The sequence below is a fragment of the Ptychodera flava genome, chromosome 20 (genome assembly GCF_041260155.1).
Source record: "Ptychodera flava strain L36383 chromosome 20, AS_Pfla_20210202, whole genome shotgun sequence".
NCBI lineage: Eukaryota > Metazoa > Hemichordata > Enteropneusta > Ptychoderidae > Ptychodera > Ptychodera flava.
The window spans coordinates 22,001,416-22,058,234 of NC_091947.1; the positions used below are offsets into that span (position 1 = coordinate 22,001,416).

The 56,819-nt window shown below is 36.9% G+C and overlaps 2 protein-coding genes and 2 long non-coding RNA genes across 4 annotated transcripts; all 4 read left to right on the plus strand.

The window, feature by feature from the left end:
* Nucleotides 1-16,800: 16,800 nt before the first annotated feature.
* On the plus strand, nt 16,801-26,420 carry LOC139120811 (transient receptor potential cation channel subfamily M member 2-like). The gene is made up of 7 exons (XM_070685379.1): nt 16,801-16,905; nt 20,666-20,750; nt 21,100-21,199; nt 21,621-21,764; nt 23,760-23,901; nt 26,175-26,258; nt 26,397-26,420. The coding sequence occupies exons 2-7, from the start codon at nt 20,711-20,713 to the stop codon at nt 26,418-26,420; spliced, it is 534 nt and encodes a 177-aa protein (XP_070541480.1). The 5' UTR covers nt 16,801-16,905; nt 20,666-20,710.
* A 76-nt stretch (nt 26,421-26,496) lies between these two features.
* Nucleotides 26,497-28,246, plus strand: LOC139120312 (uncharacterized). The gene is made up of 3 exons (XR_011549071.1): nt 26,497-26,568; nt 27,071-27,103; nt 28,178-28,246. It is a non-coding gene; the product is annotated as an uncharacterized lncRNA (long non-coding RNA).
* A 2,155-nt stretch (nt 28,247-30,401) lies between these two features.
* LOC139120313 (uncharacterized) lies at nt 30,402-36,851 on the plus strand. The gene is made up of 3 exons (XR_011549072.1): nt 30,402-30,497; nt 30,843-31,103; nt 36,674-36,851. It is a non-coding gene; the product is annotated as an uncharacterized lncRNA (long non-coding RNA).
* Nucleotides 36,852-37,041: 190 nt separating this feature from the next.
* On the plus strand, nt 37,042-53,030 carry LOC139120314 (transient receptor potential cation channel trpm-like). The gene is made up of 5 exons (XM_070684642.1): nt 37,042-37,149; nt 46,748-46,917; nt 47,354-47,603; nt 47,687-47,759; nt 50,797-53,030. Exons 1-4 carry the CDS (start codon nt 37,073-37,075, stop codon nt 47,754-47,756), a joined length of 567 nt encoding a protein of 188 aa, XP_070540743.1. The 5' UTR covers nt 37,042-37,072; the 3' UTR covers nt 47,757-47,759; nt 50,797-53,030.
* The last annotated feature ends 3,789 nt before the right edge of the window (nt 53,031-56,819 follow it).

Sequence of the window (56,819 nt, forward strand, 5' to 3'; positions counted from 1 at the left end):
ATGTTTATTTCAAAAATGCGATAAATTAAAATTAAATCAAAATACACTTCATGAAGCAATTTATTTTTAAAATGTGAATAAATTCAAATCAAATATACATTATTTTCATTTCATCAATTAAACAATGGCCAGTAAAATGTTTATTTATAAATTAAAAATCAAAATATAAATGCATTTCATTTCATTAAGTGATAGCTAGCAACTTTTATGCCAAAATAACATTCTCTTCGTAGCTCCAGTCACTAGAACTCATGATGATAGATGTAGTGTTGTTGATAACTTGTAATCGTTACGATTCTCAAGGACACGATGACTCTCATCAACTTGGCTATCCTATTATATACATTTTCGTGATTTTTAATTATTCAACTATTTCAGTGTCATGAATGACTCTTTTTCAATTTTGAATACGCCGGCTGACAAAATGTTGTATGATGAATCTGCAAAACATTATATTCATTTAAACATTTGACATTTTCTATAAACTTTCTTTAAACATGCGCCGTACTATTCAGCCGCGACGTACTTCATTATTCAAAAACAATACCAAATATGCCGCCTTTCTATTGTTTACAGCTGAGGTGGTGCCGCCTTTCCATTGTTTACAATAATAATGAAATCTCGTTTGCAGTGTAATTTTGATGTGTCAAGGAAAGTGTGAATCGCAGGTTCGCTTTGGAGAAATGTGCCATAGCTATCATAGCACTCACAGTTGTCACACGCATGATACTTTTCTCCGACTATTTCAATCTTCGTATCCTCTATTGGCATCAAAAAAAATTGGACCTAGTGCAATTCAGCGAATGCTGATAAGTGAAGGTATCCAAGTTAGTCGTTTTGCTGTACGAAATTTCTCAAGCGATTCAAGTAGACACGTTCATTGCTCGACAATCTGGTTCAGGGCGACCACGCAAGATTACATCAGAGGTGTCGGCAGTTGTAGAGTCACAGATGTGGAAGGATGACAAGACAACGGCTTATCAGTTATGAGCGATGTTGAAGAAAAAGGCTTTTCTATATTGAGGCGAACCATTATACGAATCATAATATGTCCTTGGTATTAAAAGCACAATTCTGACCCTTGCCAGAAAACAAAATTTTCGCACATTTAGGACTATATAGTATGAATTCTGGCATATTTCTCGATAAAAACGGGAACGTTTCAATTTATCGATATTTCTCTACAGTGCAGCTGATAAAAATGATATCTTGATCTACTTAAGATTATCCTTTCTTTTAAACATGAGACATTGTTCATAACCTCTATCTGCAGTAAGTACCGCTTTCGTCGAAAACAATACCAAATGTGCCGCCTTTCCATCGTTTGGGAGAGACGTCAATAAAATCACTGGTTAAGTTTGACTTTGTTCAATTTAACTTTTCACTGTCATTATGTCATTGGACTAATAATCGAATTTCGGAATTACCTTTGAATCTGTCAAACATGTCGACTTTACAAGAAACTTGCGTCAATTACAACTGTGGAAAAAATAGCGTAAAGTTTCATTGCATGTGGCGAGCGGGAAATGTGGTCAACGCATGCAATAACTTGTAAAATTGTATACATGTATCGTCAGAATAGGAAAGGGATTGAATATCGGAACTATGGAGTTGTTTCAAACATGTAAACCATATTATACAAACGACACTATAATATATCGTTCAGGTCGTCTTATCGTCAAGAGTCGGATAGGGTGTGAATGTTGGCCCATGGGGCTATGTCGAATATCACCAGAATTTCGTCAGCCGGTCAACATGAACGTGCATGTACCAGATCAGTACCTGAACCGTGCCGAACCGTACCCTTATTGTACCGTACTGTACCAGTATCCGTATCGTACATACGTTTCTTTTTTTGACACGTACTGTACAACTAATGTAAGTTCAACTGAATAAATAAGGACCGTATGATCTCCGGAAAGCGACATAGAATGCAAGAAACATCAAATCATTCGACGAACACCGATAAATTTCCTTCATCACATAAAAAGTCCTTAAAAAATTATTGATCAGAATATAACCTGCAGCGTAGCGCTTTAGCAAAGACATCTGTCTCAGCTGTTAGTTACAGCTGTACATGCAGCCTGTACACTCTAGTGCAGCACTACGGTAATATCGAAATTTGACTTGGACGACAATACCGAGGTTCCGTCAAGTGATAAACTTTGGAAGTGTCTACTGTCGAGACATGTGTCACTGCAAACATCAAAGTTCGTAAGACATAAACATTGAAGACCGGGACCAGGATTGACCAGTTGACAGTGGCAGAGACTGGTCGGTGGTGACGGCCTGTTGTTGCTACGTAGTCGGTCAGGGTCACAGTTGGAGCCATTAAACTGAACGTTTAGGGCTCACCGAGCCATGACACCTTCGAAAATAAAAACTACTGTTTCGATCATATTGTTGTCTTCCCTTTACAAATATGTTTGAAAATATTCTATATTTATTAACTCGGGGTGTACTATGGCTGTCAGGAGCCAGCGCGGTGACCCCATTCTTTGTCAGCCGATGGCAGACTTCTTTTGGCGTCGGGACAGCGCGAAACAATGTTTGACAAGTTCACATGACTGAATCCGTATGTCTGATTGGTTAAGACGGCATTCAGTGTATCAAAATTTCAAGTAGATCGAGATTTATAAATGAAAGTACTCGTAAACGTTTCCATATCCCCAGGGCGATCGGCCGTTTTTCTCATTGAAAAAGTAATCCCGGGAAATAAAGCCTAGATCGCGACAATATTTTTGCAATCCTCAACTATAATTTTGATCCACACAGGTGGCGATCCGAGCAAGTTCATGTCCTAATAAATTCAATGTCGAATGTCTGTTTATGTTTCGAAATACAATGTTAAGGGCATGATTATGATTCGCATGGATAAGTATGTATCAACGAGACTTCTTTCATGAGACAAGAAAAACTGTCAAGGGACTGGACGTAAATTAGCAGGGGAGGGCTGGAGGATTCGGGCTCAGGGAGGGTCTTAAATGTTTGAACCACTGTTTGGGAGAGGGTCACAAATGTTTGAGCTCCTCTGAGGGGGAGGGTCACAATTTTTTTGGCCGAGTGTAGTGGGGCATATGTAGAACAAATGTTTAAGACAAGTTGTTCGAATGAAGTAAGTTTAATAAGCCCTCTGTTATTTCCTACATAATAAACATTCATCACCAACCACTCCAATACATTGCCAACTCAATGAACATATCGATTCTACTTTCCTACCAACATCTCAACTACAATTATTTCCCATTTTAATCATTTCCTCTCCATCATCATCATCATCATCATCATCATCATCATCATCGTTGTCATCATCATTATCATCATCATCATCATCATCATCATCATCATCATCATCAATAAAAGTGACTTTAAAATTATCAATTATTTTGAGTTTTGCTTCTTTCGTTACAAACTATAACTTAATTTTTTTTAGATATCTGAGATCTTGTTTTTTCAAAGAAAGTACACCATCAATATCAATGTAATCAACATCTACTGGCATAGTGGTATACCCAGGAGCATATTTCGCAGAACTATTTTGTTATTCTCTGATGTAATTTTTTCTCCGTTTGCGGGCCTTTTTCTTGTTTTCCTTCCTCTTCTGTTTTTGGCTTTTGTCTTTTCGCAAATAACAATTGAACATACTCCTTCCCTTTTCAATCAAGTACCCAATTTTTTATATACACTTCATCGATCTCTTTCTGTAGATCAAGCATGGTGGATATTAATTTGTTATTAAATGAGTGTTCTACCTCTTTTCCTGTTATTAGTTTTTGAGTCTTGTTGAAATTTTTGTTATCAATGTCTGTCACAGTTTCAATCATTTATTCGGTGTTCTTTTTCAGTTAGTTTTTGAGTCTTGCTGAAATTTTTGCTATCAATGTCTAGCACAGTTTCAATCATTTTTTCAGTGTCCTTTTTAAGTTTTTTTTTATTTGACAATGTCTTCATTTTGTCCAAGAATAACTGTATCGCCTTGGTTACAGCACATGATTTTCTTGTAATAACTGACCGGCCGACGAAGGATCATTTCTGTTCTATATTCCTGCCACTTTCTTTTCCAGTGGCTCTCCTTTTTCTTCAAATCATACTGCCGCCGCCCCTCTGAATGGATTATTTAAAAATTCTTTGAGTTTTTGCACCACCTTGAATTTTGTCTCGTGCACATCTGGTAATATATCATTCATTAATAAAGCTCTTTCAGTTTTGGGGTGTGGCTGCCATCCAACTTACTTTCCCATATCTTTTTCTTCTCAAAACTTGAAGCAAGCACAGGAATTCCTTGCACCTCTTGATGATATTTCCTTGGGCTTTCCTGAATCGCCTAATCTCCATAAGTGAAAATTCTGAAAAAGAGAGATAAAATTTGAGATAAAAAGAGACCTTAGGCTGGTCAATATTTTGATAAGAGAAAAACTTAAAATATGGACATAAAAATTAAAAGTATCATTTGAGGTCATCCTTCTGAACCAAATTGGCAATGGGTCTTTCATTCTGTTGAAGTCAACATTTTATGCTAACATTAGTTTTGGTGTCAAAAAACTGAACGCTGCCAATATTTTTATTTCAATTATGATTGTTACTATATATATTACTGAAATAAATTAAACCGGACTAAACAAAACTACACTTTGAACAAGGGGTCTCATCAGCCAACTTTTACTCAATCGTGTTCAGTTTTCAAGAAATTCAGTATCATTTTCAGCTGCAGCAGTGCTTTTGCAACCATATATTCTATTTTGGAAAGAAAAACATTTGCAAACACCGACATTTCTGTCCAATATTTATCCTGGCCTGAGTCGAAAATTCCCAAAACATTATGTGGTTAGGAGGCAGTGGCTATTATATGCCTACAGATTTGTCATTCAGTCTCCTGAGTAAGAGTTTTTGCAAGGCAGCCTTTTGAGGAAAAAGTATGACTGACATGTGTAGTTCCACATACTTGTATGCGATACACAAGAAAATGAAAATATATGGACTGTAGTGTATGTAAGGTTGGGAGTCCACAATACACTCAGTTGATAAAGAACTGAGAACCACATGACTCAAAATAGTAAATATTATTTAAACTTAAAGTTTACAATAAACAATAAATTAATGTAATTTATTGAAAGGAAATGTTGTTTACTCAATACGAAAGCATTGACATATGTCAATTCGACTATACATGTCGTCTCACAAAATCAGTCACAATTTGTCAATGATTGACTATTTACACAAATATGACATTTATGTCACTGGATGGCCAGATGGCTCTGAGATGCATTCTCTGCCTCATTGCCTCAGCCTCATAAAATTAGTTATTAGCTTTAGCTTTCAGTTTAAAGAATGAATATAGTTTCCTTCAATGCCCCTTGAAGAAATTTAGTGAAATTTCTGATAACATGGATTATTTGTCTGTCATGGTCCTATTTTAAAAGTGTTTTACAAGTGTGCAAGGACAGGGGTCCTGTATTAAAGGGCGCCCTCTGACTTACTCATTGAAAAACTCATTTATGATGGGTGTCAAGTGTGGTGATGGGTATAAAGATGCCAGTGTACTTCAACATTGTTAAAGTGAATTGATACGATAGATCCGGCTTCAAAACCCATAAAACAGAAGTTGGTTTTTATTATACTGAAAAAATGTACTGGGGTGAGTAGAACTAGCAGGCAAATTTTTTTTTTAAATGGCAGTTCACCAGTATGACAATATATTAAAATGTCTGGTATCAATTTACCCCAGCTTTGCAGATCTTCATCCTGAATATCAATTAAATTTGCCACTTTCTTCACCCCATTTCTGAGGAAGACCTCTGAATATTCCGTCAGGACACAAGTGTCGAGAAATTCAAGTACAGAACTTGCATTGTCCATTGGTTTTGCAGAATCAGCTTTTTTTGTCATAGACTAGCATTCAAACACTCTCCTGGAAATAACAGAGGAACCAGCAGAAGTTCTGTGAGAATGGACGATTACTTGTAATCTCTAACTTACAGGAAACAATCTTGACAGAAGATTTTTAAACTGAAATCCTTCAATACCACAGGCCAGACACACATCTCTGAGCATGTGATTAGACTGGCACTTTACTGACATTGATGGCGCTCCCATATTATAATCATTTGAGTGTCAAAGGTTGCCCCAGTAGTGAAGTTGCCCTTGAGTAGATCTGTATTTTTGGTCACTTGTAACATTGGTTATTTCATCAGTGTGTCTTATGTACATACTGTCGAACTCTACACAATTTAGACATCCGTAATCAATGGTATAATTTTTCAACGCTTTACAGAATTCGAGGAATGTATTTCTGAAACTAGGGAGGGTCACACATTTTTCAACCTTACTTTTGGGGAGGGTCAAACATTTTTGGACAACATGTCAAAAGAGGGTCAAGATTTTTTGAGCACTGTCGTTCCGAAACCCCCCGCCCCCCTGCTAACTTACGCCCAGTCCCTGAAAGATTTACCTTTACAAGGTAAAACATGGATGTATTTATAGAGGGTAAATTCACAAATTAAAAGATGTTGGTTTGCTTAACTTCACAGTAGATCCCACAACTGCTGTTAATAAAATTAATTGCAAAGACATGAATAATCATTGCCTTATCTAATTAATTTAACGACAATTCTAATCGTTTCATTTTGCATTTTGTTTGACATAAGTATCAGCGTTGGAGCTGAGAAACCGATCGTTACCGGAAGAATAAAATTTCCATTTACAAGTGATGAAGAAGCAAAATACGTTCAGGTAAAGACTTTTTGAAAACTGATACTTTAAGATCATCTACTCGCCATTATTCCGCACATCTTTACCGTATATGACAACAAAAACACACATCATATAGGCCTATACTTTCAAAGTCCATATCGAAGTATTATCCAAACGTAATCTGATACAATAATCTTTTGTGTTTTGATCAAGTTTTACTATTCCAGCGAAATAAGCGATGGTGTCGATGACGTGTTGAAAACCATTGTCGATGATCTGCACATCGACCAAAGAGATACATTACGAGTCATCACAATTTCAGGAGGCGATGAAAACACACTCATGAAGAAAAAACGAGAAGAATTTCTGATAGATGAATTTAAAGAGGTCAGATTTTGCCGGTATCATTTTTTATTAAATAAATAACGTGATTATTGCATATTTTATGTAATTAACATTTTTAGCAACATGACATTTACATTGGCTGCTAGTTATTATCTCTTTCTGGTTCTTTGTGTACTGCGAGTTAGATGTGACATTGTCCAAACTTTTCTGATTTGTTTGGGTTTTTTTCCCATACCTGATGCCTATGGTGGTGCAAACCGACCGAAAATAGAGTGGATCTCTATATGAATGTACGCCAGTGTACATCTGTGCACGCCTTTCAGCTAATGTATCTGACCACATATCGTATTGCCATTCACAGTGACTCAAGCGCATGTCTTGCTCTGTTATATATTTCAGCTGATCCAAAATGACGAACCAACTTTAATCATTACTTCTGGTGTTGACAGTGGCGTTGTACATGTCATTGGGGAAACACTGAAAAAAATACCCGCTTGGACTGCAAACGACGGACATGTATGCTTAGGGATTTTGGAGGATGACTATAAAATGCGCGATCTACTTGAAAAAGATGGCGAGGAAAACGAAATGTTAGAAGTAAACATTGTAAGTAAATCACTTGTAATTGTTCATGTAGTTGTTACCTGTCATCGATTCCTTTCAATGTCTCCTAAAGCCTTCATGTGATTTCGGCCTTGCAAGACATTTAATAAATGTTTAGCGGCTGCTGTCTGTCAACTGTAGTCCATAGACTTTAGGTCCGATGATTTGCTAATTTTGACCGAAAATACTGCAGCGTTAGTGTAGGGAAACGAAAAAAAACATGTATGAGAAGTTATTCAAATTCACTGTCACGTGGCCCTTACTTAAACAATTACCAAATACTACAAAGAACAGCATTTGCCAAAATCTAGGCCTTCAGAAAATATATACTTTGAAAGGTTACGAGCTTAATTTTCTGCAGACAGTTATTCAATTTGAAGGCTTCAAGTTTGTCTTGGAACCTTAACGGTGTTCGCCTTTTCAGCGTTATCGCCCTACAAAGTTTATCCATATCAAAGTAATACATTAATTTTAATCCCCACTAGAACTCGACTGTATGCTCGTAGTAAACTTATATGCTAGTTGATGACATCAACTCTTAGTATAAATGTTACTGATTTTTTATAACTTTTAGTGAATGTATCTGTATGTGTGTATGTGGCTGTCTCTTTGCAGTGTAAGGTCTTCAACCTCCATGCCACATAAACCTTCAAACCATCTAAATATTATTAGTACCATTGTCTATGTTAAAGCTTACCATCAACAGAATTCATCTGATGCCTCTTAGAGACTTGTGTTATAATAGTGGGGTAGATACTCGCAGATATCAAATTGAATACTAATTGCCACAACAGATAATATAGGGCTCTGGCCCTGGTGTCGCGCAAGTAGTTTTAAGATTAGAAATTTTATTTCCGTCTGAAGATGCACATTCGGGGTCAATACATGGTCAATAATACTGATTATAATATAATAATATTTTCATTGCTTGCTTGTAAATATAGGATTTACATCACATTTGTGGCAATAAAAGTGTGATACAAAAATAAGTTAAAATTTTCTTCAATAAAGATAAAGTATTACTGTATAATAATAGTAGCTAATAATAAATATAACTAGGTATTTTCTTATTATATAAATAAAAATATAATCTGCAAGTTGTTCATTATGATTATATGATTAGTATTAAAAGAATCAAATATAATTCCTTAATTGTTACTTGATTTATACACTTGATTAGTAGGATCACCACGCATTTTCGTCACACATCTGGTTTATTTTGTCACTAATTAGCAGTTCGCTTTGTCAGACCAGGGTAGATACAGATTTTCTGTTAAGTTTGTCAAAAAGACAGACATAAATGACAATTTGTGTACATAACATTTTACATTTATCATGATGACAACCCACTGTGCTCAATAAGGGACGTATTGTGCCGTCCTTGTATTTTCCATAGCAACTGTACCGCCCAATGTCCAGTATTGCAAGCGGCTGAAAACCTTTCTATCTAAGAACTAGCACTTTGCATCTACTTATTTTCTAAATGTGAGTTCAGTCCAATGATTCTTTTTTATCCATATCAAAGTAATACATTAATTTCATATGCAGGACAGATTTCTCTCCTTTTTCTATTCTGTAAGCAGGATTATACAGATATGTTGTATCGGTGATGACTAAACAGAGAATGATATTACTGGCTGACGGCAGCAATGTATTTTATTTATTATTGATTGCGAGTGAAAAAATCATAGTTTGCACGTTTCGTATTTGTTTCTTTACAAGCACTTTACAAGTCTCCATGAATTTAGTTGGGTACACATCCGGTTACTCGTATAGTATATATTGAACCTGCCCATCCGTGTATCACCACTGTACATAGCTCTCAAAGTTTGTCTGGTCCTTAAAAGAAAAGAACCAAGAGTTTGACATCTCAAGGTCAATTTATGGCAGAGCATCGAGTAACATAAGTATGTAATCTGTGTATCTCAGAAAAGCTACACATTATCAATGCTGATAAATCTACGCTGTTAAACAAACGCTGTGAGTTGGTTTCAAAATGTCGCCACCGAAACAAATATTATTTATCAAATTCTAACACAACCACAGAATGGTACGTGCCAAACATTTAAATGAGAGTGTAGAGCTATCAGAATCTGTCTGAAGATTGCAGGATGCATGAAACTTACGTAACATATGTTATTACTCTGTACTTGAAGTAATTTGTGTTATTATTTATAACGCTCTGCTTTCCACATCGAGCATTGTAGTTTTCCATGACGACATCATCTGCATATTAGATTTATGCAATAATTCTGAGAAACAAATTTCACACCGATACGATATCGAAACAATTATTGGAGGTTTTGGAATGGAATTAAATAGCGAAGAGATAGCTATATAAAATGCTTTAAAATTTATTTTTCGTTTAAGATTTCCTTACAAAATTGGACTTTATAATATGCCAAAAAAAAAAAAGAAATAACTTTTTGACTATCATTACATCACCATTAATTCCACGGGACGCCGTGTGAACAAAGGTCATATAAATATGGTTCTATGCAATATAAGAGACCACAGTACAATGTGTGAACAAAGGTCAAATGTATGTATTGTCCTATGCATCTCTCACAATTTTTTTTGAAAGCGATAAACACATCGCATAGCTTTACGAAAGAAAGCCTCGGGGAACTATAGCTACAACTAAGACATTTCTAAAACATTTCTTGTCTCGGTTTCCTCCAGAGGGCCTTATCGGACAACAAGGAAAAGAATGCACTTTTGCCAAACCGTCACCATACACATCTGTTGGTCGTGCAACCAAAGAAAGAAAGGGAGGTACGAAGACAACTTGAACATTATATTACTACAAAAGCACACGCAGGTGGGTATTATAACAAACTTTCAAATATCTTTAAATGACGTATTAGTAAATATCGTTTAAAGTTGTACTTTGGTATCCTGCTGACTTTTAATATCAAGCCCACAGTGGTTATTTCACATTCATAGTTACCCGTCGCTCATAACTCATCTGCATGAAATTTAAAGCTCGTGTTGTGCGAAGGCTACATATCGGTTTAACGAAAATATGAACGCCTGTCAAACAATGAGTGGGCTTGAAATAGCAGGTTAAGAGTAAGGATTTATCGTTAAAACAGATAAAAACTGTTAATTTGATTATCACATCAATTCATCTTGAAATGTCAAACATTGTGTGTCGGGTTCTATTTTCTGAAATAATCATATGCTTTCTATAGTTCGAGGTTGGTCGGTTGTCATGCTGTCTGTAGGAGGTGCACTTGTGACCATAGGAGAAGTTGCCAATGCTGTTAGTGATGAGAAGCCCATACCTGTCGTCTTATTTGGAGGAACTGGAGGTGCAACGGATTTAATAATAAATTTGATTAATAAAGATATAAGGTGAGAGCATCACTACCAATTTATTAAAGATAATGTTATTATATGTGTATGGTCTTTGGCTTTAATGGCTAAATTGCCCTGGTTGTACGATAACCCTGACACGAATAAGTGACTTGTTGTAAAGCTCGGGGCACGAGCAATGCGCATTTATAGATACTGATATTTCAACGTTTCTGTAAAACAAATAGGAATATCAGGCACCATGGAAGTTTGCCCCGGACAAAAACGTAACATGATAATCAAACTATTGTCACAATACAATCCAGTAACTCTACTCTAGACATTGAAGTTGTATTACATACTATGTCCTCATTCATGCATAACTAAAGCAGTTCTTTGTTCCTTTCTTCAGAGTATTAATTAATCACGTAGATGACTAGATGTTTATCATTTGAGACGGAGTGATTTTAGCAATTCTTATTAATTTGCTAAAAAATGGTTATTGGCCAATCTTAACATACTCAGCCCATTAAATTCTTATCAATATTTGAATATTTTATTACAGAAAAGAAAAGATTGAGGAATTCATAAGTTCAGATTCTGAGTTACAGAAACTGTTGGAAAGGCATATGGCTAAGGAACCTAAACACTTACAGGAATCTACTGGTTGTAGAGCTAACATCAGGGAATACGCAAAGAAAATTCTTGAGGGGAAGAAACAGGTAAACGTGGATTTCGTTTCGATTAGTATATCATATTTTCACAATTAGTGTGAATTGTTACTGAAAGAATTGTAAATGTGCTACTTGACTATCCATGTTTGAAGATGCATTTATAGGGCTGAACATACAACTTATCTGAAAGCACACAATTTCTAAAGTGCAATGCTAAAATTAATAACAATCATTGACAGTGTTGACGTAGTTCTGTTAACTTGTTCTATGATTAAAACTTCGCTTGACGTTAGGTCAGGTGTTAATTTAATTATCGTCTATTTTGGCATTTTGCACAAAGACGCTTGTTTGCTTTCTTAGCTCAGCCTGTCTTCATTTATCAGTGTTTCAATCAAAGCCCTTAGTACTGCATGAAGTAAGACTCATTCATCTAGAAACAAAATGGGATTTGAATTTTACTCCATGTAAATTGACAATAGAATATAATTCTTTGAAAATTCTTATTTCTTTATTCGCAAGATAGTTTTATGGTGTTTTAGGTTCCTCTTCAACAAAGGTGGAGGTATTTAAATAATCCAAGATGCCCAATAGTCCTTCGTTTTCCTTCTTTGCTTGGATACTATGTCTCTTGGGTTGCACTGATCCTTTGCATTTTGCCATCCGTTTTATGTCACTTCGGGCTATATTTATCAGCAGGAGGCTCCTAATACTTGGAATATAAATATGTGACTGAGAGAAGAATAGGTCTGCAGTATTTGGGTTGGTCGTCGCGGCGTCGGCATTCAGCAACAAATATATACCTATGTTCACCAGCGCATTTTTCTGTTCAAGGCCTAGCTTTCAGGATTGTTTTAACTAAAGCATCCTATCTCTCTAGGAATACAGGTATTCACAGTGTTCAGTTTCTGCCCGACCAAATCATGTAAGCCATTGCTGCTACTTTTATGTTTTGCTGGTTTGACTCTAATGCCGACAAGGGAACGGTTGCTATGTTCCCGTCAAGACTCTACCCCTTGCCTAGCAAACTTCTAATCTTCTCTTGAGAGTTTTTCTAAGTATGCTGCGACATGGACATGCTAAATTTTCGAATCCTGCTTGTATTGTAATGTTGGCATCGTTCATGCTTTTGATAATTTTATTCAATTTCTATAGTCGCTGTAAAGTCAGGCTGCTTTTAGCGGTGATTTTACGTGCTAGAGCATCGAAGTAGCCAACAGAAGAGGCATTTTCAATTATGATGATAGAGTTCCCCTATTATAATGTCAGATTTTTATTCACTCACTTGTATTTCCAACAGGTTTCCATGGTAACTTAGCCGGAAAGACACGCCCTAATGAAGGGTTTCTGATAGACAATGATAACAAGTTATCCAGAAGTATTTTAATAGACTCCTCATCTTTATCGAATAATTTTTACTTGGCTACCATCAAAAGTTGTGTCCTTTCACCACAGCAACTCTCAGCGCTAAGAATCTCAGCGTAAAATCAAAACACAACTACCGTTCACAAAAAAACATGCAGTAAATTCACAGTCAGTGTAGCTAATACATAAGTTCTCCGTCGGCGTTTTTGTTGACTGTTATGACACGCGTAATCATCAGATGTAGTGGGATCTTTGAAAACTTCTTTCCTTTCCTACAGCAGTGTCATGTCGGGCAGTAAAGGGGGTTACTTTGTGACTCTAAATCAACATCAGTTATTTTCGGGAAGCAATGTTATTTGATATTAAAGTATAAAAATGTTGCTGGTCTTAATGCAAAAGTTCAAAACTTACACTTATTGCTATTAAACGAAATATGCTAGAAAAAATATTGATTTGACAAATCTGATTAGCCTTAGTGATAATATTAGAGCGAATTCATATTTTGAGATACATTTCACGTTTTAGGTACAATTTATTAATAACGTAAATGATTATGTGCACGAGCTGGCTTTGCTGGTTTGCTCACTGCTATACTTGTACAAAACAGAATTTCAGAATACTTTATTTGAACTGACGAATTTCCCAGCAAACGACATGACGCTAATTTATTCTGAAGTACACAAATTCCCAGATCCAAACTTCCTTCTCATCTAATTAAGTGGTGGACTAAACTACTTAATTTACTTTCTTGCACTTTCTTTACAGATATCTTTCGTAAGCACAATTGTGAAAATAATGACAGATCGACCCCAGTGTTATCAATTCCTTTATCCAAATAACAATATACAATTGTCAACACAGACAGTGCACATTTAATTGAACAGAGCTTTTATTATAAACATCTAGAGTTGCTAAACCAGTAATAGCTAGCATCAACCACATGCGTTTACGAAGTGTCCACTGCTGTTAGTCACAAATAGATATGGCAATAGACAAGTATGTAGCATGTTTGCTCTCTCCTTTATACATTTCGAATTGTTGATTAGATTCGTCTTAAGCTAATGCTTTGCGTTCTCAATATCAATTTAAACAATTAAAACACGATACAACAATGACTTTGACGAAGGCTATTGTATATTTATTTGTTGGTTAGCTTCTTATTTTCTAACCAATGTAGTTTATCTGTTTCAGGGAACACATCTTTATTGCGAACATGCTCCTCTTAATTTTGTTTTAAGTACATGTTTTGTAGAGAATGCATAATACTAGAATCATTCACCTTTACCCATCTAGCTTAACATATATAAACCGACCAAAAAGAGGAGAAAGGAAAACGGAAGCAGACGTCCTAACAGCCTTGATGACGTTGTAGAAGAAGTGGCAGGTAGATATTATATACCTCCGAACATGTCATGGCTACCTTCATTAAGGTTTACATAGTTAAGACAAATTATAAACAGCATATGATGCTCTCTGTTCAATAATAAGTTCATAATCCTATCATAAGTGTCTTAATGAAAGATGAATTAAGCCATCGTATAGAAGAGAACACAATTTTCATCGATAGGTCATTTTAATTTATATCATTTCCTTTCGAAAAACATAGTCCGCATCCGATTGTATAATGTTATACGAAACATTTTTATACTGACAAAAGTTTTGCCCTCATTGGTCTAACAGCAATTTGTAGTTATAGTTTGGTGATGTATTGGTAAAGAAACCCACATGGCTTCGTATTTTGGTCGATCTTCGTACAAACTTGTCATCATTTGTTTTAAGTACATGTTTTGTAGAGAATGCATAATACTAGAATCATTCACCTTTATGGCCCATGATGCCTCGAAAGAGTCATCAGGGGCCAGTGGCTAGAGCAGTGGACTCACGATCACAGGATGGTGAGTTCGAGCCCCGGCATGGCCATGGTGTTGTGTCCTTGAGCAAGGCACTTTATTCCTCATTGCTTCTCCCCACCCAGGAGTGGTGGGTACCTGGTAGGACAGTGGTTGTAATGTCTGTGTTTAGCTCTGCTGCGCTTATTGGCTGCACATGTGAGCTGTAGTTTGCTCCCCAGGGAGTTGAGTGGTATCATATTAGGTCCAGTGACCAGGGGTAATAATAATTGTAAAGCGCCTTGAGCACATGTACTTGTGGATATGTGTGCTATATAAGAACCCAATATTATTATTATTATTATTATTATTATTATTATTATCATCATTATCAACGAGGAGTGTACTAAACTATTCACTTTGAAGTGTGTCGTCTGCCCATGCTAAAGTTCCAGTGTTATAGTTGGCGACCTTCCACATAAAATAATAGACGCGGCTTGGGCAAGGGGACAGAAAGGGATCAATGAGCATTTGTCATATAAAAATATACTTCGCTCGTGCGACAATTCAGAATGTGAGAACAAATCGACCCCACACTTGGGTTCGCACACTCCCAGCGTACTAGGCAAGGAAAAACTAGGGTGGATAAAATAAATATGACACACCCTTTGAGGTGATTATGTTGATAATAGATAAAGCTACTTTTGACCAGAAGCAATGCAGCGTAGGGAAAGTGAGTAAAGTGGAGTATCACATAAGTCTTATTTGAACAATAAACATAATACAAATCATGTCGTTTTCAAATATATCGGCGTGGAGAAAACACATGCGGTTATAGCATTACAAGCTTAGTTTACACAAGAAATTCATTGTTTGGGAGGGTCAAATGCTTGTCCTGCACCCGTAAGCTATTGAAGTGCATATCAATTATAGCACTAACAACAACAATTCAAAATATACAATTCAAGATGCGAGGTAGATGAATATTCCACATTGATAAGGAATCATTTGCATAAAATTTCAATACTAAAACAATGCTCATTAATATAATTTGCATAAATGAATACTTATATACCTTGCATCTTGCACTAATAGATTCATCAAAAGTATCGTCACATTCATTTAAAGAACTTTGCTTGATATGCCCAAATGTATGACTAGGAGTTATCACCTTAACTTTGACTTTGGCTATCTTTTATTTGCCAGTCAAATACTGGTATGATACTGTATGAGAGCCTGAAAGTGTTCCATGACCGACAGTATTTTACTTGCATTTCAGCAAAATTGAAAGGCTGCGGTTCGGTAAGTCTCTCCTTTCAACTGTATCACACTTTCATATTTTTATGTCACCACACAATGGAAAATATGTTGATCTCAAATGATTGTGTCGAATGTGTTCCCTAAGAACACAAAGAACAATATAACACGATAGGAACTAATTTTGGATAAGTGGGTAGAGAAGTAATGTCGTTTTAATCTTCAAATGTAAGCTCATATGCTTTTCCTTTTACGCTATGCACTTGTTTTGATGAGTGATTTGTAATATTGCAACATTCAGCTATAGGGCACACAACCCTTTTGAAAAATATGAAAACTGTATAGATCCCATTCTCCCAATTTAGTTCCGATTGTGTTATATGCAAAAATGTGACAAAAATCTGTAGAGTGTTCACAACACGAGTTTGGTCAGAAATAACAGTCAGTATAGTCAATGAACACATGAACTTACCAAGGCGTACTTGCACAATCATGGGTATGACGTATAGAATTGATAGTAAAGGCAAGAGCCTACTCAGAAAGTGATTTGTTGTAATAGCGGTGAAATGTAAGTAATATTCACATCAACTCACAAAGAATTTTAACATTGACTTATTCTATATAGGAGAATGATTTTTCACGTTTACAATATTTATCCTGGTCTAAACAAAAACGTCCTCATTGGGTTTATTTTTAATTCTCTTGTTAAACTGATACTGGAAAATAAGCCTCTCGTGATTCAAGCGTTCCGTAATCAGAAAATCACAGATATACCAGGACTGCTCGATGGCAAATACAACATCTCTGTTGACTTGGATACAGGTACCATATCAGTGACCGACAAAAAGGTAAATCAATTATCAAACATACTCCAGATGTCGACTTTGTAAGAAATGTACAAAAGCAAATGCCAAAAAGGCATATTCTGTCATATAGTACAGGTGAAAAAACGTGTTTCCGGTATGCATATGACACTGTGTGTATCTGTGGCGGTAAATGAACAAATTTTAGTTTTGGTTTCAGAATCTTCTTTCTCGTTATGGGTTGTCAGTTGTGCCTTTACTGGATCCAAAAGGAAGATGACTAGTGTAGGAAGGGCATAATTTCTCATTTTTATGATTTTTTGGTTATCGTCTTGTCATTCTTGACTGAGGGTAAATAACCAGTTTTCAGCAAGTATACTCGGAATATTCGTTTTATTAAAACATGAAGCCGAATTTTGCATGGTTAAATTCGTACCGGGAAACTATGGTATAATTCTGTAGGATATTTTACTGCATACCTTGCTTGCAAGAGACAGATTACAGCTCTTTTCATGTTATACATGTTACATTTCTAGACATTTGTACCAGGGCAAACATTAACAATTAAACTGGTCCAGGGGAAAACGTTTATCTAAATTATAAGCCCGACGTGATAGACGGCAAAGAATAGCAATTGTAATGGCAATCATAAAAGCCTGTGTTAGATGGGAATAGTGTACACATACATCAGAATTGATAAGAAATAGTTACAGTAATGTCAAAAACATTTAAATATATCGTATTTTATTTGGTACCTAAAAGGCTTTCAAACATCGTATCCCTAAAATCTCAAGGGGTCTAGGTGGATGAGTTTCCATTGATACCAGCATGGATCTAGTTGGGATAAGGCAATGTCTTAATAGTCATCAGCAGTGGGAACCATCTGCTTCAATTGCTGTTCAGCCACTTTGGAATAACAACACATACAATAGATTGTTGATCGGGTTCAAACTCATAACAAACGGCACCCGGTCACATAGCGAAGATGCACAGTCAAAACCGCTCGGACATTCGTAAACATCAAAATAGCATCATGATCATGGGTAATACAGAATAAGAGCGGGAAGACTTTTGCCATGTCCACTTATGTGTGTAGGCCATTTCGTCGCTGACACATAAAACACCACCTCCTAAAAGAACAGAGGACTGCGTCGATCAAAGCCACATTCGCCTCCTACCCGTTATCACAACAATGTCCATCTTTAAGAACGGTAAAAAAACAAGCATGACATCTCTAACATTACCGTATTTCCCTGCTCCAAATTTTATCAAACATGTTGAACGCTTTATTTGCGACCAGCTGTTCAACGTCAGTGAAACAAATGACGTCCTTTAATCATCTTACTCAGGTTTTCGTTCGAGGCACTCAACAGCATCCTGCATTATCGAAAATATTATATCACAAAAGTCTGTTCTTGGTTCTATACTCTTCTGTATTTACATCACCCCACTGGTCAGGTTGTTAGACAGCATGGCCTTTAGTTCCATCTCTATGTCAACTTCAATCAGTTGTAGGCATTTTTGTCTCCATATGAAACCCAGTCTTCCGTCAAAATTATGGGAAAGGCAATATCAGCATCAATATCTTGATGACTGAAAACAAGTTAAAATTGAACGAATTCAAAACGATAGTGGTACTTATTCGTTTCAAATTTAGCCGTATGCCATGCCAAATTGTTGAATTCCTATGAGCGAGAGTTCTGTTTCATTGACTGCATTGGTACATAAATATTGGCATTGTATGATAATCGCCTCTGCTACAGCAAACGTATATCCACATCAGGGTGATATGCTTAAAAGTCAGGAAAATCCAGTACTATCACTGAAAACGATGCAAGTACTCCCATCTTCAAAACATTGGAGATATACGACATTATCGCACCGACGAAGCTTGTCAAAAGCTCTCTCAAGCTTTAGGCTACTCCTAGCTCAATTATATACATGAACGCACTGAAGAAGCTTCAGTGGTCGCCAGTGTAGCTTAATTTAAAATTCTGTATACAAAAACAAAGACCTCAAACGACTCTCACTAACTTACATAACGGACCTTATCCAGGAAAAGCAAAGTCAAGAACTCTGCATTCATCTACTAAATGTCTATTGAAGGAGCCAAGCTACAATCTCGAACCCTTTTGCTGGCCAAGCATTATCAAGCGCTGCACCTCGATTGAGCATTTAGACACAAGCCTTATAATTCAGTAGCTTCAAAAGGAACATTTAAATACTAGATCTCTCTAAAGATTTGATTCCGTTTTTATTCCAAAAATTTCGCCTGTACAAGTTCGTCAAGGTCCAAAAGCTCTCTTACAGCAAGGACTCAATGTATTAAGATTGACAATAATGTTCGAGTCAGATAAGGGTTAAAAGTGGTGTTTCTGGGTGGCGTATGTAGGCCTTCGCCCTTTTCCCTCTACTTAAATGAGCTCCAAGTCGGCTACAGCCTTCTACCCTGATTAACGGCAGGAAATGATATCAAAATTATTAAAACTGCGACCCTCTATGACATCAATGCCCACAGTTGAGCAAAATTTATCTTTTATCAAAATGGTTAGATTCTTAATGGTTAAGATTGGGGATTTGGCCAAGCAGTTTTGTCTGTGGCTTCTCTGCTAGGTGATTAAGTACTGTACGTTGTGAGTTCGAACCCGATTGAAACCATCGTATTAATCCTGAATTGTCAGAGACAACCTTGCAGCATGCATTCACCTAGCCTGTATAGCCCGTTCTAGACGTTGCATTCCTGCAAAAGTTCGGCATAACGTCATCAATGCTACATATTTATCCGTGTTCGGTTACTGTTATACAATTTTCTTAAATTGCAATATTACCTTGAAGAGTAGTTTACAACGTATATACGTCCACAGCTTTACAGTCCGTATCAACTGCGAACAAGAAAGAGATGATTATGTGTCTCAGGCAAGACGTAAACTGACCAACCATCCCAGAAAAATATTACCTCCACTTTTTAATGTACTCGAAAAGATGTTCAGAACAATTGCAAAGTTTCACCTTACTTAAAAACCTCGTTGTCCAAATTCGTCCGTTCAATACTACAACACTCGAAGTAAGTTATATATATTCCTAACAATTAACTATAAATGTATGTCACAACCTTAGTTTACCATTAGGTGTTACCCAATAAGACTATCTCATTTGTAGTCGATTGTGTTCAAAAAACTGTAAATCGTAAATCAACAACCAAATCTTTTTGGTTTGGAAATGATCGCCTCTCTGTTTCAATACAAACACAAACTTAAAATTTATCTGTTAGTTTTACAATCAGATCTAAGTGTCATAAATTCCCACACCTTAAGATCAATATTCCTTTATCACCTCACAAGCTTACGTTGTGTAAATGTCCTAACTCATACACTGTACTGGAGCCTGCTTTTCGTATTTTTTCTAAAACTGGCAAATTTATGTAACTCTGGCAAATTTATGTAATTCTGGGCAACTCTATCAGAACGGACCGACTCTTCATTTAAATGCAAATGATTGCAGATGTTATTAATAATGCCGTCGTGCAAATTTGACCAGCCAGAACACAATTACATAAAATTTGTGTATTGGTTATGCCAGTTGTGAAGAAGGATACCACGATTTTCTAAGAAAATACTGGCATCATGTCTTAATTTCTGCTTTGCTGAATATGACTTTTATGTTCTGTGAGATACCTTTGTTTATCTTACGCAGCTTTGTCGCTGTCTGTCTGTGAAATATGTTTGGATTCTAGGTGGCTAAAGATGATAATCTTTTTGTTTTGTTTTTTCACACTTACACCACAATTCGGTCTACTGTACCATAGAAAGTTGAAAGTAAAGAGCGATTCGACGTGGATAGACAACTGCTAATGGCTATTCGAAAATACTTGAAGCAGAAAAGCAGTTCAAGTAGGTTCATCTGACGTCAGTATTTATTTATTTCGTAGGTTCGGCATTGCTGTAAGATCAAAATGACAATATTGGGATAACAAAACATTGTTCCTAGCAGAGAAAGAGAACTTCCTTGAAATCCAATACTTATAAATTCCCTAGCAGTCACATATTTATGGAACGATTACTTCATACATAGATGAGCTTTCAAAACTCTGTCAAAAACTCACCAACACATGTTTTGAGTAGGAACTGTCACTTATTCAAATTCATTATCGACGGGTGACTATCTATAATATGTTATTTTTTTAACTTTGATTAAATATCATACACTGAAAAATATTAAATTTTCATCTTAAATGCCCAGTTGACCAGAATGTAAAGACAGACGATAAAGCTGGGTATATTAAATCTCCGGATCAACAACTCATCTGTGGCATATTTCTGTTGGCCATTACTACAAGCAGGTAAGTGGCTGTCACATATTTACTTTGTTGATAAATTATTTGAGAGGTTACGGAATAGAGATGTGAGGATATACATCTTAACGACAACTAATTACGAATTTTTCTACGATTAATGTCCACGTACAAATTTATCGGATATACTTTGTCGTCTTTTTGAACACTCGCTACTGCGACTTGGACTATTGTGCGATTTGAGCTATTGTATGATTTTCCTATATATGACGACTTTAATGATTGTGAGTCTTGTGAATCATATATTTTCTTTTTGAATTGATATTGGATATCATTTGTGCACGGCATTACTGTAAAAAAGCATGTAATCTGTAACTCGTTACTCGTTACTCGTTTCATAAATATGTGACCGCAAGGGAAATTATAAGTATTGAATTTTTGAACACTCGTTACTGAATTATCGTCACAGATTTAAACTTGCTGATTACACATGGTCAAAGCTGGAAGATCCGATAATTGCGTCACTGGCTGTAAGCTGCGCTTTAAAATCTGTTGCGGAGAAGCTTCCACAAAGAGAGCAAAAAAAACACGACATTTATACAGAACTCTCGAGGTAATGTATGCATTAAATAACTTAGCATGTTGGTATATTGAATTTCTAAGCATGCTGATTTCAATGTTTGTGAGTTTGTGCGTTGTTTCTTGAATCCGACACTTTTTGCAATAGTGCTATGTTTTAGATTTGTACATTTTTGGTTTTTGTTATTTTGGTTATACTGTGTGTTTTGCTTATGTGTTCTTTGTCAGTTTTGCTATGTTGTTGTATTAAAGATGCACCCATCCATCATGAGGGGATCGGTGTAAGCTAAAAACTAAAGTTATCGTATGTGTCCTTTTAAAACTTGAAACATTACAGATTACATGCTTTTTTACAGTAATGCCGTGCACAAATGATATCCAATACCAATTCAAAAAGAGAATATATGATTCATAAGACTCACAATCATTAAAGTCGTCATATATGAGAAAATCACACAGTAGTTCAAATCGCATGACTTTCTTAAATCTTATCAATATAATCGTATCAACATATGATACTTCTAGAAGTCATGTAAGTCTTTAAAATCAGTTTTAAAATTCTGTACGAAAAACAGTATATTTATTGGTGTTTTAACATATTTATGTTCTACACAGACCTATATAAATTATTTTTATTCTTAAATGGGTCAAATAATATATAAATTATTTTTATTCTTAAATGGGTCAAATAATATTTCTCATATTTAAAAAATAAATTGACAAGGACTTAACAATTTCTTTTCGAACCAAGTGCTGAAAAGTATGTCGGAACCCTTTCGTATTCGAAGCAATTTGGCAGCCATATAGGATTTATTCAAATTAAGTGTCGTTGTAAAACATTGAACCTCCAATGTTTTTTTCGTCATGCCCGGGAAATATATCTGACGTTTAAAATCACTAAAATGACTTGTTTAATACGTGTTATAAGACTACATGTCATTTGAATGTTAGCCACCATATTTGATTTATACCAATTGTTATTATTTTTATAATCACTGCCATAGCTTGCTTTAGTACACGGTGTATAGGCGAAAATGCTATTTTGTAGTAATGTATTAACCATATAGGCATTATGCAAATTATCAGAGTGCCTATGTTAATCATTACGTCTTCAGATTTTGTTCGAATTTAAGATCACTGAAATAACTCAACTTGTTTAACGTGTCATATATGGTTCAATATGTTGTTTCGTCGGACTGCTGGCAGTCACATTTGATTTATGCACATAGACGTACTAGAACGTTCTTGTTACTTTAGCTTGGAAGGAGGGTAAGATTTCATCGTGTCAATCAACACAGATATATAACACGAGCATACCTTAGAAATCTTTGTTAATGCAGTGATCAGTAATAAATCGAAACCACTTTGTCGGGTAACCAACGAGGATGTATAAGAATAACAGTGTTGAGATCAAATTTCATAGTCATTTTACATTATCAAAGAGCCTGTTGTAAAGGGGATTAAGGCCCCCATATAGTTATCCGACAGTTATCCTTAGTGAGCTATACATTAATTGGCAATAAAAAGAAAGCGCAGACAACTGTCCGACAGTCATTTAAGTGCGATATCTACGGATGGCAGAATTTAAAACAAAATATGATGGGTTGCCTTGCAAGTTGTACCAACATGTGCCGTTAATTTTCTTTTATTTTTATTCAAACATTCTGAGCTTAATCATGCACAGAAAGCCAACACAGTGGATATTGACCATTTGTTCCTGGTTACGAAAGAGAGTACTTTGAAGTTTCCTTGCAAACGTTTTGAGCAACAAACTAACACTTTCTGTTTTTAGTCAAGTGTACTATAATGAACCTACGCGCTGTTTGAACCGATGGTTAATATACGTCTAAATGGGAAGCAAAAGTGTACTCCTAGAAGAATTGATTTGGATACTGTAAGACTGCAGTAATTATATTGATTGAGTTAACCTCCAAGTGTAACCTTGCAGAATAGATAAACATCTGTTCTTACAATCACTATTGTACAATGGGCACATTTTCACAGCAGTTTCGTCCTTGCTTTCCTACAGAAAATACGAAAGAAAAGCTATTGCCCTCATTGAAATAGCATACAAACAAAATGCAGAGAAGGCTGGAGTTGTATTGCAAGAACGACACGTGGCATGGAGAAAATACAATTGTCTTGAAGTTGCTATTAGAGGAAAGGCAAAGGTACATGTCCTTGTTTTTAAATGCAAACTTATCATTTCTGTGAGCGTTTACCATTATCGCATTTTGCTATTTTTTTCGTCTTTAGAAAGACCGGCCAAATTCAAATGAACTGCGCATAATTTCTGTACATACGAAATTTAAATTTCAACCGCGAAAATTCCGAGTATCTAGCTTGACAAAATCTTGCAGCCGTACTTTGCATACAAAAAGTTATCGATGGCAACCTGTGAAAATTACTCGCTCGGTCTCTCTGTCTCTGTCTCTGTCTCCGTCACTGTCTCTCTCATAGTAATCTCTGTCATTTACGTTTCATGGATCTTGCAATCATCAGACTGCTTTTATCACTAGGATATTGACCTTTATAGGGTTTAGACTTATTATTTTACATTACTTCTAGGTGGCGTTAAAATTTGATAAATATTTGCTTTGGTGACAACACTTTTGAGTCCAACTGAAATCGTTTGTTTAACAACGTAGATTAGTCAGCATTGTATTGATAATGTTAAGCTTTTCTGATATATAAAGATCACATCGCTGGAATATGTTAGAGTAACTCACTGCTTTGTCAATAACTGACCATGATACGTCAAACACCTGGTCATTGCTCTTAAGAGACCAACTAAATTGTGATAGTTACGTGCTGTTCTCATACTTTTTTACGGAACGATTACGCGTAGTTAGCGAAGATCGGGTGAGGCAAATTTATACCTTTATTACCATGCATGCATTGATACTTTGGCCTTTTTAAACGACACCTTTGGCTTGAAAGTCAACTTTTAACGGGCACGTAGACTTGTCCCGGGAATTACAAACGGCTGGTTGATTTTTAAGCTGGCTTCGTGTGGTTACCCTCTTATTATGAAATTTGATTATACTGGCCATATTCTTTATACAGCTGTAACTGAATTTAATTGTGTTTCTATTGAAGGCCTTGGGAGCCTAAGGAAAATGTTTATCAACGGCATGAAGAAATTTCTTAGCGATGTTTGTTTCCATGTTTGTACTAAAAGTTTGTACTCCTTGATTGGTTGGTCTTGACATATTGATTTAATCTGTTTAACCACATGACTTCGATCGCTGATGGTGTTATGTCGTCAAAGGGAAGGAGGGTCTTTCCTGATTGCATTATGCATTTATGAGAAATTGAAGTGTATTCCCTCTCAAAATCAAATAGAAGTTGACCTTGTCAAAAGTAATGAATCTAGATTTTGACTTGTTCCGAATTCCCTTGAACCAGTCAATGTCAGCTTAATAATTCCACAATGATATTTTGCAGCTTTTCTGATATACTAAGATTTCATGATCAGTTATTGACAAAGTATCGAGCTACTCTAACATAAGCAAGTGATGTAATCATTGTATATCAGAAAAGCTGCATATTATCAATGCTGACAAATCTACGTTGTTAAACAAAGGCTCTGAGTTGGTTTCAAAATGTCGCATAAAACAAATATTATTTACCAAAGTTTAACACCACCTTCAAATAGAATGGTACATCCCAAATATATAAATGAGAGTGTTGCTAAGGATCTTTCCACTTCTGTCTGAAGATTGCAGGATGCATGAAACTTCAGTAAAAGATGTTATTACTTTTTACCTGAAGAAGGACTATATTCGAGCTCTTTAGAAATATACTTTTCATGTAAATATTTATTCTAAAGCAAGCATTTATTACATAAATTTGAAGTATAGGTCTAGGTGTACTCCTTAAATATTCGACATACTGTACCAATGGTTTTATTGAGTCACTTTGACCTTTGGCAGTCTGAGTCTACTGCAGAATATTGTCGGCAGAGTTATTAACGTAAAGATAAGGATTTTTGTCAGGTGAACGAGAGCAGAATCTGATCTAATAGAAGACGTACGTACATTTTGTACGTATGAAATTAGATATTGTCGTTATGTGGCCATTTGGAATACATTTCTGTTTGACGTTAGAATGTTCACATGATAAAACTTACTGTGTTTCAGTTTAGTAGTTACACACAAGAGTAAAAATCTTTCCCCACAAACAACATGATTAAGTGTGGGTGCAAGACGACCACCTTGAGAAAATTATTTTAAATGTTCAATTATTATTTACAGTTACTTTAAAAGTAGATGGATATGTAGCGTTCATATATTTTTCAACACATTATTACGTTAAGTAGACTTTTGTAAAGGGGCAATTCTATTTTTGATAGTATCAGATTACCCATTTAGAATATATTGATTTTGACTGAAATGACGGACATTTCTACTGTCTTAAGTTTGTGTACAATTTCTCTCCCAAGGACTTTCTTTCACAGGATTGTTGTCATTACAAGTTACGTAAAATGTGGTTAGGAGCAATCGATATTAAAGAAAAACACTGGAAGGTAAGGACATTGATTATCACTAAATAAATTATACTTTGATTTTCACGTTCTTTTATGAGCATTTGTGCGTTTCGGAGTTTAGGAAATTATTTATTTTGTTTATTTTTAGACGACTTAAGGCTCTTTTAATGAATTCAGATGGGAAAGCGGAAACTGCAATAGTTTACTTAGAATTTAATTTAAAATGCATAAAATAATAAGGATAATATTAAAATTTCGATTTGTATCTCCGAAAAACAGATTTTGATTTTATCTCCCATATACTGGTTTTTTGCTGGGTGTGTACCAGTGAAATTTGAAGAAAAACCAGGTAAGCTAAAAGCTGTCATGACATATAAATCAAATAAAATGAAGAAAATGGACGGCATCGAAACAAAATGTTTGTGTGTGTGTGTGTGTGTGTGTGTGTGTGTGTGTGTGTTTGTGTGTGTGTGTGTGTGTGTGTGTGAGAGAGAGAGAGAGAGAGAGAGAGAGAGAGAGAGAGAGAGAGAAATTATCTAAAGGTGAAGACGAATATTATGTGTCGAATGTTGTACCAGGACAAAATTGATTACTTTTCTTATGAGGCGACAACAAAAATAAACGAAGTTGCTATGAGGTTTGAAGTGTCATGGATGGCAGACCGCAGAACCAAATAACAAAGTCTTGAAATATCTTTGTGGCAAAATGTATGACGAAAGGACATATATTTGATGAATTAGAAGACCACCATAGATAGACACAATATGAAAAGAAGTGCGATCAATGAAAAGTTCTTATTTAGATAAACTTCATGCCAATATCTCAGTCATATTCGTTTCAATCTATTTCAGGCAAAGTCCGAGACAATGAATCGGAGGAAACAAGTGAGTGAAAATGTCGAGTAGATCAGTGTAGCTTTACAATATTCTTATTGCGGTAAAAGATACTTTTTAAGGCGTTTGACGTAAATCGATGGAATCCTTCACCTAACAAAATGTTATGCTTTAGCGTATTCTAGTTCCATGCATTAGCACTCAGTCAAATTGTGCAGAGGCAATGCACACACGCCTTAGGTCAGGTTTGATTTTACCTTAATGTGCTCATAGAAAACGTTAGTGCCAATGGCAATGACCAACTGTAAATGAGACAAAAACATTAAGTAGTAATGGATTCGACAAAATCGAACATTGTCGCATTTGAGCCCCACAGAATTACGATTGAAAGTTAGTATTAATGTTCCATGAGCCGAGACACATAAAGCTAGCTTGCTTTTCTACTACTGTATATTTTTCCCTCTTTTCTGTACTAAATAGGTCAAAAAAAGCTTACAAGCTAGAATATCTCCTGAATAGAATTTCTTATATGAAAGAATATGAAGTTAACAATTTCCATGGTTTAATTTATTGAAAAAATGAAAACCCGTAGGCCAACAGCTTTGTCGAAAGGAATAGTCTTTACAGCTTAAAGATTCGAAAACATACAAAATACCCGGGCCTATCGTAATTCATTTAACATGTTAGGGCAGGCAATAACTCTTTTGAACATGCGGTAGGCGTTGATATCACCTAGTGTTGGTTCTGTCAGCAGTTGAATTTTTCAAATAATTCCCCGACATTCCTCTTTGCTATTAGGTGCATAGAGTTTCGACCTCTCACATTAACCAACCGAAGGTTGTTTAGAATGTTAAGTGAGTTGCATTTTGTAAGAGTCTCAGAGTACAGTTGTTGACACTGTATACTTTCATTTATGTGCTCCTGATATCAGCTTTATAGACTCGGAGAGAGATTAATGCAAATGTATCTGAACTTGATATCCAGAACAGTCAAAGGCATTATCTGTTTGAGAGCTGCAAAGAAACACAGCCGTGGTGTAACCAAAGAACGTCACTTGGTTTAATTTTTGGGCATTAAAATGTGTTGAAAATGAAGTTAACCCTAATATATACTTTCTCAACTTAGGTTGGTCATATTTTGAAAAGTGCCCTGCCTTCTACCGAGCGCCAGTGGCTAAATACGGATGTCATGTTGTAAGCATATTTCACTCACTCTTTACTTTAATCATCACATTTTCATAGCAGTAATACATATGATATAGATTCAATTTGCTAGTTCCATAATCTGATTTCATCAATGGTGTATGACCTTTTAAAATGCAAGTGTGTAGAAACAGGAAGACTTATATTACAAAATAAACAATATATTATTAACATAAGCAGAGAATGCCGAAAACATCCACATGAAATTGTTCCTACGGTTCTGAAAAACTAATCCATTACCAACTCCACTAATCCACCACCAAATGCCTGATAGTATCTTTGAGAAATAGATGTTTACTTGTTTTCTGTTCTATAATATTCAGTTTGTGTCATGCCCCCTATTCTCAAAAACAAAGTGCCGCTATAGCTCTTGCATGTTGCTACATCCCTGAAAAATCCAAGGTATTCGTACTAAAATAGAGAATGCCATAACGTCTTCATCTTCTTACCTTCTATGAAATCTTTTCAACATACCAAAGCAAACATCAATTTCGGACTTTATTGTCATGTTTGCGTATCCAAATTAAATCGAGTGCCATATTATAACAATTTCAATCAATGCGAATCTATCCAACCATGTTTAATAACACAAATCACTTCAAGTACAAACTAATGATATGTTACTTAAGTTTCATGCATCCTGCAATCTTCAGACAGAAGAAGTGAAAGGATTCTTAGCTCAACAGTAGGAAATATTATCATAAGAAAGACAAAATTCTTTTTTTTAATGCACTGAAGGGAAAAGCAGATTCAAAGGTAAACAATGTATTTCATTGTTTTACGCACCGAGGGGTAGTTTCTTTTCAATTTATTATGCATTTCAAGTTTTGAAGATCCCCATTTGTTTAATGTTATAATCTCTCTGCTGCCAGGATGTAACCTTCTTACTTTGTTTTCCAATCATAAATCATTTTTTGTTATTCCCCGAACTTTTCGGCATCTTAATTAATTATTATAGTTAAGTCATGCATTTCTCTTACTATCATGGCCTGTCAGTTTCTTTGCTATACCGGTACGCCTGTAAAAGTCATTGCATTTAAAACTGCCCAAAACCGATCATTCCTACTGCTGCCATGGTTATACTGCTTATTTGGTTCTTTCACAATACAATTTTTCTGCTCAGAGAAGATCGTTGGTAGCAGTTGCCCCAGGAACTACAGCTGCTCGTTTAAGAGACCTTCTCAAATATGGGTTTCTTGGGGTCTCGACATCAAACCATTGAATAGGCAATAGTCAACCCGGTTATGATCGCTCCATCAGAAAGTGTTTGAATACTTTCTTCGTATCCGTTGTTGCACATAAAGAATAAAAATGCAAATTATTCAATATCATATTTTTATTGGATATTCCCCAAGGCATATCAAATAGTGATCTCAGAGATGTTAAACTGCCTCTTAGTTTGAATCAACTTTTCCTTTACTGCACAAAATTCATTGTCAATCTCTGAGAGTCAACTTATATATCTACTCTCTACAACTGAAGCATGTATTCATTTAATTCAATATGTTGTTGGGTTCCTTGGATTACCCTTTTGTAATTATGTTCGCCGTTTTTATATGTGCTCAAAGCATCTTCTCTTAAGGTGATAATCAGTCTTTACAATGGCTTATTGTCCTCATATGAAGTGTTTCATTGAATGTAATTTAATATATTGCAAAATAATATTCTTCCAACGATTATAGAATGACTTTCACGTTATCTTTCATATTTAGTTAAGTCAATTCTGCCGTTATTATGACCGATTATCAACATTCACATATCCAACTTTAGTCAAACCTAGTTTGTATTAAATTAGACTTGCCCAGAATGCTAAAACTGATTGTATATGTCATATCTTTGTCTGTATGTACATTACATAAATATCTCAAATGAAGTCAGTGCAGAACGTGGTATTGGTCTTTATTACTTCTGAATACCATTAAATTCAACACTTTTATGAAGTTGGGGTGGACCAAAAAATACGAAATGTTATTTTGAGTTAGGAATATATGATTTTAGAAGTCTCAGATATTCATTATGTCGAACTGTCGAGCGTACGTTAATAATTTTAGTACACTTTGAAATACAATACTTGATATGATTTTTAACAATAACGTATTTTTATATTTCAGGCTACTTTTATTGTGTTCTTGCTTCTATATGCGTATTTAATGGTGTTTGGCAATTTTGACAGCACTTTTTCTGCAATAGACATCATTCTGCACATCTGGATTGTCACTTTGTTTATCGAAACAATTAGGGAGGTAAGAGAGAATCGCCAAGAAAATTTACCGTCAAAAATCGATCTTGCCAGTCAAATGTTTTGGTCATAAAAAAAACTTTTATTTTGGAAAAATTGATGTGTATGACCGACAAGTACGCAGGGAATGGTTTTTAGGAACTCATATAACTAGTATCAGATTTACTAATAAAGTGACCATTTGTTTTATTTAACATGATAGGGCTGTGCTTTTCGGTAGATATGCAATAGCAAACAATAAATATGCTATTACGACTGTATCTAATCATCTTATTGCTTCAAAATGTACTCCGTAACAAATCCTAAGACAGCTAACTTTTCAAAGTGGGATCGTTATTGAATTTTTCAGATGTTTCATCTGTACAAGCGTGGGCCTAATTTTACACGATGGAAACATTTCAAACTATGGTCGAAGAAACTTTGGAACCAGCTATCGTTGGCTCCAATAATATGTGTGATAATTGCCTTCACTTGTCGTTGGTTTACCGTTTCTAGACAAGCTGCACGATTCTTTTACGCTGTTAGTTACTCCCTTTTCACATTGAGAATCTTACGGCTTTATACTGCAAGTAAAGTATTAGGCCCTATGGTTTCAATGATTAAACTCATGGTAAGTAAGAAAGTAACGATTATTTGTTCCATAAAATAAAAACCAAATCAATAACGTAGGAAATATCTCCTTTAATACCTGATAGATCATACTAATTTTGCCATAATTATTTTGCTCTTTTCTCATATATGTATTTCATTTTATTAATATGATTTCAAAGTAAAGTCCGTAACAAAAATGAAGCAAAATGTGAAGTACTAGTATGTGTTGTCCTAATAATGCATGGTCAAATCATAATAAACATTTTGAAAACTAATTAATGGTATTTGTCACCCGTTATACTATACTGCATTACATTCAAAATTGGCTAATGTGGTTTCAAGCAGTACCGGGGGGGAATATGAAATAATTGCGTAATGCAGATGTACCTGTATGGGTAATATTGCTGTTTGTATATATGTGTCAAGACATTACATGTTTACCTCTAGGCATTACCATAAAAACTGTGGTAAATATAAGCTTTGTCAGGCCCTGTTTACGGTAAAATCAAGATAAGAATGGACCGTGAAATTTATCTACATGTTATCATTCTTGTGTATTTGGTTTTTAAAGTTGTTCAAAAGCTTGCCTTGACAGTTGCACTGAGTTATGTTAACTGCGGTGAAAATCAAGAAAGAGCTCTTATGACTCATAATAAACACACGCCAGGGAGTACACTTTAAGGTGCACTTCACATACACAGAATCATATTACATTCCTTATATAACACTGCTCTGAGTAACATTGTAGACGGCAAAGTCAGAGTCCAATTGTTATCAAACTGTTATTGCTTTTGCATTGTATGAAGTCCTTGGACAAAAAAAATCATGATCCTTCGAAAAACAGGTGTACATACGCTAGAAGCAGTACCCGAGAAAGTTGTCGAAATGTACGGAGATGAAAAGTTGGGGAAATCTTTACCCTACAGACACTTATCAGTTCTTACCGGCCGACAGGCTTTAATGCTCTATCTCTTCAAATGCAGATGGAGCCTACTGTGAAATAACACTATCGTCCATTTGTTATGTGCCGCAACTTAACTACAATTACCGACCATTTAGTAAATTTGAAACAACTTTACTAACCAGTTACACAAGTGTGATAACATTTACGTCAATTTCTGTGTCGATCATTATCTGGATTTTATATTTAAGCAATAAAGCACACCCAGCGACGGTATACCACGAGATTTTGACCAGTTCACGACATATATGCACGAGCGATAGCGAGTGCATATATTGAGTGAACTGGTCAAAATCGAGTGGTATAACGTTGCTGGGTGTGATTTATTGCTATCATATCATAACAGTATATTGAATTTCTGGCGAGGAACGACAAAAACAGATTTTTGCTCAAGCTGAGAGCTCGCGCGTATGCCAGCCGTGGTATATCGCCAATATACCACAGTTCTTTTCGCGTCTCAACCAATCAGATCGCTGTATTTGCGCCATCAATATACTGGTATGATATAATAATTGATAACAGTCGTGTGTGGTTACACCTGTCGGGATGACATATTGTCAATGTCGTTATTCCGACCAGATCAATGTTTACGATACCATTAATTTTAGTCTACCTAACAGACGAAGTGGGTTTATGGCTTACATGTCAACTTGTTCATAATTTTGCATATATTCTCATGTCAGCTGTCGTCGCTGAGCTTGTGCCACCGTTCTCAATAATAAATCACTTGTTTTTCTACATCGTTAATTAGCTACTATAGACTATAGTCTATAGAAGCTATTGGGATGGGTATCCGTCCGGCGTCCGTCGTCAGTCTGTATGTATGTATGTATGTATGTATGTATGTATGTATGTATGTATGTATGTCCGTTTTTGAGGCGTCCGTCCACTCAAATATCTTGAGAACCGCAGTACTTACTGATTTGATATTTGTTGTGTAGATGAAAAATATGATTTTGAGAAACTATTTTTTTTAATTTTTTGATATTGTTGAAAATAGGCAAATTAATGCCAAAAAAGGTGTTTTTGGTAAGAAATCTTCTTCTTCATAACCGCTGGTCAGACAGCTTTGTTATTTGGTATACAGGTCCCTAGGGGTAACCCAACTTAGATTTGTTCAAATTGTGATGAAATATGCAAATGTGTATTTTTAAGGAATTTTTTTGTCATTTTTGGTCAAAATTTGACTTACATTGTATGTAATTCTAGTACTGTATAAACCCTATCAATTCATCCAGAAAAAAATAATTAATATGATTTTAAATAATTGAATTTATTAGGAAATCATCAAAGCCAAAATAATTTTAGTGTAGAATTATCAGAAAGTTCAACTTTTTTTGACAGTTCATAGTGAAATGCTTACCATCTTGGAGGATTAAAACATGTAAAGGCAACTTTCCTGAATCCCAACTTTGACATATTCTGAACCGTCATTTATTGTGCCCTGTATGTTATCTAAAAGAAATTGCTCAAAATAGTCAATAGAGATAAAGATAGAGATAGAGAAAGTTCTAATTTCCATTTATGGTTGACTTGGTAAGGAAAAATAAAATTACTTTTTGAGGAAAAAATAGAGTGGTCAAGTAAAAGAGTGGTCAAAGTGATAGGGTTTTTACGGTAAAGCTGGGCTGAAGATTCCTCGTGCTATTTATAGCAATTATGCAATCTGTGTAAACAGTGCAATGAAAGTTACATGATTCCTTATAATGCTTTTGATGACCTTGAACTTCTTAAGTTTCAAACATTTGTCTCTTCAGTGTGCTTTCTCTGAGTATGTACAGTCTCAACTTATTCAACAGAACTCACTTACAATGTTAATCAAAGATATCCACCTTCTTCATCAATACATGTGTCACAAAAGGTTATTCTCTACAAAACACAGCAGAGCTCTGTCAACTGTTGAGTTGCTTGTTTTTTCAAAACCACTGGTCAGACAGCTTTAAAATTTGGTTTACAAGTCCCGAGGATGACCTTAGTGAGATAATTTCATACAGACAGGAAATACTTAATTTTGTATCCATGTCTATAGTAGCTTCAGGGACTTTGGCCCTATGTTTATACAAATAGGTTTAACGGATGTAAGAGACACATACCAAAATGTAGTCTGTTCTTTCCTTTCCAGAATATATGTACCGAGTTTGATTTCAATCAGATCAGCTGATCTTGAGATTTCGTGCCAACAGGCAGACAGATAGACAGGCAGACAGGCACATAGACAAACATCAATATGACGTAAATAATATTAGCTAAGAATTATGCTATAACCCTGAAATGTACTTTACGTAGGCCATTGATAAGCAACAATTACTTGCCAATATGGAACCGAAAGTAAGGGAACAAGCACTATTGACAGCAAGAAATTTAATTTTGAAATTTTACCTAAAATGTATAATTTTACTATACATTGTTGTCTATGGCGCAAACTATAAACAATTTTTGTCACTTAGAATTACCTTTGCCTTTACATTAATATATGTCATATAATTTATATGAATGTACTTCGCCTTAATTGAAATGAATTCCAATTTGTTTGGGAGGCGTTCAGTTATTTTTTTCCGGGGATAAGCCAGTAAAATCTGGGGGGGGGGATACCTTACATTTGAAAACCGCAAAGAGGGGCGGAGTCATGCAGCTAACAGCTCAGAGGGGGATCACTTAATTTCCATAAGTATCCGTCCCGTAAAAAGCAGTTTCAGTGTTCAAAAATATTCTAGGAAATAAAAATGAATTCTCTAACGTCATTTTACTTTAAATCTGAATAAAAGTATGATTTTCTGTCTCATGAACATCTTGCCTTGGCAACACTACAAAAAGTCCGTCTCCTTCTAAATCGAGCTGGCTGAGGGCAATGAACAATTTACATATAAGATAAGACATTAGATAAATAGCAAGTTTTGTCAGGGAAAATATTTAATAGTTTACCTGTAGACTACCATGAGAAGTGATTAAACACTGAAAGCGCAGATTTTAACGGTATTGTTTAAAAATTATTCATAGTTTTCTCATAGACTCCAATGTGTGATATATCAACAATTCCAAAATGAGATTTCTTGTACACATATGCACTTGTATAACCATCCTATTCTAAGTAAGTACAATTATGTCAATTATGTAACGTCTATATATGCACAAGTATAGCAAGTTTGCATTGGCTTTAAATTATTCATAGTTTTGTCATAGACTCCCATGCATAGAGGATGAACATTTTCAGTTGTGATTTTGCAAGATCAAACTTCTTGTACACACATCCTATTCTAATCAGATACAATTATGTCAATTATCAAACATCTGTATATGTACAAGTATACGAAGCTTTGGCATTTGAAAAAAATAATCAGTTTTGTCATAGACTCTTCATTTATTGTGGATGATTACTTTCGGTGAAATCCAAAAATCAAACTTCTTGTAAACATACAAGTTGTAACTACCCTATTCCACTCAAGTACATTTATATCAACCATCCAACGTCTATAAATGCAGATATATTGCCAGTTTTATATTGATAAAAAAATTCATAGTTTTCTCATAAATTACCAAGTTAAGCGAATAAGCATTATTAATAGAATCCAAAAATCATATTATGTATACACATGAACATTTTACTTGCCAGTTCAAGCAAAGTACATTTACATGAATCATCGAACATATTTAAATATAAAAATATAGTTTGTTTCTTATTGGAAAAATGTTAATAGTTTGCACATAGACTTGGTATTTTAAGACAAAGTACTAGATCGGCCACATTTTTCATTCTAATAGTGGCGCAAAAATGGTGACCCTCCCCAAAAGGCATGAATGAAATTGTATGACCGTGCGAAAATGCTTGCGCAAATAAACTTGCTACCCACCTGCAAATTCTGTTTCATCCCTATAGCAAGTAAGAAGGGGGGATTGAACGCATTGATAATTTGTTAGCAGGGTGTTTGACAACATCTGAGACGTTTTGGAACACTATAATCTCCCGCCAGAGACGATTGTAAATGCAGCTTTACTCAAGCAATTTTTAGCGGAGGGGACATGAAATATTCGTCATCTTAAAAGGGGGTCATCAGTTTTTTGGTGCAGTGGGTAGGGCTCGCGTATTTTGACTGATGCATTTCCTAGCCCCCAAGCCATAATTACTGAACGCTCCCTCATGCGTTTTTAGCTATCATCAGTTTCTTGATGTATATATTAAGCAACCTGTTATGAAGTGAAACTTGACACAATACAGAGGTGCTGCAAATTTAATGAATTTAAATGCTTCCTTCTAAAAATCGTGTATAAAATATTGAATTACAGTAAGAAATGAATTAAAAGAAGCCTTCCATACATGTGTTAGCTGACATCGAGAATTAATTTGAATTTTAGAAAAACGGTAAAATTCTGCACTACTTTCAGTAATACATGATAATCTTTGAAACGGGTTATATTTTTTTAAATTTAATGTATCATGTAACAATATTCATCCAATCAATACCAAGGTGTGACTGTTCAAGGTTACAGATCCAGGGATGGAACAGGGATTGTACAGACTGCCATGGCAATGATAATTCAACATTGCTTGTAGTAATGGCTTGAGTAAAGTATATGTTTACATGTCGGGAGATAGCATAAATAACTACTCTTTATAATTTCATTGCTTTCAGTTCACTACGACTGTGAAATTTTCTGCAATTTTTTTCGTATTTTTGAGCGCATACGCTGTTGCGGTTCAAGCTGTGATTGGGGGACATGCCGGGGAGAAAGTGACATTTTACGCCGTCCTAGATATCTTCTATGAACCATACTTCCAGACATTTGGAGAGTTTTTTCTCGATGATATTCCGGGAGGTAAGATTCTTTTAAATATCGTTGTTAAGCAATGCACTAACTACGTTAATTTTGCTAAGTCCTACTCGAAGCACACCAAGTTTCTAAGTCAGGTGTCTATAATTTATTTTATATCCTCTCACTTTTTCATTGAGTTAGTCTCTTTTATTTATCTTGTCTTAATCTTAGCTGATGAAGAAATGGATGAAGATGCACCACGGACGGTCACATCGACCATGTATATCATTTTTCTTGGTTTTTACCTATTCGTCGGTCATCTTCTAATGATGAATCTGCTGATTGCAATATTCAAGTAAGTGGTGCCGTTAAGTATTTGCAGTAAATGCTTTCAGATTGCTATCCATTGCCCCGAGGTTGATTATTTAAGAGGAGTTACAGTAATTTATGGCGGTCATCCTCGCTTCATAAGGTGGTTGTTATGAAAAAACATTTAATCCAATGTCTCAGTCTATGTGTGGCTAAGAATCCTATTCTTATGATTTAACATTTATTTTTGATGTCAGAGAATCTGAATATACCAGGACCTACACAAGTTGACTTTTTCACTGTCAGTAATATTTTTTGCAATATCACTTGTTCATCGACTGTGACTTGTGTTTAGTCTTTCTCTACTGAACGACTAATATTACATCTAATATCAACCTACAGTTTTGTCTTTTGTAGATAGGTATTAGAAATACGAATTTTAGAAACTGTTTTTACGCTGTGAAAAGGGCGGAGATCTTCCAAAATATCCGCCAAAATTAAGGGAATGGCGGACACGTCATAATATTAGATTAACAAAACGCAATCAACTCATGCCTCGGCCCATTTAAGCCTCTTATCACAATGGAACACAATGGCATCGATATAGTAAAAAATTGGCCGACTAGCGGGAAATACAGTACTCGTTAAAATAAAGAGCAAAGTTAAAACAAATACAGTAAAATACTAACCGACCAGCGGGAGATAAAACACTTGCAAAGCAGAGACTAAAAAGCGCAGACGTTTCGGGTGCAACCCTTCGTCAGTACTAAAACTCGCTAGAGAAACGTGAAAACACAAGAAAGAAAAACAGCCAATCAAACAAGGGAACGATCAAACGCGTTAAAATATGCATTCATACCGGCTGGTGCCAGAGTACCGAGTTTAAAAATAGTGGCCTGTTCGAGTTTATGGCGGGTAGAGTCTGTGGTGGAGATTATAGCAGACACTGCCATGTCGGACCGACCGCGGTGGGGTGGTGTACAAAAATGCTTGGCCACCGGATATGCGAGCTTGTTGTCGGTCACAGTGCGAAGATGTTCAGCAAAGCGATCGCCTAGGCGACGCTTTGTTTCGCCAATATATAGCATGCTGCAGCGTCTGCATTTGATACAATAGATGATATTAGCCGACGTGCATGTGAACACGCCGGAAACATTGACTCTACCACGCGGGCCCTGAATGAAATTGGTTGTAAAAGTATGTGGGCAGGTGTTACATACTCGACGGCCACATGATGATGTTCCAGTAGCGCAATTGTGATTAGGTAAACTGGAACGCACCAGCCGGTCTTTGATGTTCGTGTCACGTCGAAATGCCATGATGGGAGGTACGGAAAAAATATTCTGTGTGTTGGGGGAGTTGGTTAAGATGGAAAACTCCTCAAAGATGATTTTACTGATTCTATGATTAAAAGGATGGTATGTTAATACAAGAGGAATGCGATCGCATTGAGAACGGGTAGTTGACTTTAACGCATCCTCCTGCGTTAATGGTTCAACGCGCTCTTTGGCTTTGTCCACTACAGAGCGGGGATAACCCGAGCCGAGAACCAAGTGCTAATAGTGTCAAGCTGCTGCTCAAAATCCTTTTGGTCAGAGCAAATGCGCCGAGCGCGTAGAAACTGTGAAAATGGAATGGATTCCTTGCACCGACGGGGGTGAGCTGAGCTGTATAGAACATATGCATGAGAGTCTGTGGATTTATAATGTATGGAGGTAGACAGCGAGTCCTCATTGATATAAACTGATATGTCAAGAAATGCAACTGATATGTCTGAAATAGTGGAAGTAAATTCCAGTGCGGGGTGAAAATGTGAAACGAAATCAATAAAATTATCCAATTCTGTGCGTGAACAAGATGCTGCACCAAAGCAGTCATCAATATACCGTTTAAAGAGCTCGGGAATGTGACCGGTATATGTTTGTATTATCTGTTTTTCGATGTAACCAACGAATAAAACAAGCGTAAGAAGGTCCCATGCGTGTACCCATGGCAACACCGCGAACTTGTGTGTAGAATTCACTATTAAAGTTGAAGCATTTAAAGTTAATACTAATTCAGCTAAGCGAATTAAAACGTTTGTGGGTGGATCCATAACGTCGCGTCGGTCAAGACAATATGCAAGGGCCTGGAGACCATCCTTATGAGGGATGGAAGTATAGAGGGCCTTAACATCAAGTGTGAATATATATCTATGGGTACCCGTAAACTTAAAGCTGTTGAAGATCTTGATGGCATGAGATGTGTCTTTGACAAAAGTGGGGAGTGTATAACGATGCCGGCAAAAATATTGTCAAGGAATGTTGAAATGAGTTCGGTAGGGCAGGAACAAGCAGAGACAATGGGGCGGCCAGGATTACCGGTTTTATGGATTTTGGGTAGTAAGTAAAAACGAGACGTGCGTGGATGTGAGATGATCAATGATTTTGCATCGTCGGGCAGAAGTTTATCAGAACTAGATCACTGATAGTACGTTTGACGATATTATTGTGTTTATTGGTGATGTCGGTGTCAAGATGTTTATAGAAAGATGTGTCAGAAAGTTGCCTTTGTGCCTCAGTAATGTATAAATCTTTACGCCATACTACCACAGCCCCTCCCTTATCGGCAGGCTTAATAACTATGTTATCGTTGCGAGATAAATCGCGCAGAGCCTTGTATTCAGCTTTAGAGATATTGTGTGTTTTTGATTTACTGGTGTTGTTGATCAGGCGATTAATTCTGTGTTGACAGATGTTGATGTAGAGATCAAGTGTGGGGTTACGTCTTGAAGGGGAGTCCAAAAAGACTCGCGTTTATTAATGTTGGTAGAATATGGGTGGGTCCATTGTCGGAACCATTAGCTGCTGAATCATCAGTCGTATCTGATTGACGTTCATGAAAAAATTCCTTCAAGCGTAAACGGCGAAAGAAAGAATGCACATCGTGACGTGAGGTGAATTCGTCGGTTGAGTTACGGAGCGGGATGAATTTCAACCCTTTAGACAGAACAGAACGTTCGGAATCTGAAAGGGGCAGGTCGGGAGGAATGGTGACAACAGGTGTGATTTGCGATGAATTCGGCGTGGTGTTTTGTCGAGTAATTGTCGGAAATTTATCAACCAAGTTTTGGATCATTGATCATCTCACATCCACGCACGTCTCGTTTTTACTTACTACCCAAAATCCATAAAACCGGTAATCCTGGCCGCCCCATTGTCTCTGCTTGTTCCTGCCCTACCGAACTCATTTCAACATTCCTTGACAATATTTTTGCCGGCATCGTTAATACACTCCCCACTTTTGTCAAAGACACATCTCATGCCATCAAGATCTTCAACAGCTTTAAGTTTACGGGTACCCATAGATATATATTCACACTTGATGTTAAGGCCCTCTATACTTCCATCCCTCATAAGGATGGTCTCCAGGCCCTTGCATATTTTCTTGACCGACGCGACGTTATGGATCCACCCACAAACGTTTTAATTCGCTTAGCTGAATTAGTATTAACTTTAAATTGCTTCAACTTTAATAGTGAATTCTACACACAAGTTCGCGGTGTTGCCATGGGTACACGCATGGGACCTTCTTACGCTTGTTTATTCGTTGGTTACATCGAAAAACAGATAATACAAACATATACCGGTCACATTCCCGAGCTCTTTAAACGGTATATTGATGACTGCTTTGGTGCAGCATCTTGTTCACGCACAGAATTGGATAATTTTATTGATTTCGTTTCACATTTCACCCCGCACTGGAATTTACTTCCACTATTTCAGACATATCAGTTGCATTTCTTGACATATCAGTTTATATCAATGAGGACTCGCTGTCTACCTCCATACATTATAAATCCACAGACTCTCATGCATATGTTCTATACAGCTCAGCTCACCCCCGTCGGTGCAAGGAATCCATTCCATTTTCACAGTTTCTACGCGCTCGGCGCATTTGCTCTGACCAAAAGGATTTTGAGCAGCAGCTTGACACTATTAGCACTTGGTTCTCGGCTCGGGGTTATCCCCGCTCTGTAGTGGACAAAGCCAAAGAGCGCGTTGAACCATTAACGCAGGAGGATGCGTTAAAGTCAACTACCCATTCTCAATGCGATCGCATTCCTCTTGTATTAACATACCATCCTTTTAATCATAGAATCAGTAAAATCATCTTTGAGGAGTTTTCCATCTTAACCAACTCCCCCAACACACAGAATATTTTTTCCGTACCTCCCATCATGGCATTTCGACGTGACACGAACATCAAAGACGGCTGGTGCGTTCCAGTTTACCTAATCACGATTGCGCTACTGGAACATCATCATGTGGCCGTCGAGTATGTAACACCTGCCCACATACTTTTACAACCAATTTCATTCAGGGCCCGCGTGGTAGAGTCAATGTTTCCGGCGTGTTCACATGCACGTCGGCTAATATCATCTATTGTATCAAATGCAGACGCTGCAGCATGCTATATATTGGCGAAACAAAGCGTCGCCTAGGCGATCGCTTTGCTGAACATCTTCGCACTGTGACCGACAACAAGCTCGCATATCCGGTGGCCAAGCATTTTTGTACACCACCCCACCGCGGTCGGTCCGACATGGCAGTGTCTGCTATAATCTCCACCACAGACTCTACCCGCCATAAACTCGAACAGGCCACTATTTTTAAACTCGGTACTCTGGCACCAGCCGGTATGATGCATATTTTAACGCGTTTGATCGTTCCCTTGTTTGATTGGCTGTTTTTCTTTCTTGTGTTTTCACGTTTCTCTAGCGAGTTTTAGTACTGACGAAGGGTTGCACCCGAAACGTCTGCGCTTTTTAGTCTCTGCTTTGCAAGTGTTTTATCTCCCGCTGGTCGGTTAGTATTTTACTGTATTTGTTTTAACTTTGCTCTTTATTTTAACGAGTACTGTATTACCCGCTAGTCGGCCAATTTTTTACTGTATTCCTTCACACTTGCTGCAGTTTTATCCCTCTTTTGAGGTCATTTGTAATTTTTATAGTCTATTGCCACTGCGTCTCGCTTTTTATCTTTCCGTTTTACCTTTCGCTTTAAACCTTTCATGATTGTGGTTTATTCGTCTTGTGCTTCAGTGTCCACGTCACTACGGGTTCAGTCTGTTTTCGCTCATCCACTCCCGGTTTTTTACGTCGTGTCTCCGCGCTTCCGAGTTTTGCCCGCGTGTTTTTCGTGACCGCGTCCTGCTTCAACTATGCCGTCTATTAAACAACTTGAAACTCGGTCTTTATCATCTGTGAAAACCTTTTTGTCCTCCTTGCATCCTGACGTCAGCTTCCATGGCTTCAGGTTGGCCAAATACACATTTGCAAAAACCCGTTTCTGTAGTCATGTCTCCTTTCTTTCTACATGCAACCGTAACCGTTGCTTGCCCTCTGGTTTCAATATTCACGTACATCCGTCCATTTTTACACCAGCTGATTCTCATTATCGTCAACGTATACAATTCCTGTCTAACAAATTTTCTTGGCAGTATTTTAGAGTTACTCTCAATCACATGCGTCAACGTGTTTCTTTTTTTACAACTTCTATTTGTCAAACGAAACGCACTCTTTCCTCTCTGTAGCACCCACCACTTACAGGAATATCATACAATACATACGTAAGGAAAATGAGTCTCTTCACAAGTTTTTAACATCTCAAAAGTTAAAAAAGATTCAAACTTGGTTGATAAATTTCCGACAATTACTCGACAAAACACCACGCCGAATTCATCGCAAATCACACCTGTTGTCACCATTCCTCCCGACCTGCCCCTTTCAGATTCCGAACGTTCTGTTCTGTCTAAAGGGTTGAAATTCATCCCTCTCCGTAACTCAACCGACGAATTCACCTCACGTCACGATGTGCATTCTTTCTTTCGCCGTTTACGCTTGAAGGAATTTTTTCATGAACGTCAATCAGATACGACTGATGATTCAGCAGCTAATGGTTCCGACAATGGACCCAACCCATATTCTACCAACATTAATAAACGCGAGTCCTTTTGGACTCCCCCTTCAGGACGTAACCCCACACTTGATCTCTACATCAACATCTGTCAACACAGAATTAATCGCCTGATCAACAACACCAGTAAATCAAAAACACACAATATCTCTAAAGCTGAATACAAGGCTCTGCGCGATTTATCTCGCAACGATAACATAGTTATTAAGCCTGCCGATAAGGGAGGGGCTGTGGTAGTATGGCGTAAAGATTTATACATTACTGAGGCACAAAGGCAACTTTCTGACACATCTTTCTATAAACATCTTGACACCGACATCACCAATAAACACAATAATATCGTCAAACGTACTATCAGTGATCTAGTTCTTGATAAACTTCTGCCCGACGATGCAAAATCATTGATCATCTCACATCCACGCACGTCTCGTTTTTACTTACTACCCAAAATCCATAAAACCGGTAATCCTGGCCGCCCCATTGTCTCTGCTTGTTCCTGCCCTACCGAACTCATTTCAACATTCCTTGACAATATTTTTGCCGGCATCGTTAATACACTCCCCACTTTTGTCAAAGACACATCTCATGCCATCAAGATCTTCAACAGCTTTAAGTTTACGGGTACCCATAGATATATATTCACACTTGATGTTAAGGCCCTCTATACTTCCATCCCTCATAAGGATGGTCTCCAGGCCCTTGCATATTGTCTTGACCGACGCGACGTTATGGATCCACCCACAAACGTTTTAATTCGCTTAGCTGAATTAGTATTAACTTTAAATTGCTTCAACTTTAATAGTGAATTCTACACACAAGTTCGCGGTGTTGCCATGGGTACAAGCATGGGACCTTCTTACGCTTGTTTATTCGTTGGTTACATCGAAAAACAGATAATACAAACATATACCGGTCACATTCCCGAGCTCTTTAAACGGTATATTGATGACTGCTTTGGTGCAGCATCTTGTTCACGCACAGAATTGGATAATTTTATTGATTTCGTTTCACATTTTCACCCCGCACTGGAATTTACTTCCACTATTTCAGACATATCAGTTGCATTTCTTGACATATCAGTTTATATCAATGAGGACTCGCTGTCTACCTCCATACATTATAAATCCACAGACTCTCATGCATATGTTCTATACAGCTCAGCTCACCCCCGTCGGTGCAAGGAATCCATTCCATTTTCACAGTTTCTACGCGCTCGGCGCATTTGCTCTGACCAAAAGGATTTTGAGCAGCAGCTTGACACTATTAGCACTTGGTTCTCGGCTCGGGGTTATCCCCGCTCTGTAGTGGACAAAGCCAAAGAGCGCGTTGAACCATTAACGCAGGAGGATGCGTTAAAGTCAACTACCCGTTCTCAATGCGATCGCATTCCTCTTGTATTAACATACCATCCTTTTAATCATAGAATCAGTAAAATCATCTTTGAGGAGTTTTCCATCTTAACCAACTCCCCCAACACACAGAATATTTTTTCCGTACCTCCCATCATGGCATTTCGACGTGACACGAACATCAAAGACCGGCTGGTGCGTTCCAGTTTACCTAATCACGATTGCGCTACTGGAACATCATCATGTGGCCGTCGAGTATGTAACACAAGTGCCCACATACTTTTACAACCAATTTCATTCAGGGCCCGCGTGGTAGAGTCAATGTTTCCGGCGTGTTCACATGCACGTCGGCTAATATCATCTATTGTATCAAATGCAGACGCTGCAGCATGCTATATATTGGCGAAACAAAGCGTCGCCTAGGCGATCGCTTTGCTGAACATCTTCGCACTGTGACCGACAACAAGCTCGCATATCCGGTGGCCAAGCATTTTTGTACACCACCCCACCGCGGTCGGTCCGACATGGCAGTGTCTGCTATAATCTCCACCACAGACTCTACCCGCCATAAACTCGAACAGGCCACTATTTTTAAACTCGGTACTCTGGCACCAGCCGGTATGAATGCATATTTTAACGCGTTTGATCGTTCCCTTGTTTGATTGGCTGTTTTTCTTTCTTGTGTTTTCACGTTTCTCTAGCGAGTTTTAGTACTGACGAAGGGTTGCACCCGAAACGTCTGCGCTTTTTAGTCTCTGCTTTGCAAGTGTTTTATCTCCCGCTGGTCGGTTAGTATTTTACTGTATTTGTTTTAACTTTGCTCTTTATTTTAACGAGTACTGTATTTCCCGCTAGTCGGCCAATTTTTTACTGTATTCCTTCACACTTGCTGCAGTTTTATCCCTCTTTTGAGGTCATTTGTAATTTTTGGCATCGATATATGCTGCCATTGTTGTGCTTCCATGCACTATATATGTTTAGGTTACACCCACTTTATGCTTCAAGCCATCATATATTTAACTTGAAAATGCTGAAATTCACACAGTTTGGGCCTCCTATGACAAAAAAAGCAGCCAGTCCTAACGTAATGTACAGGCACCCATGCTAAGGTCCGTGTCGATAGACAAAACACCTATGGCCGCATCCCCATTCGACCTGCCTCTCCCATACGTCGAGCAGTCAAAAGTCAACGCCTTGGCTAACCTTGGTTACGTCATTGGCCTTGCTCCTAACACATCATAGGCTACAAAAACACAAACATCCTATGGCCAAGGCAATTCTGGCGTAGCTACGTTCACCATCCAGTTCAAACGCCTGGCCTCAACTGCTTCCATGTCTCCCTCGCATACTTGGCATTTTACCATCAACACTTAGCGATTCCTCTGGCTACCTACCATTGCTTCTTCGCCTCCAAAGCTGAAATCTACAAGCAGGATGACTGGCTAGGCTATGGTAAAGTTTTTTGCATGAACGCTGCTCGCTATCATGTCTAAGTCAACGTGAGCAAGCCCGACCCAGTGATCAACTTCCTGCATCTCCAACAACACCCACACCTCCTGCTTGCAACATGCTTCACCTGCGGTCAACGTGCCATGTCATAACTGAGTGTCCTAAACGCTCGAGCAGCACCAGCAAGTTCTAGGAAAGCTCTGAAATCAAGGAGTTGATGTAGCCCTGAAATGCAACTTCCTGTACTATTTTTATCGGTTTTTGTAAAAAGTCGCGCTAGTTGTAAATGGCGAAAATAGCTTGTCCGGAGTAAGTGATCATAAAGGTAACACATATGTAAAATCATCCTTGATGAACTTCCCCTTCGATCATTTTTACTTCATCCATATTCCTAATTTTCACATTTGATGAAATTTTTTAATTAGGGATATATACCTTGATTAACTTGATTGAGTTAATTTATGGAGAACATCTCATTACTAATTTGCATATTCAGCGAACTTTCCTAATTAGAGATATACATCCGGATTGGCCTAATCAAAGTTGATAAAATGTGCTTTGAACATTGAAGACACTATGATCTAACATTATTGAAGTCATTTAGAATTTTGGTTTTAGCTAATCAGTAATTTGCGAGTGAAATGAACTTTCCTAATAAGGGTTGCGTATCTTGATGGAATTAACTTAGTTGACGAAACGTGCTAATTATATTGTCTGAAGGGCCGGGGCTTAGCAGTCTTATAATCTGTAAGAACTGTAAACTTATTCTATCTCAGTTTTCGTTGGAAATATAGTTACATTTGTGATTATCTTGAATGTATATGAGGTACTTATCTGTAAATAAAAACTGCTCATGTTTCTAAATTTTTCCATGTGTTTACATTTGCAGTCGCGATATCGAAAAGGTCAATGAAAAGTCTAAGGAGATTTGGACATACGAACATTATATCTTACATGAACAATTTTCGGAAAAACCTGTCCTCCCCGAGCCATTTTCCCTGTTGGCCTATTTTTATTACCTTGTGAGATTCATTATCAGAAAATGTTGCTCAAACGATGGTACGTATCATTTTGCCCAGCACTTTGAATATAGTTTTGTGCAGTATTAAGTAGACATATAATAATTTATCTCGTCTCAATCAATAATGTACTGGCAAATCTCCATATTGGCACAAACTTATTCTTACACGCCGTATGCCAATTCTAGAATTCAGCTAAATGTGTAAGCGGGCAATGTTTGTATACTAAATAATTTATTTGGGAAAAATTTGTGGAACTAATGTTGATTGTTACATTGCACGTTACTGTTATGGTGATGTATTTTATAGAACGCTATCAATTAAAAAAAAACATTATCAATATTTTAAATTTAGGATTAATTGCAAAATTGAAAAACAAATTTAAGTGAATAGTCCAAAGGCATTTTATTCGCCTTTGTACACACAAATAGGACGATTGAATTTATCTGTATACCTTTCAAAATTATTTGATGCAGAGCAAAGTGACGGTAATACCATGGCATGCACGGAATTCGTACAAAAATGTATGAGTCAATACAAGGAAGAAGAAAAGCAATCTCCGGATCATTCCCACGAGCAAATGATATCACAGTTGAAACAGATTTGCGATGACATTAGGAAGCGAAAGCTTACGGTTAACACTGTTTATATTAATGCCACGAAAATCAAACACAATACCAATGCAATCGATGAAGATATTAGTGGAGAAGACAGCCTTGGTAAAAGGTGAGAGGAAATCATTGTTTCTCCTTTTTGCGTTTTTCTGTGATAATGGAGTGCTTCATCAGGGTACTTTGACTACTCTGCAGGATGGAAGCCTTTGAAAAGCGAGTGATGGAGAAGCTAGATGAACTTGTTGGCGCAAAAGATAAGAAGTAAAAGGTAAGTCTTATTTGTCGTATAGCGTCAATCTACATCACTGAAAACGACTTGAAAATATTTAGACGTCACACTATAAAATTTGATACATTAATTACCAAAACGGATGGAAAATGTTTAAACAATAGCAGTACAAAGCAAGTATTTTTTGCCGATCTTTCTGAATACCACGACCTCGCCTCTCAAATGCTTGCATCGGGGTAGGATATGACACTCGAAGAAAGCCAGCTTCAAGGCTGAGGAAACAAATGGCCCTCAAATTAAAATGAATTCGTTCTAAATCATTTTGCAAATGAAACATTAACCACTTTGATGAAGTAATGTATTTAATTAAATAGTAAAGATTTTCATTTGGGAATTATTATTAGCGACCAGCAAATAAGGACACCATACGAACATGTCACATACTGAGAGGCTGAAATTTCTGCTTATTTCACATTTGTGCATTGCATGTAATTGGCCGTGTTTTTTTTTTCACTTTGACATTAAAATGCCCAGCCATTTTCTCTGAGAGATTTTAGTTTCTACGACATATCCCTGAGTAATTACTATAGCGATGAACTCGCAGTAAATGGCAACAGAGCAATATGTTAAGAAAATAAGCTTTACGTAAAACATTAGTTTTGTCCTCCAAAACTTGAATTTGTAAATTTGAAGCTTGACAAAATAACTTTTTCAGCAAACTATTTTATATTTACCAAAAGGAGCCATAGGTCGTCGGTTTGGGCAAAAGGCGAACAACCCTGATACTTCCACTCGGTTTAGAAATAGTGTTATATTGACATGTTGTGATTAATTTCCTTTCAAACAAAACTAAAAGCGAAAAAAGGATGACTGATCACCTTCGGGGATATTTAGAAATCACAATATACTGTCCTATCTCCAAACAGCCATAAAACATCCCATGTGCCCTAGCTTATTATGTAACTTGTGTTAGCGACATCTGCATATCTCTGTCTAGTTTAGTATCAACGAGGTCATAGTTATATCGGCATGCCTTGCTAATATTAAAGAGCATGTAAGTTATATGGCGATTTTCACAATGCAGGTTGACATGTGCGAGTGATTCACTTTAATTTTTCAACCTGACACGATTGTTTCTTCCGAGCCATTAAGCATGGTCGGCCATACATAAACTTTCCTGAGCGACAGGGAGATTACTTCGTCGTCATTCAAGAGAAATTCCTCTAATTGGATGTAAGATTAACAAAGACAAATCAAGAGTGTCGCCAAAATACTTGAAACACCTTTAAAGTAAATGTTGAGACACGTGCACTTATCTTATATACTACATCAGCCATAGTACCATTACGTGGCGCAAGTCAATATATGTACCGATGTGTGTGGCCACCTATCAGTCCTTGAAAAAAAAACTTTTGAGGTACAGTCCTTGGAAGAACTTTGAATGATTAAGTATTTAGAAGACTTAACTGTAAAATTTTAACAACCTAATTCCACATCATTCTACTTGTGTATGTTTTAAAATCGCACCATTAGTGTTACTTCCCTAAGACAGTGAGCCATCTTATCTCAATCAATTTGCTGCATTTAGATTGGATTGATAATAAGAAATAACAATAGCATATTGCTCTGCAACTCTGCAAAATCAACTGTAGCAAACTAGCATAGAAATATATTTTGGGTTGCTATGGACTGTTCAATGTCTGTAGCTATAAGGTGATGTTTCTGTCTCCAGAACTTGACGTTATGCGAAATGTAACAAGTTTTAGACGCCAAATGGTTTGCTTGTTTGATTCACCCTCTGACCCAAGCACATGGATTAGTGTGCATGTGTGCTTAACACGCACTTCATTGAAGTTCACTCAAAATTTCAATCATTCTCGATCAAGGTGTTAAGCGAGACAAGAGGAAGGATGACCAAAAAATTGAAAGTTTTACAGTTCCGTTCAACTCCGGCCAATTGAGGGTAGTATACAGTTTTGTTTTGGTTCTGTTAAGTTTTAGAAGAGTTTGCTTCTTCTTGATTTAGGATGTGTTAAGTACACCGTAATCAGCTGTTACAGTTTTCAGTGATATTTAATGAAAGAGCTAGCATCGTTAAAATGCATTCGACCAAAGAAAGGACTGCAGTGAACTAATGACCGTCAAGAGTGAGAAAAATTCTATGATTCAATCTGAAAGAGATTGCGTTAGAAGGATGTATTAAAATAACATTTTCATGGCTTCTTCTTTTTCTCTTGAATGAATAATTGTATGCACCATGATTCTATTTATAGAACCTAAAGTTAATGTTTTAATTTTTATCGAAATGGGTCACTTAAAATGGTAAATTGAAATATTTAATTGCAAGTCTAGCTTGATTGATATATACGACTTATCCTGAAAAAATATGTTTACCGAAATGCGGTGTTCATTACATAGAACTTGAATTTTTCAAACGTTAGAGTATCACTCACAAAACCATACTACTCTCAAGACTACAAGTTCTATCACGATCTATCCATTTTGCCTGTGCACAGAGGTTTTTAAGAGCTTGCCTGTAGCCACTACGTTATCCCTGACTGAACATAGAGGTATTCGGCATAAATTACGTACTTTATAACCAGTGTTTGACACGGCTTAATCACTATGAATTCGTGTTATCCACTCAGCCTGTGTATGTCAAATGAGACCGGGTCCCCAATCGGACTCATATCGGTCATCTTAGGGAAATATATAGTACCACCTTTTGTCGGCCACGTTACACAAATATTTGCACATCAATGTATATTAGTCACAACTCATTTTGGATAGTTTTCTTGCATCTGCTACGTGTAACAATACTTTCAAACCTTATGGTGAATACTGAATGAAATTATTTTGGTTTAACGAGCTGAAGGGGCATACCAGTAATGAGTCATTAAAAGCCTCTTGAACTTTCGGTTGAATACTGACATTGACAAAAAATAAGCGAGATGGTCGCCGATTGGGATCACTTGATAAGCCGAAACATTTTAATAAACATCTAAACTTTAAATATCAAATGAATATACTTCTAGCTGTGACCTGATTCATGGTAAGATATCCTATTTTTTTTTAGAACAAAGAAACCACTTACTTGAATGAGACCAATGAAGAATATCTTATGTGTGTGTCTTCACGAAGTATGCAACTTACAAGTCTATCAGTCTTGAAGAAAATCGGAAGGAAGACTTTACTTTTCTACGATTGGACAATGAGTTTTAACAAATTTATAAACTAATAACAATATAAGATTTTTCCTCAGACCCCTATGCCAATTTTACGTTCGTTTATCGCATTGGCAGTTTTGGAGTTCAAATATAGATCTGGTCATTTTCATGATTACGAAAAAACAGATAAGATTTGAGTATATAATTATTTGGTGTGACACTTTGATTTACTGTGTTTTTACGTTTCATTTTTACGTGATTTGAAACCTGATGTTCGAGGTATTTTTGTTTACTCATACATAGCTCACTCAATAGCTGAGGGCTCTCCATGGACCAAAGAAACTCTCTATTCTTTCATTTTTCTTGGGGTATATAGCAGTTTTAATCGGATAACAAAGCGTGTATTATGTTGTTTCAAAACAAACATTCACTTGAAGCAAGAAAGGATAGTTCTGAGAAATGCATGTTCTTCAGAAATCGATGTCACCGGAAGGACAATCAAGATAACAACACTGAGGGCGTTGTACAGTCGCCGTCGAAGTCTCCCTGTTTACAGGCTGTAACTATCTGACTCAACGACATCCCACAGATCGCCAATTAGCAATACTCTTTCGTCGGGCAAATGGTTACCTACCCTCGGGCACATAGTTCAATGTTTGAGCTTAGTATAATATGTAATATGCTCAAAATTTGTATAGAGGAAGAGTGACACAATTTTGATCGAATGAACTATTGGGAACTTATGGGAATTCCATAACTATTAATGTTGCAAAAATTGGCAAACGTTCACACAGAATGGAAACGGCACGAGTTCGTCTAGAGCCTGGATCGACCATGGATTGTTGTAACACCTATACGACATGCAAAAGCTCACATGACATGATATGGCCTCACTTTACAATGAATTTTTCGTGATACAATGTCTATGCTTACCATCAATTGTTCTTGGTGCATACGAAGTCTGGAAAGGGTCTGTAGTTGCAAACGAGTTTGATGTTCATGCCTATTCCAACTTCAAAAAAGATCGGCACGATTGACTGACCATGAAGATAACTGACCGGTTACCATGGGCCAAGTCTCAGAGTGGGAAATCTGCGGTATAATACCATTAGGTGAAGTTAACTTTTCATAATTGTGACACAATAACAACTGATGATACAACGATGAATTTAGGCAGACACCAATTCTTCACGTTTTTTGTTATACGAGTTACCAGTTTTACACTGTTTATTTAACACGTTGCTAGGCAGAACTTACCTATAGTTCCGTCAGTTTACTTCGCAGACTTGATACATTCCGTGTAAAAGTACGGTTCCAATGAAAGGCTTATGTCTCGTCTGCTTTTGTTTCGCCTCGCCCTACTTTATTGTGCTTAATCCCTCCGCTTACTTTACTTCACTTCTACTTAAAGTTATGTCTTCATTTTTTGACCTCATTTTTCACTTTTAGTAAAAGTGTACCACTCTACCTTTCCTATCGTGCAACAATTTTACTGAGAAGGAGTCGATAAATTCAATGTAGTACAATTGTTCGATGCATGAGCAAAAACAGTTTTCTTTGAGTTTAAGCCAGAGAAGCCGACTCCATGACAAACCATATTGGTAGAAACGAGAGTGTTAATCCTTCTAACGACTATAAGTTATGTCACATTAAGAATTCTCGCGACCTGCCCCGCACCATTTCTGTAAAGCACAAGCTACCGAACATGCGCTGGCTTGAACGAGTTTGACGATTTGAAAATTTGATATGAGTGACTCTTAGTTTAAATTTTACTACTGCCAGATTTATTAACTAAAATAGTTCGAAATTAATAATGAAACAAGACAAAAAGGCTGTGACTGCATTCCAATTTTCTTGGTGTTATTGTCAGATCTCGAATTCGTTTTTCCCTCCTGATGTTCGAGTTTTTTGATTTCGTTTACTCACACTTTAACACGTGTTGAGGGACTGTGATTTACTCATACCTTGCCGACTAAATTGAGCAAACAGAACGGTGATAGCCGAGGGCTCTCCATGACACTCTTTATTCTTTCATTGTCTAGAGAATATAAAGTATTTTAAATCGTACAATAAACCGTGTATTTTCTCGTTTAACAACGAACATTCACTTGAATTAGGAAACTGTTCTTCAGAAGTCAAAGTCAACTAGAAAGCATTTGCAAGCAAAAGCGAAGTTCCAGAGACCAGAGCAGCGGAAGAAACAAGAGAATGTGTGACAAAGATAGGTGCAGAATGAAAGAGTGCTTTGGATTTTAATATTCAGGGCTGATAGCAGTAAACACCATAATACAACTAAAAGCAAGGCAGTCCGGGGAATTACAGTACACAGATTACAAATGCCTACATGTACGGTAAAAACGCAATAGATACATACGGGGGCGACAACGCACGGAAATGTTTATCAGACGACATTCTCGCGAGCCAGAGCAATAATTTTCGCTCAGCTGACCTACGCAAAAATCAATCGCTTGACGGGTAGCGCTGAGTTGTTGCCGTAAAGAGGCGTGTCATTTACGACGATGATCAGACGAGAGGAAACATCGGACCTAGGCCGTTGAAATTGAGCCACATGCATTTTCATTTGATTAAAAGCACAGACTAAAACAATTTTCATTGCTATGTCGCTGTTTTTACAAGATACTGACCATTTGATCTTGGAAAGTTGAGTTGCTTTTACGTGCAGCCAACGCATGCCGGTGCATGACAGACAGTACGTTCACTATGAATGCCTAGCTCTGCATGGCAGGGCTGTGTGTTACCGGTTTTAAACGGCCTCCCACCACACCCCCGCAGACTGATATAGGAAAAAACCGCTGGTGGCTCCTCAGAAATACGACGGGCAGTTTCTCCGCCAAAACAGCCGATTTTGAGTCCAAATTTTGCATTGATCATCGTTTTCGAGCACACCCACCTAGCCTAGGTACACGATGTGCCCAGCCGCGCTTGTAAACTTAGGGAAAGGCTACTTTTCTTGTCTCTGTGCGAGCGAGGCGATCGATACGCGGCCATGTTGTTTCATGAGCATTCGGGCGAAACAGTATAGCGCCACGTACGGCGAGTATTTAGAGAAAAATAAAATCAAAAAGCAACAAAAAACAAAGCGAAATAAAGCTAAAATTATTAATAACTGAACGCAATATGATAGTTGAGCAATGCCAAATAAAAAAATAAATAAATAAATAAACAAGAAATGCCCGTAAAACCCGTCCGAGCTGAGCGATGACGTCATAAGCGTGTCGCATTGCATTCTGGGTAATTCTGGTAACATTTGTGTATAGCATGTTCTATGGTAGTAAAACCGGAAATAGAGAAAGAAAGAAAGAAAGAAAGAAAGAAGGAAAGTGAGCAAAAACTAACAGTTCCAGAGCTGGTCTCTGGAACTAACAAGGAGGACAATGAAGGTAACAACACTGAGGGCGTTGTACAATGGCCGTCGTGGTCTCCTTGCTTACAGGCTTTAACATTGCATTCACCTCAGAAAACGAAAGTGAATAGTAATCTGACTAAAAGACAACACACTGCACTGATCACCATGCCATTATGTCTTCAAATGGTCACCTACCCTGGGTCGCATTGTCTCATGTTTGGGCTAAAATATATTATATTGAGGAAGTGGGACATAATTTTCATTGGTTGAACTAATAAATTTTCAACATTTCTCTAGCATTTATTTCCTGATTTGATCAAACTTATGCACGTACACTCTTTAACACATTTTGTATATTCAGCCGTAGACCCTCAATAATATTTTTGGACCTAAACGAGATACCATGTTCAAAAATATATGATTCAGCTGATATTGCATACATTTATCAACACAAGACAAACTTAGTGCATACACTTATCAATAAAATATGCAATTAAAAATATGTGAAATACCTATTCTCAGATATATTAAAGATATCTCATAACACTCTACATAACAAATTACTGATTTTTCTCATTTATATTACGATATTCATGAATTCAACGACTGGCCAAATCTGCTTCACTAAAATGACTGTATGGCCTTTCCGAAGTCCCATACATGTAGCTTTTTGAAGCAACATATTGCTTAAACCCAAGTAGCTGCAAATGTATAATAAACTGATCTCAAAATATCATCTATTTTCTAAGAGTGCTCTTTGAATAAGACTCATTAAAGACTGAATAATTATAAGTGTATAACACTGAGATAAGTGTCGAAAGTGGCATGTAAATTCAAACGTTTTAACATCATTTTAGATTACCCGCCATTTTCAAAAACTTATCATGTGACAAAGAAAATAAAGATTACTACAACAAAATGTGACACCCGTGTGCTGTGCATTCAAGCAAATGGCATCATGCTTGTTCCTTTTATGACCACAACATGTATGTACAGGAAATACTGCTTTTTTGTACTTTTCTGTGGGTGCGCCATTTTATGAGTGCGGCACCCGTTTATTATTTAACTCGTTAAAACACGTAGGCATGGTCCAAATCAGCGAGCAGTGATACTTCTATCCAAGTCCTTCAGTCAGCACATTAACAGAAACCAACTGTGATTTGAAAATAAAATCATGAAAATAATGCATGAAATTCGCAGTTATTGGGGCTTTAACCCCAACACCCTGGCTCCGGTCAGGATTATGTTGATCTATAACACTGTTCATTTTTGGGCCGAATATAATTCAGTTTTGCAAAACCTACCGCAAAAATCTACCTGGCATAATTAGAAGCCCTGCTTCTAACATTACCCAGATTTTGTCCATTGTATTCAGGTGACTGTCAATAGAGCTCTATGGAGTTTTATAAAATCGCGTAATTTAACCTTGTCACCATGCTGTCACCAAAGTAAACGAGATATCATGTTCTCTGGGATTTATTATCTATTGATGGACATAGATAGTATAAGTTCGTCTTGAGCCTGGAAGGACATTGCTCTAAACAGATACGACACGGGAAAGCTCATGTGACATGACCTCTTTTAACAACGAATATAATGTTGGTGGCGCATATGAAGTCTGAAAGGGTTGTCCACTTCGTAAAACATTTGTTGTTTCGTTATCTCCTTGGTTACAGGTTTTAACCTTGCATTCACCTCAGAAAACGAAAGTTAACAGTAACCTGACTCAACGCCAAATCGCTACTATTCTAAACACCCTGCATCGCTCAGTGCACAAGGCAAGATACATTTGGTCTAGGGCCTACCGGATCAGACAGAAGACTGTCAATGCCGTTCCGCCTGCACAGGTGAAAATCTGGAGAATCGAGCGTGTTAGGGTGTTGATTTTCACTTCTTAGGTAAGAGGGCGATTCAAAAATCTTCCTTTCCTAAACTTACGTCTGGCACGGCCGTCCTATGCTTCATCATAAAAAAGTCTTGAGTAGATGGACACCGGTTCTTCTTGTAATCCAGCGTGGATTATTGAAACGCGTTTTTCACCACACTACTCATTTGCACCAAAAACATTGTCAATTACTTAATAAGTAATTGACGACTGTATCAGTTGTTCGCTCATATGCCCATAAGGGATATACATATACATGGTTCAATTGATATTTCGAGCACCTCAGGTATATATGTATCCCGTACGGCGAGCAGTACAAAGCTAGAGCAATCAACTCGTAATGGAAGGATTAGCTTTGAAAAGAAAATTTATCCTAATTGAGGACGCATTTTTGATAACAAGTCTTCAACTTAAAGGGATAATAGCTGTAACTTTTGACCATTTTGTCCGCCCGACCACATGATAAAAACCAAGCTAGATTATATCTATCCCTTCCTAATTGTCGATTGACAAGGAAATAAGTCGAAACTAACACCCGGTTGTGAATAACGAACGGTAATAAAAACGAAGTTCGCGGCGCTTGTGTTTACAAAATGTTAGGCGATCACATGGTATGGAGCACAAGGAGTGATGATATCACTAGCCACGCGAGAGCGGGATTTTAAACGTGATCATATTTA

Excerpts from the sequence above, each read along its gene's own strand:
- LOC139120811 (XM_070685379.1), top strand. The coding sequence starts at position 20,711 with ATGGCTATTCGAAAATACTTGAAGCAGAAAAGCAGTTCAA. Across the intron at positions 21,200-21,620 it reads TTGGCCATTACTACAAGCAG|ATTTAAACTTGCTGATTACA; the intron begins GTAAGTGGCTGT and ends TTATCGTCACAG. Across the intron at positions 26,259-26,396 it reads TTAAAGAAAAACACTGGAAG|ATGGGAAAGCGGAAACTGCA; the intron begins GTAAGGACATTG and ends TAATGAATTCAG.
- LOC139120314 (XM_070684642.1), top strand. The coding sequence starts at position 37,073 with ATGTATATCATTTTTCTTGGTTTTTACCTATTCGTCGGTCATCTTCTA. Across the intron at positions 37,150-46,747 it reads CTGCTGATTGCAATATTCAA|TCGCGATATCGAAAAGGTCA; the intron begins GTAAGTGGTGCC and ends TTACATTTGCAG. Across the intron at positions 47,604-47,686 it reads GAAGACAGCCTTGGTAAAAG|GATGGAAGCCTTTGAAAAGC; the intron begins GTGAGAGGAAAT and ends ACTACTCTGCAG.